This window comes from Hibiscus syriacus, unplaced genomic scaffold (genome assembly GCF_006381635.1).
Source record: "Hibiscus syriacus cultivar Baekdansim isolate YM2019G1 unplaced genomic scaffold, ASM638163v2 tig00110893_pilon, whole genome shotgun sequence".
Taxonomy (NCBI): Eukaryota; Viridiplantae; Streptophyta; class Magnoliopsida; order Malvales; family Malvaceae; genus Hibiscus; species Hibiscus syriacus.
In genome coordinates this window covers 9,487,596-9,549,831 of record NW_024062901.1, presented here as the reverse complement: position 1 = coordinate 9,549,831, position 62,236 = coordinate 9,487,596, and the positions used below count along the sequence as shown (strand labels likewise).

The following is a 62,236-nucleotide window of genomic DNA, read 5'->3' as shown; positions in this document are numbered from 1 at the left end:
CTCCAAAGGGGGCCTACATGCATATAATTGACCTGCTACTCTCGGGTCCAGAATTACAATATGACTCCGCCATTCACGCAAAATAACTGGCTGGTCCCTGCAAACGAAGCTGTAAAGTTATGTTACTTTGCCTCTTTATTTCTTGAGAAATATTTGTTGACACATTTGGTATGCATGTAAAGATTTTATATTACGGAATTTACGGTAAAAGAGAATGTTATTTTTTTTATAAAATTCAGATTTAAACAATTACGTCCGAAGAGTATGCGTTAGTTGTCGATAAATAACTTTCAATATTTATAATCACTTCACGTTATTAAAGGAAAAAATTATACTAGGTTGGTTACAACAACTAGAATAGATTATATTTAAGCGTTAGTCTAACTAATCTTCGACGTGATTGGCGCCGATGCGAGGCAAAAACAGGTAGAGCTGTGCTCGACTCTGCTGCAAATGTCAATGCATGCATGTTTCGATGTGGTTGCTTTGTTTATTTTTCCCTATAGAATGGAGGAAATACCTTGAAAGGTCAACAATGACAGGTTGTATGTATGAATTTGCATCTTGGTTCATCCAGGTTCGGGATTGAGCAACCCATTAAGTAAAACGGTGATAGTTATTTTTGCTTGTGCCATTGCTTTCTCTATTTGTACAAAAACATGATTAAATTATCCTCGTCAATGGCCCTGATGATCTCAATGCAATTCATGGAAGGACAATCCAAAGAAGAGAAAAAAGACAATAAACGATCGGATCAAGGTGGTAATAAGGAGGAGGATAAAAAAGTGACAGACAAGGAGGTGAAAAAAGATATTTCAGAGGGCTCCAAGACGCCGCCAACAAAGGCCTCGTGAAAGATACAAATGAAGTTGGAGGCATCATCTTCACCTCAGCAGGAGGAAGAATGGCAGCCGAGGAAGGATGGATCCTAAAGTTATGAAGGAGAAGCTTTTTCCGAGGGGAGGAGAAACAATTGATCCTAAGATTAAACCAGCAATCATTGAAGCTTTGAAAGATACATTGACCGAAGTAGAAAAAGTGGAAGATGGCACAACAAATTCCAAAAACATGCATTGAAATTGCTTTGTAAATGCAAATGCAATATCTATGCATGTATGCATGCAGGGCCGGTCCGTCCTCGTTATTTTTCGACTCAGGATGAAAATAAAAATGGACCTTTAATAGAAATAATTTAAAAATATGTAATAATTTTTTTAATTTGTTTAATAATAAATTCATTACAATATAAAAATGTCAAAAAATATATTTAAACATACAAATATTTATAAAAAAATATAGCCTTCGAGCATTTCTCGATGAATGATATTGTCAACATCAATGTTTTCCAACATATTTTTCTCAATACATAGCATAACATTTGAAAACAAAAATAACGATCTTATCTAGAATTTGAAAATATATAAACATCAAAAGAAAGAATTTGAAAACGTGATCTATCTAGAATTCTAAGAACAATCTTCAATATGGTTCAAGCACCACAATTGATGATAAACAATTATGACTTTGTGTGTGTGAGAAATATGATAAATTAAAAAATGAGAATAATAATTTCTAGATGAAGCATGAAACATAGAAGAGAAAATAAGCATACTAATTATACTTAATTTTTTTCCTCTTATTGAGTTTTGAAGAAAAAATTATTGTTAATAAAAATTTTCACTGATATGGAAAATCAAGAAAGTGATTTGGTGAATTGATGGTATGAATTTGGAAAGACCAAAATTAAAGAGATTCAATTGATTTTTTTAAATTTTAGGAAATAAATATTGAATTAGAATTTTATGGGAATAATAGTTTATTAACGTTAACATAAAATTCAATGATGACAAGTGACGCTTTAATAAATTTATGGACTCTATTATTTTAATAGGTAAATTACGCGTTTAGTATCTAAACTATCATTTTTGGTTTATTTTAATACTTAAACTTTCAATTTTTTCAAAACCATACCTAAAGTTTAGTTTTTGTTTTATTTTAATACACTCCGTTAAAAACTTTAGTTTTTTGTTTCGTTTTAGTACCCCATTCAAAATTTAACGTTAAGTTTTAATTTTTTTTGAAATTTTAGGTATTAAAACAAATCAAAACTGAGAGTTTAAGTACTAAACACATTAAGTTTTTAACGGCGGGTTACTAAAATGAAATGAAAACTAAACATTAAGTCTGATTTTGAAAAAAATGTTTAGATATTAAAACGAATCAAAACTAATAGTTTAAATACTAAATACGTAATTTACCTTATTTTATTTTATAATTTATTATCAAAAAGTTAATAAAAATATTATATTATTTTTTTAATTTATCAGCCCTAGGCGAGTGCCCCTCCTGCCCTGGCCCAATGCCGCCAGTATGCATGCATCGAAAGGTTATTGAATTTTCTCAAAAACAAAAATAAAATTATATATTGACCTACAAATTCAACCTTCTCTACATAACTCTTCCAATGTCATCTTATGATGATTTCTATAAACATATCTTTTAAGGAAGATAATAATAGTTAAAGAAATAAATTTAGCTATATATTACTTAATTCTCGAGTTCATTAAAGTTTCATAATAATATTACTTAATTCTCGAGTTCATTAAAGTTTCATAATTCTGTATTTTTTTTTATTTTATGGAATTATGGATGGAATCATAAGCATAGGCTGAGACATGACTATTTCCGACATGGTAAATTTTAGAAGATCCAATCAGTAACAACTTCTAAAAGGTTTAGTCAACATCGATTTAGAAGGAGGGCAATCGAAATTATTTAAGATTTGAAACAAATATTTAAGATTTATCTTTTTATTATTTATATTCTAAGATATTTCATTATTTTAAATATTTATTTTACCTTTAGGAAGTTTATCTCTTGTAAAATTCTCTAAGCTATAAATACCTAGGGTGATATTTGTGAATGTACTTATGGCCATAACCGCAGGATGGCTTGTCTAAAATGGAGAAAAACAAAAGATTAATTCATAAGTACAAAACGGACTCGACAGATAAAACTGAATGAATTTTTGTCCTTACCATCTCTACCATTCACAGATGAGACCCTGTCAGATCTTTCCTCTTGGCCAGACATGATATTACCAGAAGAATACCGGCGGCTAGGCTGAGGTTTAGGGTGATCATGTGTACCTTAGTATATTATCTCTGTAATCTGTCCATCATGAGATCGCTCGAATAGCTTTTTCACTTCGCAATTAGGATGTGTACATTTGTAATAACTGCGGGGAAATTCGCATCCTTTCACATGTTTCTGTCCATACTTTCTCCAGTTGTATCCATCATCAGATGACACGGGCCCAACTCCTCTATGATCAGACTGCCCCAACAGCATCCCACTATTCGGGTTACCTATCTGGTTTAGTTCATTTGCATCAACTTCGGCAGGAGTAGGTACCGAAAGGCTCAATTCATTCGAGGCTTCCAGCTCACTTTCGAATTATATTTAGAAACACTATGGCATTCAAGGACAGTATTTTTATATCATTTGACTTGATATATAATTTGTTAGTGATTTTTCTGTAGTTTTAATTTTATTTTGTTATTCGTTTATCGATACAATCACATATATCTGTATTTACATTTATTCAAACTTTTAATTAATTTTCTAATATTTTTTTATTGGATAATTGTTTAATTGCGAGTGGTTGATTTACAATGATTATAAACATCCATTGTAATTTTAAATATTTTTTCTTTTTATAAAATTAGCACCTACTATTAAAAAAAAGTAATCGTTTTTAGGTTCCAGGAAATAACCGTTTTTCTCTCTCGATAGTTGGCATATTGTGTTTGGGTTTTAGGGTTTCTTTCATGGTTTTTGCTGATTTGGCCTGTGCGTTTGGCTCGCGATGGATTCCAGGTGATTGTTTGGGCTATGGATTGGCGGAGGTTGTTCGCGGGTGTTGAGGAACAGTCGCTAGATTTCTTTCCCCGGGAGTGTCATAAGGGTTCCATGACGGTGGTTCCTCCAAATGTTGTATTTGAGGAAGGGATTTTGGAGTGGAAGTTCTCATTAGTGGGATAATTTATTGGATCGGCGCCCAATTTTGGTTCCCTGCAGAAGTTGGTGGAAATAGTGTGGGGGAAATCGGCAACTAAGGTGAGTCTTGCTGGTTCTAATCTTTACGTTTTCTCCTTTTCGAATGGTGCTAGTCGAGACTGGGTCATTGAGAATGGTCCCTGGCACTTCCAGCACAAGCCGTTAGTGCTGAGGAAGTGAGAACCTAACCTGAAGTGTCTCAATTTTAATATGGAAAGGATGCCTGTATGGATTCAGCTTTCCAATGCTCCATTAGAGCTGTTCTCCAGAAAAGGGATTAGCTATATTGCTAGTGCCCTTGGTGTTCCTTTGTACATGGACTCGGTTACAGCTTCTAAGGAACAGCTGTAATTTGCCAAGGTCTGTGTTGAAGTAGAGGTTGGTGCTCAGTTGCCTCGGTTGATTGAAGTTAGGCTGCAAGATGGAACAGTTTGCATTGTGAAGGTGGTCATTCCCTGGTTCCCTGCATGTTGTGCAAAATGTAGGATTTTCAGGCATTCGGATAAAACTTGCAATGCTGGTGGTGGTGAAGGAAAGAGGGAATTGAGAGTCAAAGATAAGGCATCTGGAACTAGTTTGGGCAGTTTGATTCGAGAGAAAGAGGGAATTGATATAGGATTGCCAGTGGTTGAGGCTGAGGGACAAGCTCTGAATGTTGGGCAAAGCTCTGCTGCTGTTGTGAATAATGTGGAGCTGAGAATTGTAGAGGATAAGGCTAATGGAACTGTGAATGCTAAGGCTAATGCTTATTTGCCTTCTAACCCTGCATCACATCGAAATGCTGATAAAATAGTGGATAATATGAGGGTTAGCGAGTTGTCCATTAAGGAACAGCCAGCTGTTGGGCTGAATTTAAGAATGAGTAGTACTGAGGATAAGGCTGGTAGTAGTATTGTCCCTAAGCTTGACATTTCATTGCCTCCTGATCGAAGAGGTAAGGAGAAAAAAGGTAAGAAAGTAAAGGGATCATCTGGTGTTGGTTCTGCCAATAAATTTGAGGTCTTGGGGTCTTTATTGGAAGAGGTTGAAGGAGTGGGGAGGAAGCCTAGGCTTGCTTCTCAGGGTGTAGCAAATATATTGCAAGAAATGAAAACCAAAAAGAAAGATTCATTGGATAAAATTAAGAGGACTGGTGAGCAAGTGGGAGGTGTAGTCACTCTTTCTGCCTCATGACTGTGATTTTCTGGAATGTAAGGGGATTTAACCATCCCAAAAAACAAAGAAATCTTATGGATCGTGTAGAGAAGTTACAAGTGGAAATTCTCTATTTGCTTGAAACCAGAGTAAGGGAGAATAAAGCTCAGGACATCATTGCACAGTTTACTCCTAATTGGAACTACTGTTGGAATTATAGCTGCCTGGAAAATGGCAGGATCTGGATTTTATGGAAGAAGAATCTGTAATTTTCTGTTTTGAAAGTGACTGATCAATCTATTACTATTCAAGGTATTTTGGGTGGCAGAAATGTCTATGTCTCTATTGTGTATGGCAGTAATAGTGGAGTTATAAGGAAAGAACTGTCGAAACAACTTTCTGAGGTAAATGATTTGGTAGATAGTAATATTTGGATTATTGGGGGAGATTTTAATGTTACTACTGAAGCTGTGGAAAGTTCTATCTTTGAGGAAACCTCTCCTCAAATATGGAGGACTTATAAAATTGTATGACTAATTTGGGGTTAGTAGACTACCCTTTTTTGGATTTGTCTTTACCTGGTTAAATAAGTATGAATTGGGGTTTCTGGCTAGGAAACTGGATAGAGTGTTGGGGAATGATCATTGGTGTGAGGGATTTTCTAACTCCCATGTGGAATTTCAAGCCCTTGGAGTTTTTGATCATATCATGGCTGTTACTTGGTACTCTCATGAGAGCCTTGCTTCAAGGCCTAAGCCTTTTAAATATTTAAACTTCTGGGCATTGCATCCTGACTTCAAGGAGGTTGTTGGGAAGTCTTGGGCTGAGGCTGTGCAGGGTGACCCTATGCAAGCTTTATTTTGCAAAATGAAGAGGTTGAAGTTTGAGTTGAGAGCTTTGAATAAAAGGTGTTATTCTAACATTTCTGGGAAAGTTGCTAAGAAGAGGGAACAGTTAGAGAGAAAACAAATTTTGACTTTAACTGGTGGAAACCCAGGTGATTTGGCAGAAGAGAGGAAAATTTACTTTGAGCTCATGGATTTAGAAAAGGCAGAAAGATTATTTTACCAGCAGAAAGCAAAAGTTGATTGATTGCTTGATGGTGACCAATGCACTAAATTTTTCCATTCCCAAGTTATTGTTAAAAGGAAAAGGAATACTATAAGAGTGTTGATTGATGAGAGGGGTAATAAGCTGGATACTTTTGATTCAATGGCTGATAAATTAGTGAATTACTTCACAAGGCATATTGGCACTATGGATGGTAATGTGCAAGGGTGCTCTGACATATTCCTGATAGACTTGTTGGGCTATGCCTTGCCAGCAGGTGCCAATGTTAATCTGGTTAAGGCTGTCACAAGTGATGAAGTCAGGGTGGCCATTTGGAGTCAAGGCAAAGATAAGGCCCCTGGCCCTAATGGATACACAGTTGGGTTCTTTCAATCTACCTGGGACATTGTGGGAGTAGATTTTGTGGCTGCTGTGAGGTATTTTTTTGAAACCTTTAGAATGTTACCTGCTTTTAATTCTACTGATGTTGCTTTAGTTCCTAAGCAGCCCAACTCTCTTAGAGCCATGGATTTTAGGCCTATATCTTGTTGCTCAGTGTTTTATAAAACAGTTACTAAGATCTTAGTGAGCAGACTGGTTAATTTTCCCCCAAGATGATAGCTCCTAACTAGTCAGCCTTTGTGAGGGGAAGGAAAATTGAAGGTAACACCCTCTTGGCTCAAGAGATTGTTAGAGGTTATGGTAGGGGTTCCATCTCACCTAGGTGTGCAATTAAAGCTGGCTTACAGAAAGCATTTGACTCCTTAAACTGGAAGTTCCTCCTTGCTGTTTTGAAAGGTTTAGGGCTACCTGAATAGTTTATGAAGTGGAAAGAAGCTTGTGTGATGAACTCTAGATTTTCTATTGTATTAAATGGTAGCCTAGTGGGATTTTTCAGAGGTAGAAGAGGTGTCATGCAGGGATATCCCCTATCCCCTTACTTGTTTGTAATGGCCATGAATGTGCTCTCCAAACTCTTGGATGTGGCTGCTTCTGAAAAAAATTCCCAGTTCCACCCTAAGTGCAAAAGAGTGAATTTAACACACTTATGCTTTGCAGATGATTTGCTCATATTTTGTAAAGGTAATGTAGACTCAATAGTTGGGGTGAACTGTGTTTTGGAAAGATTTTATGAGATGTCAGGGTTAAGACTTAATGCTTCAAAGACTGGAATATTTATTACGGGTGTAAATGATAATATGAGGACTCTGGTGCATGAGGTTACTGGATTTAAACTAGGCTGCCTACCTGTTAGGTACCTTGGGGTCCCTCTTGTACCTAGGAAGCTAACTGGGAAAGACTGCGTTAGTCTGGTGGAGAAAATCAAGGCAAAAATAGGACTTTGGTCCAACAGATGGTTGAGCTATACAGGTAGATTGCAGCTGGTGAAATCTGTTTTACTGGGCATTACCAATTTTTGGTGTAGGTAGCTTATTCTACCCAAAGCTGTGGTTAGAAAGGTGAATCAGCTCTGTGCAAGGTTTTTTGGAAGGGAGGTGACATTCCAGCTAAGGGAGCTCGAGTGAGTTGGGAGTAAATATGCTCACCTAAATCTGAGGGGGGCTTAGGACTAAAGCAATTAAATGCTGGAACAAGGCTTGCATGTTGCTACTGGTTAAAGAGCTTCTTATGGTAGAGGAGTCACTTTGGGTTGCTTGGGTGAGATCATACGTTTTTAAGGGGGTTGATCTCTGGTCTGTTGAAAGCAAATCATCTTTCAGTTGGAGTATACGGAAAATCTTGAAGGTAAGAGAGGAAGTGTGACCTCTATTCTCGGGGATTGCAGACTGGGAGAAGGTTAATGCACGTTGGATGTGGCATGAGATTAGGGGGAGGACAGTGAAGGTGGAATGACACAAGGTTGTTTGGTTCCCTATGCACATTCCCAAGAACTCTCTCATTGCTTGGATGGCTATTCTTAACAGATTACCAACGACTGATAGACTTGTCCGAATGGGGATTGGGGTGGATGATAAGTACAGGCTATGTGGTGTTGAGGCTGAGACCCGTAGCCATATCTTCTTCGAATGCTCATACTCGAAAGCTGTTTGGGGGATCATCACTCGACTGTGTAATGTTGACAGAACAATGAGAAGTTGGGATGAGGAATTAAGCTGGGCGGTCTTTAGATTCAAGGGCAAAACTTTTCTTGTTTTTATACTTAGAATAGCCTGGTGTGCATATGTATATTATATATGGGAAGAAAGGAATCATAGGTAGTTTAGGGGTAACAGCAGAGATGTTGATAACATAGTTAATTGTATTAAAGAGATTGTTAGGATGAAATCTGTTCGTATAGCCATAAAGAGTAGCGTAGTTAACAGGGACCTTTGTCTAGCTTGGGGAATTAGCTCCTCCAAGGAGGTGGGTGTTGTTTTTGGGCATTGTATTGGTGTAGCAGTGAGTTCTACTACTTCTTGGATAACAATATGAGGAATTTATCCAAAAAAAAGTTTGATTTTAAATCATATAAATAAAAGTAGTTATATATATACAAATAAAGGTAAAGGTAGGGCTCAGGTTGAACCCAATCTGCCACAAAAAGCTGAGCTAAGAACTACGACAATCAAACTAGCAGTAAACAATGTGTTGGACATAAATGGCAAAGGGAAACAGGGAAGGCACCGGTGTAGCTGGTGTTCTGTTCCCTATCATTGAATTGATTATGCAAAGCAAGCTTCATACATGAACAATCATGTAACTGTGTGTATCTGTAGAGAAGAAATAAATAAGTATACCAAAGGGAAGGGACATTAAATTTACAGTTTTAATAACCGAACCCTTATTGTTCATTCAGATTCCGGTTGGTATCGACATTAATCACTTTGAACTATATGGTCCCTACTAACTTCAACCCCTCAAGGCATCTCATTAAATACTAGATCTATTGATGTACAAAATATCAAGGTCCAACTTCATGGACGTCGTAACCTACCCTTCGGGAAAAAGTCGATTGGTTGTAATGATAGGGTTTTTCTTTTGAAATAATTTTTGATGAACTGTTGGGAGTCGCCACCAATTATTTTTAAGGTGCGATTGGAACGCCTAAAATCGGGTAATTTTAATAATACATTTTATTTTATCAAAAATATCAAATTTTGGTATGCGAAAACCAGAAAACAGGTTGTGACGGCGCCTAGAAATTAGTACCTAGTCGATTACCCTATATTTAAAAATTAAAAAATTTGAGTTCAAGGTTTTATTTAATTTAAAGATTATTATGGATGCCAAGTTTGAAAAATGATGTCGGTTTACTAAGACCAATAACGATCACCCTCGAGCATTTAATGTGAAAGCTTCATCATTGATCAAAGTAAACGAACATTGCCTTAAAGTTTGAGAAATGGGTTTTGAAAATGATGTTGATTTACTTTAAGAATTACCAGTTGTCACCCCCTGAGTATAACGCGGATGATACACTGTTAATTCCTTTATAAATAAGCACTACCTTATTATTTTAAAAAGCGAAATGCAATCAAATAACAATTTATGAACCTAATTATACTAGTGGGTTAATTAAGGCAAACCCTAACTTAAAGTGTCAATTATGTAATTTAAAGAACCTAGAGGATTAAACCTAAAATGGAGGCTATAATATTAATTCTAATTTATTTTAACCAATAATCAAATTGAATAATCGAAATGGACCACGAGCATTTTAATGCGATAGCCAAATTGAATTATTCCCTAAATTAAAGGACTAAAGTGAAATTAAACATAAACTGTCGACTCTAATTAATTATAACAAATGAATATCTAACTAAAAAGTTCAAGGACTAAATTGTGAAGAGTCTAAGGTTAAGGTTATAATTATTAACTCTATTTAATTTTTACCAATTATTGAATCGAATAATCGAAATGGACCCTCATATATTTTAATGCGAGGGCCAAATCGAATTATTTCCTAAATTAAAATGACCAAAATGTGAGAATCTAAATCTAAGGGCTAAATGTAAAGTCTAAATCTACTGCTTATGGACTAAATTAAAGAGAATTAAAACCTAAAGAATTTATCCTAAAAATTTACTAATTTAGAGAAAAGATTAAACGTAAAATAAAGTACAAAGTAAATTAAATTAAAATTAACATAAAAATATACCTTAATTATTTTTTTTAAAGATAACCTCGTTAAAAACCCTTCTAGAACCTACAAGAGAAAAAGAGTGTTAAAAAGATATATTATTTCAATTAGAACATACCAGAAAAGGGGGAAAGTAGAATATTAGAATGCTAGCTAAAACATCTTAATTAAAATATATAATTAAAAAAGAATAATTAAATTAGAGGAAAAAAACTAAAGAATGAAATAAATAAAAATTATGAAAGGTTAAATCAAATAAATACAAAGTTGAAAATCTTGATTTGAATAATCTGAAGAAAAAAATAATTGAGAAGTTAGATTTAAATAAAACAAAAATTAACTTTTTTAGTAAAATAAATTAAAATGAACACTAAATAAAAAAATGATAAAAATAAGATGAAATTAAAATTTAATAATCAATAATCAAGAAAATAAAATTGCAAAAAAAAGGACCAAAATAAAAATAATAAAAACCAGAAGTCTACAATCGAAAGAAATCAAGGAACGAAGCTAGTGACCAAACTGTAAAAACGAGGCAAAGTTTTGATGGCCTAAAAGAAAATAATCCAAAAGTTAATGCTAAAAAATAAAAATGGAAAATAGTAATATAAGGACATTTAGTTCGAAATAAAAATGAAAAGAACACATTATGGTGACCAAAATGGAAAATTATGAAACTTACAATAGCTTAGAAAGTAATTAGAGCCTTAAAGTCTAAATTGCATATGATGGGGTTAAAACGTCACCGTTTTGATTGTTCTATAAAACCCCTTCATCTTTTTTTTTCATATTTTTGTTATTTCTTATTTCTATCTATCTTCATAATTCTCTCAGCTCTCTATATATTTTTCCAGAAATCAGTGAAATCCTACCGTCGACCATTGTATTGTCACCGTCGATCACCGCACCGATTGCCGTCTCTGATGACCATTGAAACCCAAAATACACCAACGATGTCCTCTCACATTCCTGAGCATGGATCTGCCTTTGATTTCACCGAAAAATATCTCCAAATCCACGATCGCTACTCAAATGAATTTAACATTAATATACGAACATCTTTACATTAGTCTTCGATCATTTTCAACTTAATTCGAACAAAATTAAGGTACGATAATAAACAAAACGGAAAATAGAACAACACTTGTATTTGTTGCCTCATTTTAAGAATATAATGCTAATAGGTCAGAGAACCGCTATAGGTGAAGATAGAATGACCTTGTATATTGAAAATTAATGACATCCCATAAAGTATATTATTACATCAATCTTTGGGATTTAAATCAGGATGAAAGAAACCCAAATGTGCATTCTCCTTCAACTTTGACCGAGTCACCACCGAGTCAATACGGCTTGCTGACGAAACAGAACTATCGGTCTGCAGAACTGTGTTACCTAATTCGCTGCATATGATACGGATTACTTATTGGAATTGGCTGGACTCACATGGGGCCGGAACAACTTGGACATAAAATCACATGTGCCTTCATGTTGTCACAAGAAAATCCCAACCTCTAAAACTAGCTATCTAGGTATCCTACCTTGTTTCTTTTATATATTAACGTCATATATTATAATAATTTTTTAATTCATGAGAGTTTCAACCCGTACATTAACAATAATTAAAAAAATAAATAAATATTATCTTATCATATTTTAAATTATTTTTAAAAAAATAAAATTTTGAGGCTTTCCTCTCCCTACTACGCTTAATTGATCCAAACAAATAAAGCCGAATGTGTATTTCTCTCAATTAATTTGCTCAATTTTCTTTTCTTAAAATTAATGCGCCACCTACCTGTTTTTTTTCTTGGGTAGCAAGGTAGGCAACTTGACCAAATTAAGGAATATTTCTTGGGTAGCAAGGTAGGCAACTTGACCAAATATAATATATTCAATATCAATGTAATGACTAATGAGACTCATTAACCGGTGGAATAATTATAGATGTTTATGTTATCTCATCTTGTACGAGATCGTATCCCGATATTTATTTTGAAAATGTAATATATTTGCTTAATAAAGATCATTACAAAGAAAATTTAATTCTTATTTATTTGGGAAAACAATTGTCGTCTCTAATATTAATTGAAAAAGTTAATTGGTGGAATGACGTGATAAGCCGAGACCATACAATAATTTCTCGTGTCCAAGGCTCCGGTATTTATCTAAAACATTTGTAGAAGGTTTAAGGGTTGTTTTATAATTTTAATTCGGTTCTAAATTTAGAGAATAATTAATTAAATTTTATTTCACATTCTTCTAATATTAAAAGCTTAATTAACTATTTTATTTAATATTTTGTAGTATCTGTTTTAGAGATTCTCGATAAATATCACATTCGAACTTAAAATCTTTAAAGATAACAACCATCATTTTTAATCTTAAACCCATTGATATATTTAGACTAAATTAATTATTTTATTTTTTATATGTTTGTTTATGTTCGTTCGTTTATGTTATGTAGACCCGTTTGAAATATAAAGACTTAATAAATTTTAACCTTAAACCCATTAATATTTTTAGACTCAATTAATTTTAAACTCAAATAAAAATACTCAAATCGATTAAAGAAAATATAAATCCTAAAATTATTTGAAAAAGAAAAAAACTCTTCTAAAATATAAACCCAATTAATTTTATATTCATCGTTCATTTGTGTTCGTTTATCATTTAAACGAACGAACATGAACGAACATGAACAGGCTAAATTTCTTAATGAGGGTACATAAACAAGAAATTCCGTTCTTTTAGTTATTCGATTAAAATTAAATGAATTAACATGACCGTTCGTGTTTGTTCGGTTCATTTACAGACCTAATCCCTGACATTTTTAGTGCTTAAACTCGGAAACTTTAAGAAATAACAATAACTCCTTTTATCACCGAGTTGGTGCAAATTATAAGAATATATAAATTATATAAGTGTAAAAAATTAAAATATTATAAGCTTAATTCAATTGCACAAGAATGACATTGATCACATGACTCAGAATAGAAAAGTTGACCAGATGTGATTTTCCATTTTAAACCCTAAACCCAACATAAGAAAAATTCATAGTCAATGCACATCCAAAACCTCTATAGTTTTAATCTAGACCGTCCAAGTCATCAAGAAAGCCACGTGGGACGTTCACAATCCAAGATCAACAAAGTGTTTCAAAGTTGATTGCTCTTTAATATCCCAACACATTAGGAAACACGGCCTCAAAAAACGGCAATAATCCCCCGTAACGCGCTACAACCTGGTAAGATCCAAACAACAGCTAAAAAAATCCAGTTTTTTAATTAAAAAAATAATCATTAATCCCTATATTGATTAATATATTTTAATTTTTATATACTTTTAATATTAATAAAAATATAATGATAATAATATGACTAAATTATATAAGTTTAAACGGATCAAATTAGATTTCATAAATGAAATTTAAAATTAATATATAATATATAGATTAATAGCAGAGTTTAAACCAATAGATTCCGCAATGATTATTTGAGTCAAGATTGGAGTTTTAAATTTTACAGACAATAAAAAATTAAATTTATAATTTATACATGGTGCAGACTGATAAAAGAATTTTATCTAAATTAAACATAATTAACTAACGTAATTCTTTTAACCTAATAGGAATCATTCCTATAAGTACTGACCTTAAAAGCCGCCTTCGTACTGCTTCCTTCTCCGTTGTACGCTCTTGTTGCAGATTAAGTTTCTGTTTCTCATATATATTTTTTTATGGTGAGCTCTCCAAAAACCCTTCTTCTTCTTCTTCTTCTTCTTCTTTACTATTCTCTCTCTCTCTCTCTCTGTTTAAGAATTTAGCTTTCGATGATAAAACTTTCATAGGCTTGATGGGTTATCAGTTGTTTTTAAGATTTTTCTCTTTATATTGAGATCTTCTGCAAGTTTGTCATATTTTTATGGGGTTTTTACTCTAGATTTTTTATTTTTTATGTTCAAGTTTCCTCACTGTTTGTCATTGTTTTAGTTCTTGAACTTTGATCCCTCGCGAAACAAAAGTTTCTTTTAACCGGTTTTCTATAAGGTTCTTTGATCACTTATACGTTTATTGCGTGATTATTGTCCTGAGCAGATGCCTAGCGTCAATCCCGACCAATCCGACAAGGACTCCGAGCCCTTTGTGGAGGTCGATCCGACCGGTCGTTATGGTCGTTACACGGAGCTTCTAGGCTGCGGGGCAGTTAAAAAAGTTTACCGTGCATTTGATCAAGAAGAAGGCATTGAAGTTGCATGGAACCAAGTCAAGCTAAGAAATTTCTCCGACGATCCATCGATGATCGAAAGGCTTTATTCGGAGGTCCGGTTGTTAAGATCATTGACCAACAACAACATAATCTCATTGTACAACGTTTGGCGCGACGAGGAACGTAACACCCTCAATTTCATAACCGAAGTGTGTACGTCTGGGAATTTGAGGGAGTACAGGAAGAAACATAGGCAAGTTTCAATGAAGGCGTTGAAGAAGTGGTCAAAGCATATTTTGAAAGGCTTGAACTATTTGCATTCACATGAGCCTTGTATCATTCACAGAGATCTTAATTGCAGCAATGTTTTTGTTAATGGAAATACGGGCCAGGTATGCTTTGTTTCTTTCTTTTGCGTGTTTGATCACTAGGAAAAGTCTTGGAAAAGGAAAGAAAAAGTTAGAAACATAATTCCCCCTTGTCCCTTTGGATTTTGATGAATAACATTAGTTATTAAACCTTCATTAGGTTAAGATTGGTGATTTGGGGTTGGCTGCAATAGTGGGAAAGAATCATTCAGCGCATTCGATTCTCGGGACACCGGAATTCATGGCGCCGGAGTTATACGACGAACATTACACCGAACTCATCGATATATACTCATTCGGCATGTGTGTGCTTGAGATGGTGACCTTGGAAATCCCCTATAGTGAGTGTGACAATGTGGCCAAAATTTACAAGAAAGTATCCAATGGGGTGAGGCCTCAAGCCTTGAGCAAGGTTAAAGATGACGATGTGAAGGCATTCATTGAGAGATGCATTGCTCAGCCCGGTGCAAGACCGGCAGCGGCGGAGCTGCTCAAGGATCCGTTTTTCGACGAAGTTGTTGATGATGACGAAAATGATCAATAGTACTTAGGTATAGATTCTTGTTTTCGTATTAACCCAATGGTTGGTTTCCCTTAAAATAATTCTTTTTCCAGTAGGTTAATTGGATTAAAACTAGTTTAATTTGTACATATGCGTTCACAAACATACATTAAGTTTGAATGGGAGAAGATTGAGTGTGAACTTTGGGTTTCTTGTGAAAGAAATCTCAATATTTTATTTGTCAAACTTAGATAAAGATTAAATGGTGTTTAGGTTGTATTTGAAGCAAAGTCAAATCAAATATATATAACTAAAAGGAAAGATACATTCAAAGGATTGAATTAATGGGCATGTTCTTGAAGATTAGCCAACCTAAAGTGGCTCTTGGCAATGACATATTGAGCTGCCACAACATATTATATTGTATTAAGTTGGTTGATAAAGAGGCCTTTTTTTATGTAGTTGCTGTCACACTCAAATTTGTCGGGAAATTATTGATATAGCCTGGCACCGATCTGGCTGGCCCGCTCTGGTTTTCCATTTCAAAGATAAAGTTGCAGTTTTGATGATATGTCAAAGTTTGTGAGTGATTTTCTTTGATAATTTTATTATATATAAATATATATATATGTTGTTTGCTTGCTAGGAAAAAGAAAACAAATATTTATTCATCCTGTCGGTTACTGTTGTACTACCGACGAAAATTACTGTTCTACAAGTACCAGAGCAATGGAAGCCAGCTAAACTAGCTTGAACGTAAGATTTTCACAAGCATGAATGACAGAATGTGCATACACAGCACCTCAAACACAACAGCTTAGCGTTATTCCTTCGCAAAAAAACACGAGAAACCGGTTCTGTTTTTGTTTACCTGCAGGCTACATCGAGCGTCAAAACCAATTTCCACGGAGGCTTAACTAAATAAAATTATCTAAACTTTACATGTACTTGTCTGTCGTTTGCTTGTCTCTTTTTCTTTTCTGTCTGGAAGTTACCTGCTAACCCTTGGTGATTGAAATATATCTATATCATTAAGGGTAACGCTCTAATCCGTCCCAATCCGAAGATCGAATAGTTAAAACATTACATGAGTCTATCGAAGTGGCTAACCAAATTTTTTTATTTTAAAAACAATATTTAACAACGATCAAATTAGAAAATCAAAAATCAAATCATAAGTTTAACATTTAAGTATATTGTTTACAAAATAGGAGCTCTCATTGATGAAGTCAAAATGCATAAGTTTAATAAACATAGTTTACGGCTTAAATACGAATAAGGTCACTGAGAGTATATGCTCACTAAGTATGTATCCAAGACGTACTCTGATCAACTGATCAGAAATTGGAATCTTGATATGACAATAGTTCCTCGACCTGTTCTCCTAAGATCCTACTGATAGAAACACATTTCGAACGTTGAACTGACGAGTTCATTGCCACACAAACAACTTTAACATACTATATGCATTCATCACATAGGCATACAAACAAGTATAAGCATGAACATACAATCACATCAACACAAGATAAAAGGTAAGCATTATGGTGTAGTCTGAGGGTTACACAACATCTCAAGACTCAAATCCCTCTATCCTACCTAAGGTACCCTAGATAAGACCTGTGTCACACAACATCGAAATCTTCATCTAGAAGGGCCCTCATTGTCTAATACTTAGGACACCTTCAAGGTCACGTAGCATTGGAGTCTACGTCATTCTAGTCTCCTCTTAAGAGTACTTGGAAAACCTTTGGGGTCGTGTAGCATCAGAGCCTACTTTCAACTAGCGATTAAGTGCATAAGTACTTACTTGATATATCCGGATATCTCACCACACAAGACGATCGTCAAATATCTAAAGTAGTTCGTGTGTCCGGATCGTTTCTCCGATTGTCACACAAGGGCTAGTTTGATGTCATATTGGTTCATATTGTTCTAGTTATAGCCATATTTATTAATTATTTTCACTTGTAGTCTTATTAGAACTGTTATGGTGACCCTTAACCCCCTTCCCGATGCTTGAATCCAAAATGAGTTTCATACCCAATCCATGACGAGGGTATCGATACTGAACCCTTTAGTATTAGTACTATCTCGTGGTACTGATATTAAAAATGGTTACCGGAATTTGAGGAAACTAGGCAATATCAATACCTTTAGCCATAGTATCGATACTTTTGTCCAAGGGTATTGATATCATCCTATGTATCAATATCAAAATTTTGCTTTGATGTTTTAAAATCTAGTCCAGTATTGATACTCTTACCTAGGGTATCAATATTCCAAGCTTAGTATCAGTACTCCAATGAAATTAGTAAACCAAACAGGGTACCAATACTCCACTCGTGAGTATCGATACCCCAACAAATAGTATCAATACTTCTAGCCCAAAAACCTTTTTGTTTAAGGTTATTTCGAAGAGTAATATCGGTATTGTTCATTTAGTATTGATACTCGAACCCATAAATACTATGATTTATATGAAAATACAACCTCCAACCTAGCCATAAGTTCCTTTAAGGCTATTAAACGTTATGTAAAGCTTATGAGAGTTGTAGGGATCATAATATGTCATTTAACATGGCTTGTTCACCATAAAAACATCTAAATCATAATCAAGCGAATATACACATATATGTTCAATGCACCCAATACATGCAAAGAACATGTGTAAGGACCTACATATGGTATAAAGGAGTTATAAATGTGTTACCTTTCACCCAAGTTGCAAGAGAACTATCCAATATCACTCAATGACTAGCTTCTGCTTACCCTTGTCTTTGGATCTCTCTCCAACATCTTTCACTAATCACAAGCAAAAGAATGAGATACTAACTCACTTAGAGGCTTAAAAAGATTAGAAACATTATTTTTAATCCCTGAAAATGGATTAGAAGCACTAAGGGACCTAAAACCCAAACCCCATCTAAAATCCCCCATAAAGGTTTCCAAGGTCACAACGTGAAAGAATGAGCTTGAAAGGAAGCTAGAGAGGCGAGGGTTTCATTTCTTACCTTCAAAACTCGGAATAAGAGTGAAAAATGTTCAAGCATTCACCTTTGCTCAAATACAAGAAGAAGAAGGAAAAAAACTTTTGAAAGGGAAGAAGAAGAAGATAAGAGACAACTTCACCTTACATGACATAAGCCTTCAATAAATGAGAATAAACCTTTAGGTAACTTTAGGGGTAATTACTCTCCTACTCGTCCTTCTTCCATTCCTAAATCAAAAAACACCATTTTTAATTCTTAATGGGCTTTAGCCCAAACTAAAACAAGTCTAAGTGGTCTCTTGATTTATCAAAAACTCACCTAGGTTTACCCGAAACTATTAATCCTGGAATGGGGGCGTTACATTAACACACACATAAATCATTCCAAGATCATTCATTTTCTTCCTAATCCAAACAAAGAAAGTTTATGTATTAAAAAAAACTTCAAAAAAAAATGAATATACCCGTATACGTAGCCAAATACATGTTTACAAGTAGCTTTTTTCTTAGCAAAGATTTTTCCTATGTACAATTCTTTCAGGCTGAAAAATCTGTTTACAAGATTACACTTTCTAGTTCTTCCACTTGATATTTCTCTACTCCCACTTGATAAAACAACAAAGGTAGTTTCATTACTTATGGTCTTGAAATAAGCTCAAAATGACATATGAAACAAGGTGTGTGCGTGTGCGCGTGTGCGTGCGCGTGTGCGTGCGCGTGCGCGTGCGTGTGCGTGTGCGTGTGTGTGTTAGGTCAAAATTTCTATTAGTTCTACTATATGAAAGCTATGGATTTAATTCTTGCTTGTCAATTCCTTTTAAGTCAATGTAATTTAATAATATTATCCAATACAAAGAATAAATTAACCAAGTTTAAGTACATATCTAAATCTACAACTTATACACAGTACATGGATCAGTGATAGAATTTAACCTATATTTTAATTCTAATAGACCAATTTAAATATCCAATAAGATCCAATGGGATCTCGGACCATGCATAGTTTTCTTTCATTGCTTGTTCACTTATACATTGTTTAAAAGCTGCAGGCCAAACGCCAAATCATTAAATTATGTCCCAAAATATCTTAAATATAAACCAATGCCTCTTTTATCTTAAATTATACACTTTGGCCCTTGCTTTCTCCTTTACACCAATCTTAACTGCAAACCTACCAAAATGATATTAAATATCATATACATATATTTATATAAAAAAATAACTTAAATTAACTCAGGTTTCAATGATTAAAAGGAGTAGGAGTGTTGTTCTTTCTCAAAGTCATAAGTTCAAACAATTGTGTCTATAGGGTATGCGTGCATTGTCAATAACTAAGAAAAATCTTGAGTAGGTCCTGATTCGAGCAATTGCGTCTGTATGATGTATATACATTATCATTAAGTTAAGAAAATTTTGAATAATATTATCTCCTAATCCCTGTATTATTAAAAATAAAACAAACTTAATTATAAAATATATAAAATTTAAATGTCCTAAACAGACCAAAGCATGGTATTTATTGTAGTTTCTCAATCCTCAATGTTATTTGAAAATGTTTCAACTTTTGAAGATTTCAAACAATCAACTTAACAAGACATGATGATTGTCATGATGTTTTCTAATCCTTTTTCGTGTTCTTTTAGGAACAAAAAAGAGAGGATAAAATAATAATAATAGAAATTAAAATCCACTAGTTGTATGTGTGGTCTCAACTCAAGCCAACCAGACTCAATATAACCATAAGGTTCATTCTAGCATGATGAACTTTGGACAACAACAGCATGCCAAACTTTTGGTCAAACATGTCTGTAAATACATAAATTCTATAAAAAAAATATTTAAAGGATGCAAAGGTTGAAGCTTGATTTGGTTCTAGCATTACATCCAAGCAAAGAATAGTTATGTTAATATGGATATTGTTTAAGTTGTGATATTATATTTGAAATTCTATTACAAAAAGAAATAGTAATAATAAAACATCAACCTCCACTGTCATCTCTTTAAGCTACTCCAAATATTCTACATCAGAGGATTTGCTATCAATATCTCTCTATATATATATTCTCTCTTTCCCTCTACTTCTTCCCTCAAATTCATTTCTTTTGATTTAATCTATAGGAGTGTAATAACTAAGAAAGATATAGAAAAGAAACAGGGGAGTGAGGTAGAGAGGAGAAGAGAGGAGAAAAAAAAGCTTTTTTTTAAAATAAAAAAATGAACAGAAAAACCTACTCTTTTGTTTCTATTGCAATCATTTCTCATCTCAGATTTTAAATTTCTTCCCATTTTCTCATCTGGGTTGTTTCCAAGATGGTAGCTTTTCTCTTTTTTCTGTTCTTTGCTTCCTGGTCTTCATCTATACTTTTCTTTTGTCTTGATCCACATCTCTCAAATTCCAGCTCTTTTTAATGTCAGGATTCTTGGATTGTTATCTGATTGGTGCATGAAGTTTCCAGATGATCCTAGATTGGATTCCACAATTATCAACTCTGTTTTTTTACCAGATTCTGTCTGTAATTCAAAAAGGTATGTTTTTTCTTCCTTTTACTATCCCTGTTTGATTATTGTTATTGTTCACATTTTGATCTGTTATGCTTCACCTTTTCTGAAGGATGAATCCTTTTTAGCTGCTGAGTATAATTGGATGATTTGGTATTGGCTTTTTAACTTGTGGAAGAGAGTTTCATACATTGAATTGGTGTTAAATTTCTGATTGAATTTCAAATTTTGATCTCCGAATCCAATTGTGATACTTGGTTTTGAAAGAAAAAAAGTTCAGATTTTTCCTCATGGGATTGAAATTGGTGGCTGATGATGGTGATTGCAGATTAGATGGAATCAGATCTTGGTAAACTCTTCATTGGTGGGATATCTTGGGACACCGATGAGGAACGTCTCAAGGAGTATTTTGGGAAATATGGAGAAGTGGTGGAGGCTATTATCACGAGAGACCGATTTACCGGTCGTGCTCGTGGCTTCGGTTTCATTGTCTTTGCTGATCCTGCTGTTGCAGAGAAAGTAATTACCGATAAGCATATGATAGATGGTCGCATGGTAAGCGCCTTGTTGATTATGATTATCCTTTGACATTACAGATTCAATTGGGAATTCTCATGTTTTTGCCTCTTTGAATATACTACTAGAATATCTGTACCAAACATAATTTGTTCGATTGAATTTGTAACCAATGGTTAGACTAGGATAGAGAATGTGATGCAATTGTTTGATCAATTTTCAGGTTGAGGCAAAGAAGGCTGTTCCTAGGGATGATCAGAACATTTTAAACCGGAACATGAGTGGCATCAATGGCTCTCCTGTTCCTGGACGCACGAAGAAGATTTTTGTCGGAGGTTTAGCCTCATCGGTCACCGAGAGTGACTTTAAGAACTACTTTGATCAGTTCGGTACAATTACAGACGTCGTGGTGATGTATGATCATAATACGCAAAGGTCAAGAGGATTTGGTTTCATCACTTATGATTCAGAGGAAGCCGTGGATACAGTTCTGCATAAAACATTTCATGAACTTAAAGGGAAATTGGTGGAGGTCAAGAGGGCTGTTCCTAAAGAACTATCTCCTGGCCCCACCCGCAACCCCGTGATTGGATTTAATTATGGTTTGAGTAGGGCTGCCAACTTCCTCAATAGTTATGCTCAGGGATATAATCTTAGCCCACTTGCGGACTTTGGTATTAGGATAGATGGCAGATTTAATCCTCTTCCTACTGGTCGAAGCGGATTTCCTTCATTTAGTACCACTGGATACGGATTAGATATGGATATGGATCCAAGAATGAGCCCAGGCTATGGTGGGAATTCCAACTTTGGCAACAGTCTAGGATATGGGCGGATAATTAGCCCCTATTATGGTGGGATTTCGAACAGGTATAACATTCCTATTGGATATGGTGTTGGAAATGGAAGAAACGATTCTAATTCGAGCTCCACTACTCGGGATATCTGGGGGAGTGGAGGCCTTAGCAATGCCACAAATGCTTCCGACACTGGTGGCTTCTTGGGGACTGGAAGGGAGAGTTTTGGTCCTTTAGGGAGTAGTGGGGGTAATTGGAGTGCTGCTTCTTCTGTGCAAAGTGGAGGCAATGCTTCTGGCTATACAGGTGGGACTGCCGGTTATGGTAGTACTGATGACAATTATGGTATAGGAGGGGGAAGATGCGGAAGAAACAGTGGCATTGTTGCAGCTCCGACATCATCTCTTGCTGAACCAATGGATAATTTTAAGGGATCCTATGGGGATCTTTACCATAGCGGTTCAGTTTATGGTGATTCAACTTGGCAGTCCACTGCTCCGGACTTGGATGGTCCTAGCTCATTCAGTTACGGGATTGGCAACACATCTTCCAATGTTACCGCAAGATCCTCTGAGGATTATGTTGGAAGTTACAGTGTTGCAAGTAGAGGTAATATTCTCTTTAAACAGTCCTGAAATTCAATTATCTGAATATGATGTTAACGTCATAATACCGATCATTTTATTTATGTCGAGGCTCAAGAGGTGAATTTGTCTCTTTGTTTCTTCTCCAGTAATTGCTGCCTAGATAATCTGTTTTTCGGGTATAAGAAGTTATGATGAAGGGTGAATAAATTTGCTAAAAACAGGCTAAGGATTTGTGAATTCGATACAACTGCCATTTTAAAATGTCAGCAGCTTGCAAGGAAATTGATCTCATGACAGTAATGAGGGTTATTGATTTGAAATATAAACATTCAGAGTGAGCAGTTTACAAAGGATTTTCCTTAAGGTTAGAGATTTGATTCGTTTTTATTCTCTTCTATTGTAATAGTGAAAATTTAGGCTCGTTTTCTTGGCATTCAAGTGAGATGTACAATCAGATTGCGGGAGATCGAGTTCCAACTAATGTACCGGTCATCTTCAGTGGTACATCAAACCATAGGGTATTAATTTTTTCCATTTTCTTGTTAAATTTGTAATGCCCTGGAAGAGTTGCTGGTTCTTTGTCATATTATCTGGGATTGTTTTTCTCTCAGATTGTAAGGAGTTTTTGTTCAGTTTACTAGTGTGAAACATTATGTTTCAATACATGAACACAGCTTTACTCACAGAATAGTTACATAACACGTTGGTTTTGCTGCTATTCTCCCCGTCGGTCGTGTTCGACATTCATCGTTTCCTCCTCGATCTTCAGCATGCAAGCTTGATTACAATGACTGTAAATGTACCTATATTTTCGAGTTTTGGACTGCTTACAATGCCTGATAATGCTGATATTGTGGTCCTCTCAGGGCTTGTTGTTAAGCTTTTTTTATGTGTATTTTAGGAGGCTGCCACTACCTAAATCATTGTCTGTGGGTTCCAATTTTCCACTTAAAGTTTACCAGAAAAAGATAATATCAGCTTTGCAAAATCGTCTGTGGAATAAAGCCCAAAGTGATACTTGACAGAGAAAAGAACTGTTTTGATGATGAAAAGGAGCAAATTATTTTCCAAATATGAAAATGACATCTTCCGGGGTCCAAATGTAGCAGAAAATTCCAACGGCCCTGATTGCACCGAAAAATTCACGTGTTCATGTTGGCCAATTTGCACATCTCTCGAGGTATTTACCTATGTACTTTTCAAGATAAGAATTTTAAACCCAGGAATAAGGACCATGATGCACAGGACAAACTGGGGTATGATTGGAGGATGGATAAAACTATACTTAATCTCAACAGTTTTAGACTCATCATTTAAAAATCTCTAGAGAATGTCCAGACATGTCTCTTTCTGAAAAAGAAAACAGACATCAAACATTAAATAAGGTTGTCTTTTGTCCTCCCTGTTGGGATAATTACTTTCCTTAAAAAGAGGTTCATTTGTCAACTGGACTGTTCTTTTCTTCATTGCTTTATAGGATTCTTCATCCTCTTCAATGGGAAAACAAGAGAGAATAATAAAGCTAAAAGAAAGCTCATTTTTTATAAAACAAAAGTCAAAAAGGTGTAGGCCTCCATTTACACCTGTAAGAAGCACTACCTTTTAGTCTTCTTTAACCAAAGCAAATTACTTGATAAACGAACCAGAATGAAGTGGAGAGACGGATTAGAATTTTTAGAAAAAAGGTGCGAAGATACTTTCTTTTATTAATCTCATTATCTTTACCTTGAAACTGCATTGCTGTAAGGAATAACTTTGGTATGAAGGAGAGAATATGGCAAAATAATTGCATCAAATTCAAAATGTACTGTAACATATTACCATATCAAACCAGCTTCAATATTAATGCAAGTTTTCTTTTTCCTGCAGATAAACAAGTTCTGCTATCTTTGTTGTTGGTGAAAGTTCTACATTGGCAATGGCATCAAAATAGAAGTTCAGATATCTTCAATGGGTTCTTCGATCATTCGAAACCGAAAGCCTTAACCTTCTACCTTTATCAACCCGTTTCGGGTTGTTATCAAGAAACCGAAAACTCCATGAACATAAACATTTCTGGAGATTGCCTTGAATACTTCTCCCTCATTCTTATAATGCTAGGACCAGCCAAAAGCACCTTGTCTTCCCTCGGGAACTTGGTGTTTCACTATGTCGAATGGGAATTGCAACAAGTGCAAAACCTTGGGGAGTTGTTGGATAGTAACTTGAACATCAAGCAACTCGTGTTCTGGAGGAACAGATTCGATGAAGATTGTTTATCGGAGTTTTCCGATGTTTTGAAGAGAAATGCAGCTATCAAAGAGGTTATGTTTTCTGAATCACATATTGGGACTGTTGGTGCTACATTACTTGCTTTTGCTCTTAAGGTGAATGATAGCTTGGAAGAGTTACAGATATGGGAAGACTCGATTGGATCAAAAGGTGCTGAGGAGCTTTCGAAGATGATTGAAGCGAACTCGATGCTGAAGCTTTTGACTATTTTAGACTCGAGTTAGATCACAGCAACATCCCTTATGTCCGCTGTTTTAGCAAGGAATAGAGCCATGGAAGTCCATGTATGGACTGGAGAAAGTGGAGACAAAAGTTCCAAGGTGGTTGAGTTTGTACCTCAAAACAGCACTTTTAGGATTTACAAGATCGTTGTTTCGGGTGCCTGCAGGGTTGCTTTGCTCTCGGTATGAATTCAACGGTTACATCGCTTGACATGACTGGAGTGCGCTTAAAATCGCGGTGGGCGAAGGAATTTCGATGGGTTTTGGAGCAGAACCAAACCCTGAAAGAGGTAACCTTGTCGAAAACTGGCCTTAAAGACAAGGGAATTGTGTGTGTAGCAGCTGGGCTTCAAGAACAGGCATTTGGAACGCTTGCATCTCGATGGAAACCAGTTCAGTGGTATAGGTGTCGACTGTCGAACATCTATTGTTCCCGCTGAGTAGGTTCTCTGCTTTGCAATGCCAAGCCAACATTACACTAAGGTCGGTGACATTTGGAGGCAGTAGAACAAAGATAGGAAGATCTGGTTTTGCAGCCATTCTGCCGATGTTAACCGCCAACAAACTTTGACTCGGCTAGCGATCATCGACGATCAAAGCACGATACCTGATGATTTTTTCCGAATCTTCAAGAGCTTAGAGAAGAATGCCAGTTTGAGGTGCTCGTCTTTGCGAGGCTGCAAAGGTGTTAGAGGGGACAGGGTGTTGCACTTGCAGGCAATAATGGAGACTCTACAAATAAATCCTTGGATCGAAGATATCGATTTCGCTAGAACGTCTCTGCATGATACAGGGAAAGCAGATGCAATTTATCAAAGATTGGGGCAGAATGGGAAGACTGAACCCGAACCCGAAAATGATCTGCTCAAGGATATGCCACTTACCGAGCCCAAGAGCTGCAGATTATTCTTTTGTGGCCAAGAGTATGCTGGTAAGTTTTAACATTACTCAACATTTCTTCTTTAAGAACTTATTAATCCCAAGATCGAAGACTATCATTTCCTTTAATTGTTCTTTGCAGGTAAGGCCACACTTTGCAATTCGAAATCGCAGAATTTCTCTTCTTCCAAGCTTCCCTACATTGAGCAAGTGAAAACCTTGGTAAATCCAGTTGAACAAGCTGTTAGAACAGTTGGTATGAAGATAAAGACTTTCAAAGATGAGGACACAAAGATATCGATATGGAATCTTGCTGGTCAGCATGAGTTTCATGTTTCGTGGGCATGGGAGTGCGTCGTTTTTCCTCATCATATCCAGTTTATTCAGGAAACCAAGCAACCGAGAACCGAAGACTCCGATGGAAATTGAAGAGGACCTTCAATATTGGCTCAGGTTCATCGTTTCCAATTCGAAAAGGGCAGTCCAGCAGTGCATGCTACCGAATGTTGCAGTAGTCCTCGCTCACTATGACAGGGTCAATCAAACATCTCAGAACTTGCAGGACACAGTGACTTTGATACAAAAATTGAGAGACAAGTTCAATGGCTATGTCGATTTCTATCCAACAGTTTTTACTGACGATGCAAGATCATCAGCATCGGTCAGTAAACTCACTCATCACATTCGAAAAACAAGCAAAACTGTTCTCCAGAGAGTTCCTCGAGTTTACCAGCTTTGCAATGATCTTATACAAATTTTATCAGACTGGAGATCAGAGAACTGTAACAAGCCAGCTATGAAGTGGAAAGAGTTTTCTGAGCTATGCCAAGTTAAAGTTCCACCACTGAGGATTCAATCTCGACATGATAATAAGGAGAAAATTGAAATGCGAAGGAGGGTTGTTGCTACTGGCCTCCATCATATGGGCGAGGTGATATATTTTCATGAATTAGGCTTCCTAATATTGGATTGTGAATGGTTTTGTGGTGAAGTGCTGAGTCAACTGATAAAATTAGAGGTTAGAAGACAAAGCTCGGCCGAGAACGGATTCATCAGCCGGAAAGAATTGGAGAAGATTCTTAAGAGGAAGTTTGCATAGTCAGATTCCTGGAATGGGTTCAAAGGTGTTTGAGAACTTAAGGCCAATGACCTTATCAAAATGATGATGAAGCTTGAACTATGCTTTGAACAAGACCCCTCTGATTCTGATTCTCTGCTATTGATTCCGTCGATTCTCGAAAAAGGCAGAGGTAAACCGCAGAAGTGGCAATTAGGTGGTGCTGATTGCTTTTATGCAGGGAGACATCTTCAGTGTGATGATTCAAGCCATATGTTCCTTACGCCGGGCTTCTTTCCCCGCTTACAGGCAAGAGTTTTTCTTACCTTTCTCAAATTAGTTCACCATGAGGAACATTTTGTTATATGTGTAACACATTTTAGCAAGGGAAGTTTTTTGAATGATCATGCCTATTCTTAATTTCTCCCTCGGTTCGGTATATGCGAATACAGGTGCACCTTCATAATCGAATCATGGCATTGAAGAACCAGCATGGAGCTACTTATAGCCTTGAGAAATACCCCATTGCTATAAAAATCAACGGCATCCATATCCAAGTAGAGCTCGGAGGACAGTTGGGTTACTACATTGACATCCTGGCCTGCTCCACCAAGAGCCTCACCGAAACACTCAGACTTATCAACCAGCTCATAGTTCCTACAATTCAAAGCCTCTGCCATGGTGTAACTTTGACCAAAAACATTTTGAGGCCGGAATGTGTGCAAAACATGGTTCCTCCTAGGTACAGGAAATCCCAATTTGTACCTCTTCAACAACTTAAACAAGCACTACTCTGTCCCAGCTGAAAGCATGTATGACTATAAGCACACTTGGGATTCAGTGTCTGATTCGGGCAAAGTAGTTCTTAGAGATGGGTTTGATTTAGCTAGAGACCTCTTATCGGACGATGATTTCCGGGAAGTATTGCACCGAAGATATCATGACCCGTACAACCTTGCCGTGGAACTGCAAGTTCCACCAGAAAACAATCCAGATGAAGAAGAGAACCCTTTATCCAATGTGTTGAGAGTGACAAAGTTGATCCTTCTTTTGGTGGAATAGCCAAGGGAATGGAAATGGTATTGCAGAGACTAAAGATCATTGAACAAGAAATAAGAGATTTGAAACAGGAGATTCAGGGAATGAGATATTAGGAGCACAGACTCCTAATCGTGCTGCATCGCAAAGTAAATTACCTTCTGAACTTCAATGTTCAAGTCGAAGGGCGGAAAGTACCCAACATGCTCTATTTCGTGCAAACTGAAAACTACTCGAGGAGATTGGTAACCACTGTTATCTCCGGAATGACTGCTCTTCGGCTGCACATGTTATGTGAGTACAGGAGAGAAATGCATGTTGTTGAAGATCAGGTTGGTTGCGAAGTAATGCACGTCGATAACACTGCAGTAAAATGCTTAGCTCCATAAATGACCAAGTTAATGAAACTGGTTACATTTGCTCTCAAAATCGGAGCGCATTTAGCAGTCGGTATGGGAAACCTTATACTGGATTTGAGCAGGGAACTCGCCCATCTTGCCGACTCTTCAATCATGTACGAAGCAGCAGGAGCAGGCGCTGCAGGAGTCGCAGCAATGGGACGATAAAACGGAATCCAAAACCGAAACAAGACTCGAGATATTCAGCAATACCTAAGATCAGCCCAACAATGGGTGATGGACTTTTTGAGGGACAGGAGGTGCTCAACCGGAAAGGATATTGCAGATAAATTTGGGTTATGGAGAGTGAGATACAGGGACGACGGACATATTGCATGGATCTGCAGAAGGCACATGACCATCAGAGCAAATGAAATCATTGAAGTGCCTATTTAGATTCTGTTAATGAACATGCAATAAAATGATCTAGTAATTGAAAAACTTGTTAGCTGCCTTGAATGTCAAATATATTATCCCATTGCCCTTTTATGATGGAAATGCAAAGTAAACATGAACATTAAGTCCAATGATATCTTATTATTTCAATTCACCATGTGAAAGTGGGACCAATTATCACAGAGTATGATTACAGGCAGAAATTACACTGTGGTTAACATGGAATGTGATTTTCTGCAATTATTTTCAGATTTGAAAATCAGCAGAAGGAAGACAGTATTATAAAAGAAAAGGATATATATATATATATATATAAATTAGCAGAAGTTGAAATGGAACAAAGCTAAATAAACAGTACAAAATCAAGATTACCACATTACATGATACATTATTACATTTCACCATTAGTAGTACTAGTCTCCAGTCTCCACCCTAAAACTCTAAAGTCACCTGTGTGCCTTCCCTTGAACAGAGGATAAGGAAGCTTAGAAAAAAGCCCTACTTCCGTAGAACACCCGAGACCCGGTGTTTTTCGATGCCTGAATTTTCTGATCGGTGGTACTTGAAGTCTCGGACGGTTCGCTATCGATGTCCAGAGGGAGTTTCATCTTAGCCAATGACTCGGAGAATTGCTGCATGCTCTTCACGTACATGTCGACTATGTCTTGCTGCACCAACTTCTGCTCGGCCTCGATGTTAATGGAAACAACCGGTTTCACAGTGCAATTGCTTTGTGCCGAGGAGGAATGACTGTCAGCATCTCCGACATCCACAGTTTTCTCTTTCGGAGCTGACATTTGTTCCTGAGTGGAAGTTTTCAAAGCAGCTGGACCATCTGCGGTCTCAGAGCTGGCAGCGCCTGATGGAGACGAAACCCCGTTAGTGGACACGCTGCTTGGAGGAGAATCAAGCTTGGGAACTTGGATGGAATCCACGGTAGCATTTGAGAAGCTCTCCACTACATGAACACCAATGTCTGAACAAATCTGATTCTCAGCATCAGCAGTGATGAAACTTTCCGAACTTTCAGAATCCAAATTAGAACATTGGATACCAAAATACTCGGAAACCATCATCTGGTTCTCGTTCACGATTTTCGGATCCGGAAACTCAATCTTTTCCAACTCGCACTCACTCGTTTCCGAATCCTTCACAGTTTCATCAGCAACCACATCTCTAGGCATTGCAGGGATAGCCATTACATCTGGAGATAAACCAGCATATGCAAGAGACAATTGGACGAAACCGGCAGGGGAATGGAACAGATCGGTTGAAGAAAGCGAGAATTCTTTCGCCAACTTCCCATTCTTGAGTACTACTTCGGAAAGTGGCACCAATGCAAAACCCAGCAACTGATCTTCAAGATAATTCCTCACTCTACTCATCATGAATATCTCGATTTTGAGAGACGAATCAACTGTTCGAACATTCAGGCGTAGATTGTCATTGAACACGGGATTCCTCCCACCTCCATTGATGATCTTGGTGGAAACCGTGCTTTGGGGATCAGAGGTGAGACAAAGCTTTGCATACACATCCTGCTTGTGGTAAATGCAGATGTTATGGATGTCTCTTGCCTGATGAACATAAACATCAAGAGCACCGATGGTATTCTCTTCCTTTCGGTTAACCTTGGAACCATTCGACGATAAATCGCCAGTGTTGGTACCGAAAATTTCGGGTTTCTGATTCTCAGGCTCAGCTACAACAGAGTTCTTGAATGGTGAGACAACTGACCGTGGGGAATCCATGATAGCACCAAGAAACTGAACCTGGCAAAGCAAAAGAAAGCAACTTTTAGCATATCAAGTCATCCAAAAAAATAATAAGCACAAATCAGAACAATTCCATGAACATAAAGCTTGACCTCCAAATTAGAACCTAAAATCCCCAAGTTTTCAAGCTTTAGTACATGAGAATTTGAAGTTAAAAGGCAAGTAATGAACCCCAAGCAGAAGCCTAAATCTTTAAACTAAGCTGAAACATGTATGATTTTGCAAAACTTACTAAAAAGAAATGAACTTTCACACAGGCTGCTGAAGCTAAAAACCTAACACAGCCTACAATTAAGAAACCAAAACTTGCCAAAATCCAGTAGCCAAAGACAAAAATGTAATTTTTTTATAAAGCTAGCAACTTAAAACCACCCACAACATGAAAAAAAAACTTAAATAAAGCAGATAGATAAACCCTCTTTAGACCTTACTTTGAACACAAAAAACTTCAATATAAACCAAGAAACCAACAAGGCCTTAACCCTAAAAGCTGAGGTCTTCAGCTGAATTTAGCTTCCAAAACCAGAGAATTCCCTTAATAACCCAGAAACAAAGAATCCCCTGAAAAGTTGAGAATCGTAAATGAGCTTGTTTCAATTTCAAAACATCTGAGACTTCACACTTAATATTAGTAGTTTAAGCCCAGATTCCAATAAAGCAACCGACTTCTTTTCTTCAGAACCCAAGGAAAAAAAACAAAATATTAAAAAATTAAAAGAAAATCCCAATGAAAATTTGCTCTTTATGGATGAACTTAAACAATTCAAAGCAAATAAAAACAAGAAATTATAAATTATATTCACCTTCGGCTCTGGCTTTATGACTCCAAAGTCAAGAAAAAAAGAAAGAAAAACTGATAATTTTCCTAGGAATGTTTGGCTCTAACACAACATCTGGACACAACCCAGTTCCAAGATAAACTCTTTTTTTGGCTAACAACTAGTTTTCTTGTCCAACAACAAATGAACTGGTTGTAATAAAAAAACAGAAGTAAATAGAAAAAAAAAACACGGAGGGCGTCAAACTTGTCGGAAAAGGGAGTTGAATGTGTTCGTTTTTTTATTCATAAATTATTGATATGAAATTCCTTACACCTATGGTCAATAATAGCAAAACCAATGCAAAACTTATTGCTACAATACTTCAACTGTGAATTGTCAGAAAAGTCACTTTGAATATTTCTGGGTTTTTTTTTCATATTTTGATTATGCAATAATTACGATATCAAATTTCTTCTTTTTAAAAGTTCTCCTTTGATTAAGCCATATTATCATTACTGTTATTACTTTTATTATTATAAATAAGAATTGATTACATGATTGCTTGATTAAAAATGAATAATTGTATTGGTCTGTAGGTTAAAAATAAAATATTATGAGAAATTAGTTAATGTTTGAAGTATTTATATGTATGTAAGGATGGACTTAAAATTAAACATTGAAATGAGTTTATTTGTTTAATTTTAAAATAACAGCTATTCGATAGGGATTTAAACCCTAATTTAAAGGAAAATAAAGTTTAATTCGATCGATATTAAAAGTAATAAGGACTTAAAGTGTCATTTCATAAAAAAATTAGAGGACAAGAATTCCTCCCCAACATTACATGGTTATGTCATTCTATGTATGTTATTTTTTTATAAGAAAAGAAAATATTCATGTCACTGTATATGTTGATATATAAAGGAGTTATTAAATAAATCTTAAATATACGATAAAGTTCGATAATGGTTAACACAATCGGATAATTATTGAGGGGTGTGTAATAAAAATATCATTTTTAAGTCATTTTTTAAATATTTTTTCATAGAATAATCTTTCATCTTTCATTATTGAGTCGTATTATTAAAGTTAAGAAATGATTGTTCTTCTATTTATATATTTTAAATGTATCTATTCTCATTAAAAAAAACTAATGATTGATTAAATTAGACGTTGATTTGTTAATTGGGATATTATAAAATTATATTTTAATGATATCTACTAATATCAATGTTATTTTCAAACATTAGCTCGACGTCATAATATTTCAGGCATTAGATCGACAACATAATATAAACGGGGAGAGTCAATTCATAAAATAAAGCTCAATCAATTTTGGGATTAGATTTTATAGTATCTTGGCCAACTGATTAACATTCAACTCACATGACTGTTAATTTTTTTAACAAAAAATTGAGCTTGAAATATATGAATAATTAAATAATCATTTCATTTTTTTTTTGATAAATAAGTTTTTTATTATCCAAATGAAAGTTCATACAAGATCTTAAAGGGGATCAAAGATAATTGTACAACAAAATAATACTATACAACAAAATCAGCCTATGTTCCAATTGTTACAAAGAAGCCTATTAATATTGTCAAGCCTATTAAAGTCTCTTAATCTATGTTGAGTACCAACAGTTTCTTTAATAGAATCAAGCAAGTCTTCAGCAATTCTTGATTTCCCTTTAAACATGCTTCTATTCCTCTCCTCCCAAATTTTGTAAATAAAAGCATTCCATGCAATCTTCATAATGGAGGTTAAGAGAGATTTACCTTTTCAAGTTGAATAAGCCCAAGTAAACTTATTTTCCCAAGACATTTGAGGCGAAGACAATAAAGAAAGATGCAAAATACCATTCCAAAGAGAAGTTGCCATAATGCAGTTAGCAAATAAGTGGTTCCTCATTTCAAAAGCATCATTGCATAGAATACATTGACCATTGATATTGAATCCCATACGTAAGAGTCTCTTCCTAGTTGGGAGTCGATCAAGGATATCTAACCAAGCAATCACACTGAATTTAGGGATGTGAATAAGGAAGCAAATTAGCTTTTACAATGTGACCTTATCATGCTTGATTCGAACTTCTTCCCAAATCCCTTTTGCATTCATAATACCGGCGTCAAGAATGGGGATGGCCTCAGTTTTCAATTTCAAGAGTTTTTTAAAGATAAGCTAGAGGTTGCACTAGAGGTCATTTGACGAAAATCATTGGATTTAATAACATAAGAATGAGTCCATGCAATCCATAAAGAACTGTGACCATCAAGGAGGTTTCGAATAAGCATTATCATGCAAACCTTATTCCAGGATTTTAAGACTTTTAAACCTAGCCCTCCTTCAGATTTAGGTTTACATAAATTTCCCCAACTTACCCTTGCTCCATAGGCAGAAGTATCTGAGCCTCTCCATAGTATATTTAGCAAAGTTGATTGATTCTATTGATAACAGAATGAGGGAGCATAAATTGACGGCACCAGAAATTTACAATGTTTTGTAAAACAGTTTTTATGAGTTTTAACCTACCAACATAGATTATGTAACATCCTCCATGCCGGGTTAGTGATTAATTTGCAAAGTTTCAACATTTGGTGATTTAAGTAAAATGATGGAAGAGTTCAATGACCTATTTGAGTTATTTGGTGTAGGATTGAATTATAAAGAATGAAAATTAAGAGGGCAAAAGAGTAATTTAGTAAGTGAAATAATTAAATATTCCTTAAGGTGATTTTATAAATCACGTGGGAAGCATTTGAGATAAACAAGGTTCCAGACATTTCTCTTCTTCTTCTCCAACCGTGAAGCTTGCAAGCAAAGGTGAGTTGTCTTCTTTTGGATTAATTCTTATGAGTTAAGCATGGGTTTGGTTAATGAAGATTTAGGAAATATGATGGAGAGAAACAAGGATCCTAGAACTCAAAGAATTGTAAGTTAAGGGAGATTAAAGGTTGGGAGCCATTGAATGAAATCTTAGATTAAAGGTCATAATAAGAATTAGAAGTTGGATTTGACTTGTCATCAAGCTAATTAAGAAGTATGAGGTGATAGAATTAAAATTAGAACAAGTTGGAATTTGAGTAAGATTCTTAAATTCTATATGGATGATTAGTTTTTTTAGTTTTAGAGGTATTGAATGGATAATAATTAGTTTAAGTAAGTGTATGAAAGTTAAGAGTATTAAAGGGAGTGAAATATGAATGTTTGAGCTGAAATGAGATGATTTTCGAGCTCAAAATAGGATTTCTGGGCTAGGGGAATCGGTACCCATTCAAGGGGAATCGATACCCCCTCAACGAATATGAATTTCCAGAATACTAGAGGGGAATCGATACCCCCAGGGGGGAACTGATTCCCCCATATAAAAAGAAAGAAAGACTAAACTATTAATTCCTTAAATTGGTAGGCTATTAAAGATTAATTTCAAGACATAGACATCTGATAATCATCTTGAAAATTATGTTTATGTAGATACTGAGCCTAAACGAGTTCTGGAACAATCTACAAGTAGGATCGATCGAGGAAAAGGCAAAGAAATATAGGTGAGTGCATATGCATAGCATAATTATAGAAATATACTCAATTCTAGACTTGTGATAAGTCTAGATTTTATATCTTGGTACATGAGCATATTCTGTATTATGAGACATGACATGAATTCATATAAAATGCATTATATGACATGAATATGCAGGAAAAGTTATGAGCTATGTGAAAAGGTAAGAATTTACATGTCTACGCGATATAGACTACGTGAAATGTAAAAGCCCATGTTATGTAGATGAGAACTATAGGTATAGTTGGCATGCCAAGGGTAGAGGGTCTACGCGGTCCTTCGGGACAAAATTCTACGCGGTCCTTCGGGATATATATATTCTTTGGAACATGTGTGAAGTCTGGTGAGACACATACTTGATCCCTAGCATATGTATATGATTCTTAAGGAATTCTATGTGGTCCTTATGGACATTATTATATGGAACTATAGTGCAATTCTACGCGGCACTTCGGTGCATTTATACGAGCTGTGGTGACAGCATAGTGCACAACCTCACAATACTCAGATACCTTAGGTTCTCAATATGATATCATGGGCCAATAAACTCATTAATACAAATTCATGAATGTTAAAGTAATATGCTTACAGGTAAGGATAATGGTGATGTAAACTACCTTGATTAAGTATAAGCTTTCATCTCATTTCATATCATTATGACATTTTCATTACATTGCCTTGTTATTATTATTACATTGCCTCACTAAGTCGATGACTTAGCGTGTGAGTGTTTCACACGTAGGATCCGAGAAAGTAGACGAGACAGGTTAAGCAGCTTGACAGCATTACTCCTGCAACCATCATATCAGAAGCAACTTAATCAGTAGGTCATTTTGTTAAGAAAATGGATGTTGGCATGTAATTAAAAAGTTAAGTTGTGTATGCTCTGAATATTTTAGTAAACTTATAGTACTATATGTATATTATTGTATTTTCGTAATATAAGTTCAAGTATTTTACTATTATTTGTAATGTGTGGTGTTTTAAAAGTCAATGTAATATCTCTGACTCGTATCCGGGTTGGTATACGGGTTGGGGGTGTTACATATTAGGTGTCTCCTAGACCATTGGTGGATTCTGGATCTGATCTTATCAATGAGAGGAGAGCAATCCTTAACTGAGAGTTTCCTAAAAACAAGTAGAACCCCCAGACATCTCACTGGCAGAAGACCAATCTTAAACCCAGTAGATATCGTGATGATTTCAACGTTCCTTTGAGAAATTCCTACTGCAAAAATTTCTGATGTAGTCGCATTTAGCTGAAGCCCAGATATTTCATAGAATTTATGAAGAAAAGAAATAACTCCAGCAATAGACTCCATATTTCCTTTGCAAAAAAATAGAAGGTCATCAGCAAAAATAAGATGCGTGAGCCCAATTTTTTTTCATTTTGGATGATAACCAAATAAACCTCTGGCAGCATCAAGGTTAAGGAGCTTAGAAAGAATGTTCATAGCTAGAACGAAGAGAATGGGTTATAAAGGATCACCCTATCTAAGACCTCTTTCACATTTGAAATAACCAACCAAAGAACCATTGAAAGAGATTGAATATCTTGATCCAGAGTAACAAGCTTCAATCCAAGTAATGAATTGAGGGGGAAGATCAATTACTTTGAGAATGGAATAGATGAAACCCCAGTCTAGAGAATCAAAAGCCTTTTGGAGATCAATCTTGATAGCACACCTTGGAGAAATGGATTTTCTACCATAGCCTTTTACAAGATCCTGTGCTAGGAGAGTATTATCAATAATATTTCTCCCCTTGACAAAGGCTATTTTATTAAGAGTAATTAAGTCAGGAAGAATGTTCTTCAGCCTATGGACAAGAATCTTAGTTATTGTCTTATAGACCACAGAGCAACAAGAGATAGGTCTGTAGTCTTTGATCTTACTAGGATTAGTGATCTTAGGAACCAAAGCAATAATAATGTAATTAAAAGCTGGTAATATGGAAGAGGTCTGAAAGAAATATTTAATAGCTTTAATCACATCTTCCCCAACCACAAACCAAGTAGTTTTAAAGAAGAAATGAGTGTAACCATCCGGGCCAGGTGCCTTATCATTACTTTGGCTGAAAAAATCATCCTTAATCTTCTCTTCAGTGATGTTTTTTTTTTCAAAACTGCTAGAGCCTCAGGATACAGATTGAGATGGATCAGTTTTTTCAGGACATTATGTCACTGCTTTTAACATTCGAATCAGCTTTCCCCAATTGATTTTTAAAAAATTGGATAACTTCAGAAGCCATATCGTCGAAGTCCTCTAGTCTACTGCCCTGATCATTTAGAAGGACTCTAATTGTTTCTCTCTTATTCTTGGAAGCAATTAGAGAGTAAAAATACTTAGAACATTTGTCACCCTCCTTGAGCCATTGGATTTTAGCCTTCTGTTTTAAAAACAGATTTTCAGCATGCTCAAGAGAATATAGTTCACTCTGAATAATAAGCTCAGATTCAATAGAAGATGTGTTGTTAAGTGTAGAGAGCTGAATTTGTTCAAGTTTTGTTTTCTTTTGCTTGACCCTATCAGAGATGTTGCTATAGCAATCATTGTTTAAGTTCCTCAAGCAAGTCTTAAGACTCTTAAGTTTAAGAAAGAGAGACATCATTGGATTTCCTTTCATTGGTTGCTGCCAATAATTTTGAACTTCAGTAAGGAAGTTAGGGCTCTTGGTCCAGAAGTTAAAAAATTTGAAAGGTTTGGGCCTATCAGCATGAGAGTCTTTGTTGAGCCAACCAATAGCCATACAGTGGTCTGAGGGCCCTGGAGAAAGAAATTCCACAAAGGAATTTTGAAAGGAGATGACCCAATGAGAATTAACAAGAACTCTATCTAGTTTCCTAACAAGATATGAATCTTTTTGTTTATTACTCCAAGTGAAAGTTGGACCAAAGAAAGGGTGATCCTGAAGGAGAAGGTCATGTATAGTGTCTTGGAAATCCTTCATTTCATTGGAAGTATAGGAACCCAAGATGCCATGATCAGAGCTTTCAAATGAGTGGAGAAAAATATTAAAGTCACCCTCTAAGATCTAAGGGGAATAGCCAAGACTAGAGTCAAGGTCTTTTAAGTGATTCCAAAGATGCTTCCTTTGAGTACCATCATTGCTGCCATAGATTGCAGAGATAAAAAAAGGGATTTCATTTCTAAAAACTTTAGCAGTGATAGTCTGAGAAGTAGTTTGATAGAGGGTAAGGTCCAAGCCCTTTTTCCAGAGGAACCAAATCCTACCATTATAAATATAGTCATAGTTTGTGAAGCAGTTCCAAGAGTTGAATTTAGAGTTAAAATTATCTTCAAATTTTTCATATTTAACTCTGGTCTCTAATAGACAAAGAACATCAACATTATAAAGAGTGGCTCTTTGAAGAAACTTATTCTGTTTTTGAGGATTATTCAACCCTCTGACATTCCAGAAGCAAAAAATCATTGAGAATAAGAGGTTAATTCACTCCCCAAATACTTTATCAGTAACATATTTAGACTTGTCAAGATGTTCTTTTCTTTTGGATTTGAGGTCTTTAATTAGCAGTGTCACTCCCAAAGCAGCAGATATGGGCTTTTTAGTGATATTCTCTAATGAAGGAGATGATTCACCTACAGAATTCAGGGCCTTAAATCTGTTAAAGGATCCTTTTAAAGTGGTCTTGTTTTTAGATTTCATAGGTCGACCCCTTCCTTTTTTAGGAATAATTGAAATTTTGGAACTATTGCCACTAGGGGAGACAGTCTGTTCTTCAGTAAAATTAATGAGTGGAATAGAAGATTTTGAGGTATTTCCGTCCTCATTAGAAACATAAAGGAGATTGGAGTTATTTGAGGTAGTAGGGTCAAGGACAGTAGTGACATTTTGAGGCACAAAAAGTATAGGAGAAATGCAAACTTCACATGAAACTGGAGGAGAACAAACTATGGCAAATTTGGCAGTAGAATCAGATGGAGTCATTGATGAAGATTTAGTGATCTCATTAGAGTTAGGAACAGATTCAGTCTGATCAACATTGACAGCATTATCAGAATTGGCCATTGAAGTGCTTGTTGCTTCTTTAATTGGTTATTTATCTTTAGGAGGAATCACATTTGTTTCGAAGGAACCAGTAGAATGAGGAACTTGGGAACTAGATAAACTTGAGGGATTGTTTTGCACAGCAGTAGTTTCCTTTTTCCTCCATAATTGTAAATTAGCAGGAGTTGGGTCTTTTGAAGTTAAACAAGCTTTATCAAAATGACCAAACTTGTTACATTTAAGACAGCTATGAGGAAGCCAATGAACTTCAACAAAGACTGTAGTAGACTGCCCATTAGCAAGAATTACTTCTATAGTTTTAGGGATTACATCCTTTACTCCATTCTCAACACACATTTTGGTAAATTCTAACCTAGATTTTGAGATAGTAACCGAGTCCATAGTTAATGGGTTCCCTATGGCACTTGCTATGTAGCTTAGGCCCTCTCTCAAAAATAATTCGAGAGGAACATTGAATAGATGAACCCACAGAGGGAATTTAGAAAGATCAAATTGAAGTCGTTTGGAGTTAGACTCCCATTTCCTTAAGATTAGAGGTTTATTCAATATATGCCAAGGATCATTATGCAACACTCAATCTCTCGCAGAATCATTATTGAATGAAAAAATGTAAAGATTGCTGTCTGCGAAACTTACTGGACACGAACGCCTTGTGACTGGTTATTCCACAAGCTTTCCACCATTCTTTGCATAGTCGAAAAATTGGGAGCAGCCCCCAGAAATTGGCCCACCAAGGATGAACTCCATTGAGCAATTCCAACATCGAAAATAGCTTGTGGAGGATGAACAATAGGATTCTAGTCACGGGATTTGGGGGGAAAGTATTGCAGCTCTTGTCCAGGTTGAGAGCCAAATAGCTTCCTCCAATCCATAAGAGTGGAGAATGTCACCACAAAGACGAGGAGGAAACAGAAATATCCAAGAAAAATCATCGGAGACACCTCAGTGCTCAAATCCGTTAGTCCCGCTAACGTGCGCCATAGAACCGGAGACACCACATTCATAATAAAGAGTTACTAAAATAATATTTCATAATTTTTAATAATAAAAAATTTAATAAAATAATATCATATAATTCGATGACTATTTGTATTCTTCATCCTAAATCTTTATAACGAGATAATTCAGTGAGCATAGTATGGTTTAACCTTCTTATTATATTACGAACAGAATAAAAAGGAAAAGTAGTACTGATTTTTGTCAGAGATGTGGGAAGCCACCGGCCCATGAGAATGGCATGGAGAAGCCATTGAGGGAAGAGATATGTGCGGTCTCATCACTCACATGTTATTATTTTATTTTTATTTTTTATTTTTACAATTCATATATTTAATCACTTAATCAATTAAATTAATTTAAAAAATTAGAAAAGTTCATCCTAAGACAATTTTATAATTAAAGATTAATTAGAGTTCATTAAACCATTTTAGTGATAAAAAGTTGTATTTTTTAAAATTTTCGTATTTCAATAGTTACGTTTATAAAGCATTCACATTCATTAAATTAATTAAAAGTATTTTTAATAAATATTATCTTATAATTACTTTAAATTGATTTAAAAAATATTTTGGTTATAACTTTTGAATTTGAACTTAAAATCTAGAATAAATTACGTGTTTAATATCTAAACTATTAGTTTTGGTTCGTTTTAGTAATTAAACTTTTAATTTTTTTTAAAATCATATCTGAAATTTAGTTTGTTTTATTTTAGTACCGACGTTCAAAATCTAATATTAAATTTTGAAAAAAATGATAGTTTAAATATTAAACGTGTTAAATTTTTAACGGTGATATACTAAAATAAAATAAAATATTAAATATCAAATATAATTTTAAAAAATTAAAAATTTAAATACTAAAATAAATTAAAAACTGATCATTTCCATGGACGTAGTTTGTCATAAAATTATTTTATGGCCTAGAGATCAATTATTTTCTGGTTATTTATTTATTTATTTATTTATTTATTTATTGTTTACACAGTGTTTCAAGTTTAAACTGTGTTTCTTGTCATGTTCTGTCTCTCTGCATCTTACTCTATGGTCTGTTTTTGTTCTTTTCTATTTTGTCCTTTTGCTTAAAGCTTCAAACTTTGTAACTTCACCTTTCGGTTTCAAAATTTGCATTTCAATTTCCTTACTCAGCATTTTAAACTTTTATTTATCTTAAACTTTTATTTATTTTTAATTTTTTTAAGAAAAACGGGTCTGAATAAAAATTCCTTCTATGTCTATAAGGGAAAAAAGTGTGCCCTAACAACCAGTATTATCATAAACATAATTGTTGGATAATCAAACGATATAAGTTCAGGATAAACTTAGTTAAAATATAAAGCATTACTCGACCTAAGAGCCCACGTAACTAGAGTTTGAGCTACAGAATTATAAGATCTAGGAGCATAGCAAACCTTGAAATGGATCCTAGCCTCTAGTGTCGTACGAGCTTCCAAAAGGTGATAACCCAACATGAATATATCTTCCTCTTATCGAGATAACTTGTTAACAAGCATCGAGTCCGATTCGAATATGACATGGGTCCAACTATACTCGCTAACCAACAAAAGAGCATCATTGAAAGCGTGAATCTCCAATAGGCCGACTTTAACACAACCTAACAATGCCACAACCATTCCTCCAAGTACCTGGCCGAGAGAGTCATGAGCAATAATTTTAGACATTATGAAATAATTTTCATATTATAAAAATATAAATATTTATATATAAATATAGTTTTTTATAGAAATTTTAAGGAACTCATAAATTTTTTCGAAAGTTTTAAGATACCAAATTAAAACTTTTCAATATTTGAAGGGCTTTATGGCATTTTCCCAAGAGTTTTTTCTTTTGGGAGGGATCCTCGGGACAATACAAGTTTTTTAATCAAAGTATTATAGTTATTTCCTTGATTCGTAATAATTCACACACTTTCCCCGAAAAATATTATAATAATTGGTATTTGGATTTGAGCAAATACAGCCGTAGGACCATTCATCATGGCAAAAAGATTTTAAACGCTTTACCTTTTTGGTAAGGGAGTAGGGTTACTGGGATAAAATTTCAACTTAAATTTTTTTTATATATATTTATATTTATAAAATTTTAGTAGGTAAAAATAATTTTTTAATAAAAATATGTAAATAAATTTAAAATATAAGATAATTTTAAATTTTAAGAAACGATTGTCACCACTTATCTCTCGGTTCATCCCTGTAATTATATGACTCGAAATACCCCTTAGGTGCAATAATTGAAAGACATTGAAATTTATTTTTCTTGGTTCATTATTGAAGTTCTACTTTTCTTTATTTTCTTTCATTATTTTCTTTTCACAATGCTAAATGTGATCTAATCAATGCTTTGCTAAACTTCCACTTGGCCGAAGGTTTTTGTCAAACTCAATTCTAATAGTGAGAATTGAATCTTGATATTCATATCTTCATATTATATTCTTTGATTATCTGAAAACTAGGAGTGACAATCGGTCATTCCCTTAACAGTTATTACATATTCAACTCAAAACGTGCAAATTAATTTGAAGATTGTTTTGCTTGAAGTTTGGAAGCTAGATCGGTTAGTCGTAATTCGACTTCATGTGAACAAACTTAGTGACGATCTGTTAAGAGGAATCAAGATTAAATTTGATTCTCGGTGAGACGCTATAACTCGAGTTGGACTTTTCCATAACTTGAAGTTATTTTAGATTTAACGGCAATAGACGTGGCTAGACCAACAAAGATTTAATCATAGTGATAGACTTGGAAATTTTGATTAACCAATGATAAGAGTTAGCTTTAGGGGTTGGACCTATTAACTGTATACTTGTGTCTATCTCAAATGGATGTCTTCAATGCATTTTTACAAGAAGACTTGCATGAATAAGTGTACATTGAGTTGCCTTAAGGGTTTTGCAGCCAGGGGGAACGTATGGTGTGTAGGCTGTAAAAGTCATTATATGGTTTAAAGGAGGCTTCGAGACAATGGAATGCCAAGCTAACAGAGGCTTTGAGACAATGGAATGCCAAGCTAACAGAGGCTTTGTTAAAAATTTGTTATACTCATATTAGATATGATTATGCTATGTTTTTAAAACAACATGAAGACCGTATAGTGGTGATGCTAATTTACGTTGATGGTTTGTTGATAACGAGAAATAGCATGGAATTGATAGAGGAACTCAAAGGGATATTGAATAAGAACTTCAAAATGAAGGACTTAGGAGAGCTGAAATATTTTCTTAGAATTGAAGTGATGCGATCTAAAGAAGGGATCTTGCTAAATCAGAGGAAATTTGGAGCTTATTAGAGACACTGGACTAGAAGAAGCAAGAATAACCTCAACACCCTTTAGAGTAGAATTTAAAGTTAACCTCAAGTGAATATGATGAAAACGAGTCACAAGATGAGATTTTGTTGGAGGATAAATGTGTTTTTCAGAGGTTGATTGGTAGGTTGATCTATTGAACCCATACTAGGCCTGATATTACCATTTGTCATGCAACATCTTAGCCAGTTCATGCAAGAACCAAAGAAGGTTCACGTGGAGGTAGTTTTACGTGTTGTAAGGTACACTAAACGAAATCCAGGGCAAGGGTTGTTGTTTAAAGCTTTGAGTGAAGAAAAATTAGTGGCTTATTCTGAATCGGATTGGGCATCAAAATCTGTTATCGGTTTCTGTATTAAGCTTGGGGATTCTTTAATATCTTAGAAATCTAAGAAGCAGAATATTATAGAAAGGTGATCTTTGGCAGAAGTAGAATATAGGGGAATGGCGGTTACTACTGTAGAGTTAGTTTGGCTTAAAAGAATGTTGGGAGAGATAAGGGTTAACAATTTGAAGCCTATAAACTTGTATTTTGATAGTAAGGCAACACTCCATATTGCTACTAATATGATTTTTCATGAGCGTACTAAACATATCGAAATCGACTGTCATTTCATTCGTGGGAAGATTCATGAAGGTTTGATATAAATGAAGCACATATCAACAACATAACAAATAACAGATCTAATGACCAAAGCTCTATGGTCACAACAACAAAATTATATGTGTTCCAAGTTGGGGATAAAGAACGTCTTTCACCCGTCAACTTGAGGGGGAGTGTTTAGATAAATAGTTAAGTTGTTAAATTAGTTGAGTTACACTAGTTATCTTTGTATATAAACAACAATTTGTTTACTTTACATATATATAAAATTAGAGTTTTTTTTTTTACTTTCGGTTCAAGATTTATTCTGTTTAACATTTTTTTAATTTTGTTAAAATTTAATATTATTTAATGGTTTTATCATATGAAATATATTGATTCATTTAATAAAAATATAATTTAAATAAATTTGTATGATAAAGAGATTGGTTTAAATCAATATAACTTTAATTTTGAAGTGTAGAAAAATAAAAATACATATCGATTTAAATGTGTATATAGGAGTCAATTATTAGCTGAATTTTAGAGTTTTCAAGCTTTTTTCTTAAAAATTGAATCCCACCCAAGTATCGAAAGAATCGAAGGTTATTTTTTTAATAATACCACCTTAATTTCATTAATAAAAATTATATTTTCCATTGAGAATGACAACCAACATCAAAAGAATATAGTAACCTTCATAAAAATTTATTGTCTCGGTCGAATGAGACGCTTTACAGAGTGGTAAATGAGTGGTGAGTGAACCAAACAATCTGATAGTTTGTTTTGCTACACAATTTTGATTATATCGGTAAACAACATTTTACCAAATATAAGATCTAACTATACGTGACCATCGAAAAATTAATCAGAAAATAAATATAATAATTATTTTCATGCGAGCACTAAAACAACTGTAAAGGTAGGTAAAAAAACGTACCAAAAATTATTGATGGAGCTAGTATATATTGAGGGGGTGTCAAACAATTGACACCCCAAACGTTTCTAAACTTATTTTTTTGCCAATATTTATATATAATAAAAATGACACCCTTTTAGAAAAGTTTTGACACCCTTGAAAAAAGAAATTGACACCATATTTTAAAAATATTAAAAATTAAAAAAATTAATTTAAATACAAAGCATATATGTAATTAGTGGTCCTACGTGTGATAAATACATAAATACAAAGCATATATGTAATTTCAACTCACCAAACATAAACTCTTTATAATTTTTTTTTTCATGATTTTATTATGATCCCAAAATTTTCAAAACACATTATAAGTTCAAATGGGGCCCATTAACATGCTCTTCCCAAAGTATTGTGCTCCATTATTCAAACTAAAATCCATATTGTAAACCCTAAATGGTAGAAAATCATAGGCAAATTTAATATGGTGGGGTCATTGCTTTTTTCCAAATATTTGTATATTGTATTTTAAGTTTTTTTATTAAATTAAATTTAAAATATTAATATTACTATATATAAAATTTAATACAATTTAGATCGTTATAAATTAAAAATAAATCGAATTAAATATGTTCAGGTCTGAAAGAAATTGAAACCAATCAAATAAACTTTAAACTGTTTACATATATATATATATATATATATATATATATATATATATATATATATATATATATATATATATATATATATATATATATTCGACTCTCAAGATTATGGGAGAGTCTAAAATATATTAATAAATGTAACATAAAAATATATTGCAATAGGTCGTAATTAAAAAAATTTCTTAACTGCGTAAGTCTATAGAGTAAGCTCGATATTTTTCTAAGTTAAAATAAAAATGTTATGTTCTCCATAATAAATCATATAAATTATATAATTATTTTCATTTCAATATAAATTTTATTGATAAATTCAAGTAACTTTATCAAGTGTAATTGAAATTATTATTAATTGTAAAATATTTTAGCGTTTCACATCAAGGGTGAGCCTTGGACATTAAAAAAAAACTTGGGTTTAATCAAAAGTTGGTTTAAGTGATAAACAGTTTGTTATCACTTAAGTAAGGTCTCGGGTTCGAGTTATTGTGTATACAAAAAATCTCAAATGGGAGATACCCACCAAAATTAAATGTGTGGCACAAATCAATCCAAATTAATCAAGGTAAAATCATGAAAGCATGGGGACAATTAAAAAAAAAAACTTATTTTGGCCTCTTTCGATTGACGAGTCTTCAAGGTCATGTCTTCGACTTTTCATAACCCTTGACCGGAAGAAGTTGCTGCTGCATTGATTCTATTAAAGTCACCAAGGGTTCCCCCACGGCTCCTCAATTGTTTTAAAACGGGAGTTAATAGACTTTTGAAAGTGTTATCATATAATTTATATATTTTATTAATAATATAATTTTCAACCTTTTAAATTTATAATATAAATTCCTAAATGTGCATCTCTTAGTGTAAAATATTTCCGTGTGTAATTGTGGCTAATATTTGATGATGCCTACTTTTAACTGTTTGGATTGGAATCCTATACATGTGTTTCCAAATGGGCCGATTGACGATCACTACTTGGAGTGATGTAGCTTTTGAAATGGGCTAATTTGTGATTGTGACAACAGGAATCTTGAGAAGATACAATGACAATGTGTCGTTTGGATCATGTAAAACAAAGGCAGTGGTTAAATTGGTGGCTGGTAACTTTGGTGAAATTAACGGGTTGGGGATTGCTGATGGAGAGGGGTTGGGACAGAACCACCTTACCAGACTCGTCCGAGGGGTGGAGCAGCTGACCTGAGAGGGGGACAAATTACTTTAAAAGCTAGCAATAAGAGGATGAAATGGGCATGTTACAGTCCCAAAACAGTTGAACAAGTATCCGAAGATAAGAGTGCCACCGCAATATGGTGTAGATTACCTTGCAGGGAGAGATATGCTTCTATCCTACCACACTTGGTGGTGGGAGGGAATGTGGAAGGGCTCCCCAGTAGGATTGAGTGCCTTGCGATACCCGATGATGCCGAAGTTGTGTATGTAGTGGGGCTAGGCGAGGCCAAACTCACTGATGTACATGTGGATAGTGAGGAGATCCGGTCAAGCAACCTAAAATATCAACGGTGAAATGGGAGTAGGAAAATCAATACCTTGACCATATATGTATATGTAAAGTTTCAATTAAATGTATGCTATCAAAGCCAGATTCTGGTGAAATATATTATATATATATATATATATATATATATAGAAAAATCCCAGAAACCATGCTGTAAAACCTTCCAAAAATCTCTTATGGGAAGATTTGGACATTCATTATACTTTTTGAAATCTTTCTTTGCTAAGTTTTCTATCCATTAATCTTTTTATTAAAGCAAATAGAAGGTAGAAGGCTCTAGTTTTAGTCTTCCATCAATGGCTGAACAACCATAAGGCAAGGTAATCATCGTTTTCTTCATTTACACACACACACACACACACACACACACACACACACACACACACACACTAACAGGAACTCTCAATTTTCTTGTAGACTTTAGTTCTGCAATTGGATACTGATCTTCCAGGATGGCAAGCAACAATGATAAAACTTTTCAAGTCTATTCAAGGTTTTGTCTCTTTTGTATATATTATTTTTATTTATTTAAATAAGATTTTATTATATTTTGTTGGGTTTTATCAGATGTATCATACTCCATTGATGCACAAACAAGGTTTGCACATGTTTCTGGCACAATTAACAAAGAGCTTCTGCTAAAGTCGCTAGCGAAATCCAACACACATGCTTTTACTCATCACATAAACTATGGAATCAATCTTCCAAAACACTCGTCAGAACCTCTAATGGTGAACCGAACTTGAAAATTTCTTTACAATCCCCATTTTTATTCATTGAAAATAGTTAAAAGAAGTGCAAAATTTTGCCTGCAGAAATGTGTTTTGCAAGTGGATACTGATATTCCTGATTGGCACAAAGGAATGTGTCTTTTATTCGAGTCTATGGAAGGTGTGACATTTAGCATAAATGCATTTACAAGACAAGCTTATATTTCTGGGAAAATAGACCCTCTGCTGCAGATGAAGTTGCTAGCGAAAGCTGAGGCAACCGGAGCTCGACTTTGCTGGTTATATTATGGATGCGAAGTTGATCTCTATGGGAGACTAGTTCACAATGAGCCTGAGCCTGAGCCTGAGCCTAAGGATGAGGCCATGAACAGTTCAGCTCCCACCTCCAAACCCAAAAATTCCTTTTGCTGTTTGATGTAAAGTTTGTTGGGGTTTTAATTTTGTTGTTTGAGTAGCTGGTGTTAAAGGTTTCATGTGTTTTATGATTGTAAGCAGCCAACAGAATTATCAAGTACAAGATGTTTAAGATACATTGATGGTGAAGTTTTTGGATGAATTTAATTTCTTAATCCTATGAATAAATCCTTGAGAAAACTAGCTTTTATTCCCGTTTTTGAATTTGTCTAACGGTTTGTATAAATTTTAATTTTATCTCACTAATTCAAACTCATCAAGTGATCTTAATGATTAAAGTGAGTATTCTTCTTCCTAAAGACCCCAGATTCAAGCAACAATATATGCAGACCACAGGGTGTGCACAAGTTCATTGTGACATTGTCAATTGATTGAGATCGACTAAATTCTATCTTATAGTCACATTCCAAATGAATAAAAAAATAATCTCACCTATTCAATCGATTGATTGTGAAAAAAATATCTTATCATAATCTAAAAAAAAAGCACCAAATATGCTAGATTCTAAGTAGCTAATCAATTTTGAAATGGCAACATATCCAAATAATAATTGCAATAATTCTGAGATATACAGGGTAAGATTTCATGGGATTTAGTAAAATATATATTTTTATTTCCAAAATATTGATGAAATTCTTAGTCACTGAATAATGGAGGAAATTTCTCCAAAATCCCATCTTAATTTCTTGATCTCCTTTGATATACTTAATTACGCTAATTAACTTCCTTAACATGATTTTTCTTATATATATATATATATATCACCTAATATTTTTGTTTTCCATTACCTACAAGGAACTTTCTCTTCAGCTTCAAGGCAAAGAAAGAACAATCTCAGTTATGGATCATCCAACTGACTACATGGTTTCACCCAAACTGTTATAATTATTTCTCAGTAGATTCAGCATTTCCTTTTAGAAATACTAATTAGTATCAGTCTGATGTTTTTTTCTGGGCTCTGTTGTCTGATCAGAACTGTATTCTAAGGGTCGATACTAGGTTTGTCGGATGGTGAGTGATGCTCGCCAGGGTCTTGGACAGCATTGATGGTTGTTCTCTACTTGTTAATTTCTTAAGGAACAAGTCACTTAATGGTATTTAATTCTGTTTTGGTTTGTGTTTGTATTAGTTTAATTTGCATTGGTTGGTTTCCTTTAGGAGTCACTTATAACATTGATGGAGAGAAGGGACATGTCCAAATAACAGGAAGGATAAACCCCAGACAACTTATGAAGACCCTCGCAGAAGTAGGGTTACATGCGGATCTTTCTCGGGTGAGTTCCGGATATGGAGAGATGAGCGTCCCTTCGAGACACAGCTATGATTACCCGTACCATGGCCACTACGGATATAATCCTTATGGACAACCACAGAATTATCATGGCTATCCTCCTCAACAAAGAAATTGGCACCCCATATATGAAAACTACCCACATTACCTGCATTATAATCAGAATTGTCCTTCCTACGAGCCACAGGCCGAATACTTTCCCCAGCAGCTGCCGCAACCGGAAGGCTTTCGTAATGGTGACCCTGAGTGGTGCACCATAATGTGGAAGACATTACCTATTTGGCCTATGGTTCTTCTGCAGGAAACCTTTATAGTTGTTAAATACCCATGCTTTTAGAAACAGGTATCTTAGCAAACAATCGCTTGTTATAGTGAATGTACGCATAGAATCAACCAAGTACAAGCTTTAATATCTTTTTTTTCCAGAAATAGAGTGATCTATTCTCACATTTCATAGTAGAATTCTGATAAAATGACAGACGGATTCACAAATCAATGTATTATTAGTTCATGTATCTCTGAGAAATTTGTCTCACATACCCGTGAAGCTTGGCGGAGTTACCGTTCGCTTCTCATTTCTGTTTCATGCTTTCCTTTATCGGGATAAGGCAGATCATAAAACTCTGCCAAATATGCCAAAGCATCAGAATTATTGTTACAGATCTTCCACAATGACGAAACCTCTCCCTTAGAAACGGTACCCCAGTGCTCACAATCATCGAGAAAGTCCAACAGTTTTGCATAAAACGAGTGGTAGTTCATTACAATGAAGGGAACTGGAAGCTCTGATCCAATCCTTTCAAGCTGAATCAATGCCAAAATCTCAATCATCTCATCAAGTGTACCAACCCCTCCGGGGAGAGCAACCACAGTTGTCTTATCAGAGTTTGAACTCCGAACTGCAGCATCAACCAACCCATGCTTTCTAGCAGAGAAAAACCTGCATTTTTATTTCAGGATCATTCAAAAGCATAGAACTAGAACACTGTTGTTAAACTGTTAGAAACAGAAACATTCACCTGCATGTAAGATAAGTCACCGAGGGCAGGTACGGATGAAAATTTGAGGACGTCCATTCTCCAGCTTCCTTACCTATCTTAAACCCACCGACCGCCTTTCCTACTTCCTGAGCACCCTTAATAGCAGCATCCATGAGGCCAGGACCAGCCCCAGTCCACGTTGTACAGTCCAAAAGGTTAGCTATCTGTTAAGCAGGAAAACAAAACATATAAAAAGGATGGAGCAAGAAAAAAAAAAGAACCACTAGGGAAAATTATTCCAAAGTATACGACTTTCTCTAAAAACCTTTACCGGGATACACAAAAGCTCTATAAATTAACTTGCCTCTCTAGAAAGCTCCTGCGTTTGTGAGTAATGTGGATGGCCAGGTCCCATCCTCGACGAACCCAAGTACACAACTCCCCTCCCAAGTCTGTGTATGAGTTCATAGCATTGGTCTATCTCTTTCCTGACCTTTCAATTTAAGTAGCAAATAAGCTTCTCATTCCACAGCAGTCACACCAACAATATATCCCAGCATAGTACATATATAACCAGAAGAAGGTGCCATCCATTATGCTAAGTTGAAATGAAAAAAATGGGAGCAATTCAACTTTTATATCTCCAAGAAAACACTTAAGCTAAGCATGCTAAAAAATCCTAACCATCACAAACAAAACAAAAGCCAAAAAAATATAACCAACATGTATATTTGCACAGAGATTTTGCTGGAATAATATGAAATCAAGTCTAATTCTCTAAAGAAGCTATTAAAATCCAAATCTATGGCTATCCACAATCAGCATTCTCCAGGCTATCCAAAAGATTACCTCATTTGGGCTTGTTCTTTCTTCAAAGCCAACAAACTCACTCTTGCAAAGGGGAATAAGCCCTGAAATTCTTAGTCAGGTTGAAGCCAAGAAGAAACCTCTCTTTCAAAGTGAAAGACTGAAACTTGGGATTCCAGTCATGGGAACCTCTCACGGAAACATAAGAACCAGAGGTACCTAACAGTGCAAACCCCATCTAAATACCCTCTAAATGTATCCAATGCTAGATTTTGCATACCCTGATGGATTCAAGGAAGTGGGTTATGTGTTGTAACAACAAAAGGAAAGGGGGAATCAAATTGGTATCCTATAATTTGCAAGCTGTAAGGGGGTTTTGGAGAGAGAAAGGAATAAATTTATCCCAATTTGCTTTCCTTGTTGCCATTGTTGAGCAAAGGTGGGAGCTTTTAGTTGTTCCCAATCTGATAAAGACAAAAATGTTTCTGAAATCTCAAATATACAACATCCAGTAATAATAATTGTTCTAAAAGCTGTGAACTTGTTCACCCACTGCTTAGTTTACACTAACATAAACCCAACCAAACAGGATATAGAAGTCATTTCGCAAAAGCTAGGGTTTTCGTGCACACTCAAAGCTCAAACTTTTTTACCCACTGCTTTATTACATAGATTTGCTTCAACACTCAAAACCCCCTGGAAAAGGCTTGAGCTTTCTCTCAGTCAAAATGGATATATCTCAAATTTCTCTAATATTTTTTTCATCAATATTCTAAATTATGTTTTTCTCCTGAATTTTCTTGCTTAATGAGTTTAATTCCATTTTTCTGGTAGGTATATCTCATGATTCTGTGCACAAGAGGCGTGCCACTGGTGGAAAAAAGAAGCTTGGAGGAAGAAGAGAGTAATTCTCAAAACTCTTCCTTATTTGTTGTCCTTTGATTGCTTTCTTATCATTTTTATCTGGTTGGTTGCTTGGAAAATTGATTTAGAATCAATTAAAAAATGGGGTTCTGTTCTTGTACTTTACCTAAACAAATGTTGAGCTTTATTGTTTTGGTACTTAAGTTGCTTGTGATTTCATTACCATAAAGTATGCTCTTTATTATGACATGACTTTAAAAGTTGATATTTTCTTGTTTGATTGGATGCCAGAGACCTTATACGGTTTATTTGTTACCTATTGGTTTGTATCACTTGATTTTTCAATCTTAATTTATCCCAACTTTTGATGGCTTATTTGAAAAGGTATGAGCTCGGAAGGCAACCGGCGAACACTAAAATGTGTTTCTAAAATGTGTCGATGACAGTGTTTCTAAAATGTGTTTCTCAAAGGTATGAGCCAGTGGTGGTTGTGGTGGCTGGAGGCGAAGTAAAAGTAAAGAGAGATGGAGTTTTAAGTCGTGAATCATGACTTTTGCGTTTCTAAAATGTGTCGATCTCTTCTTGAGTATTCATCACGAAAGATCCGAATTGCACCAAAAGTTCACACAATGGTTCACCCCCTACTAAAATAAGCCTCAGCAACTTAGATGATTTGTTCCACGCCTCCAAGCCATCCCCAGGTCCTAGGAGCAAGAGGTGCTGTGCATTCACCGATGATGATTTCGACCGACCGAAGATACCCTCTCCTTCCAGCACATAAACAAAGGCATTCCACGATCCTGGAATCGGCTGTCGAAGGTGAGCTCCCGGTTCTAGAGTGAAATCCAAGTGCATTGTTGGGGTTAGGGTATAAATTGCAGACTTGGTCCCCAATGCCTCACCGACTATAACTCGAACTTTGATCCCGTCTTTCGTAGCTTCCGTGATGTCCTTACTCGGTACTTCTTGATACATCAGCTCGATCCTACAAAATGGAACATAGAGATTAAAATGCAGCTCGAATTCGAAATCAGTTCGATAAAACATCCTCATTGAAACTTACATTTTGTATTTGGAGGAGAGATTGATCCATAACTGGAGACCTTTCTGGGTTCCTTGAGCTGCTGGCATCTCCGAGTGAACAATGCAGTCATCCATTGCAGATCACCGGGGCCATTATGCCCTTCAAAATCTTCATGTTTAACTGCTCCCTGATAGTTCAACCAATTGTATGCCTCTGAAGGAAATTTTTTTTTCATACAATTTACATAAAAATGTTGCTTGAGTGATCAACGTCAGTACCTGTAACATGTAGGTTACAGTCTCAAATCCTGTTAACACAAAACAGAGGATATATATACATAAGAATCAACATATTTTCCCAGAAACAGAGTCCACTTTCTCGAGAAAATAAAATCAAACCTGTGTGGATGATCTGGAAATCCAGCTGGTGCTGTCAATGCAAAATTCAAAACCAAAAACTTAACATCAAATATATATATATACAGACCATGAAAAAACAAAGCAAAAACAGAGGAAACTAGCCTGAAAATTCATCCAAAACGAGGAAAGGATCAAAGTATCTCAACTCAAACCTGCAAAAAAACAAAAGATACCCTTTATTCCAAACACCTCAAATTCATCAAATTTCCAGTCTTTTTAGTATCTTACCGGCCGATGCTTCTTCTGAAAACTGCTCCAACTCCTTCGGGTTGTGGCCTAGCCAGAAACTTCCTCACCGGCACTAGCCTTGGTTCATTCAAACCAGCACATGAACCCTCTTTCTTAAGCATCTTCCCTCTTCTTGTTGTCCGTTTATTTTCAGCAACAAAAAACGATTGTACGAGTTTGTGAAGAATTCAAATGAATATATATATATATAAGGAGAAAGCAAGAAAAAAAAGGGGGGGAACAGTGTTGATTGTAAAATATTTTTGGAAGGCCAAAGAAGGCTGACATGGGACATGGAAGTTTCCTTGAGCTTAATCGTGGACGTCAGCATGGCGTTGCCATGAAGTGGGGGTGATGCATATTTTGATCACGTCCATTGAATGATCGACACGTGTATAATCAGGGTCCATTTGGTTGTCCTAAGTGGACTCTCCAGGGGTCCTAGCCATGAATGAATTTGGTGGGGGAATAGAAAGATTTTAAAGGCATGAATATGGTTATCGGTCCACAAAAGCATATTCTTATTGCGTATTTATTCTTTTTTCCAAAGTTTTTTAGGGCCGTGGCTGTTTTGTTCTTTCCCTTATTCCCCTGCAAAAAGGGGAATAAGTTGGCCCCAATTCATCTGTCCTTGCTAACCTTTGAAGATGTATATTCCAATTATATTTTGAGTTCTAATCTTATAGATTTAATATTAAAAAATGTCTCTAAATGTTTCATCATACAGTGATTTTAGTCCATAACGTCTCATTTTTGATCAAAAAACTTCTAACGTCTGACTAAATAGCTATTTTAGTTTTTATTCTTATTTTAGATTACTTTGGACCCTAACATTTTATTTAGGGTAAAAATGCTTTTATTTTAGAACGTTCACAGTTTGTTGACAAATGATTTTCATCCACGGTGAAGTCTTTTTACCCCAAAGTGAAATATTAGTGACCAAAATGCTAAAATACAAAGACTAAAATAATTCTTTAATCAATTATTAGGATTAATTTTTCTTATTCTAATATTTGAATCATTGACTCTCTAACGACTCCATGTTAAAAGTATTGTTGAAAACATTTTGATATTTCGATGAAACAAATTAAGTTAAATGAATTTTAAGATTTTACAAATGATTTTCTAAGGTATATTCGAATTAATTAATCGGATATCAAATTATTACTCCAAGTCTTTCAAGATCAATTTTAATCCTTACTAAATGTGTAAAATTGTGATTTGTACTTAAACTATTTTTGAAACAATTTTTACAAAGTATTTTGAACCAAAATCAAGCCTTAAATCAATTTTTCAAATGCATGCACCGATGCACCAATCCATGCATCGATGCATCAATTACTTTCTTGTACATCGAATGCATTTTATGCATCGATGCACATACCATGCATCGATGCACTCGGTGCATTTGATGCATCGATGCACAAGACCATGCATAGATGCACTCAGGTTTTTTCAAAACATCGAATGCATTTTATGCATCGATGCACTCTTAGTGCACTGATGCACTGAGAGTCCAACGGTCAAAATATTTGAATTTTATACTGATGCACCGATGCACCTAGGGTATGCATCGATGCATGAGACGCTCCCAACCACTAATATTAATTGTTTTCACATTTAAACGGCTCTATTGACTTCACTAATCATCCCCAACGTTCAGAATCAATTGAAGGTGTATTTAAACAAGCTTAGAAGCCATTGATCAACAACAAGAAACAACAAGCAACTAGAATCAAGAGAGAATCAAAGAGAAAGCATCAAACCTCAAGTTTGTGCATTTCAATCCTATTTTTCATTCAATATTCATTTTGCTTTCAAGAACACTTCTTGTACTCAATTGTATTCATTTTTGAGTGTTCTTTTCTTTGTTCTAGAATTGTGCAAACAATCTACCTTGTGAGGATTTCCTTGTAAGTTTGCAAATTTATATTATTCTCTTTGGGAGAGAGTGTTCTCAAGAATTTTGAGTATAATTCTTGAGGGTTTGTAAGGTTACTCTATGTCCTCAAAAGAAAGACAAATTAGTTAATTTATGAAAAATCCTTAGTGTGGATAGCTAAGGTAGTGGACGTAGACTTTGGTTTGAGAAAGTCGAACCACTCTAAATCGCTGTGCAATTACTTTTAATTTTCTGCAAAAGCTTCCACCAAATTTTTAATTTCCAATTCACCCCCTCTTGACCGATTCCGTTAATCGATTAACTCAACAATTGGTATCAGAGCCTCACTCATTTGAAGGTTTAATCGCCTCTTGAGTCGATTCGGGAAGAGTTACATCGATTATCAAGTCATCAATGGCCTCTGCTTCAAATTACGACTCCGGTCTTGATTCGATGCCCGTCAACAAGCCTCCTTTCTTCAATTGAGCTAACTATGCCTATTGGAAAAATAGGATGATGTACTTCATTCAAGCAAGTGACATGGGAGCATGGAATGCCGTAGAAGAAGGATACATCAAGCCTCTCACTCATCCAAGGTTGTAGAGTGAAGGAGAGACAAGAATGTTCCAGCTCAACTCCAAAGCCATCCATATCATATTTTGTGCTCTTGGACCAGATGAATACGGAAGAGTTTCATCTTGTACAACTGCCAAAGAAATATGGGACAAACTTCAAGTCACTCATGAAGGTACCAATGAGGTAAAGAAATCTAAAATTAGTATTCTAACGCATAGCTATGAAAATTTCAGGATGAAACCAAATGAAGATATCAAAGCTATGACGGATAGATTTTCAACGATTGTCAATGGTCTCAAATCATATGGAGAGATCATTTCAAATGAAAAGCTTGTGAGGAAGTTAGTCTACTCCCTTCTAAAATCGTGGCAATCTATAACACCCGTAACCCGTATATTTATACCTATACAGATTACGGATGTCACCCGTATTTTCTAAAACTATTTCAAAATTCAAAAGCGATTTAAAATTTATTTTCTTAAAATAGTAAATGATATTATAATATTATCATATCATAAAAAATTACGTTTCGTTGTAACCAATTTAATTCAAAATATTTTTATTTATGAATAGTGAATAGTACCCGAACAGTGAACAGTGAACAGTGGACAGTGGGGGAATCGATTCCCTGTAGCAGGGGAATCGATTCCCTGTAGCAGGGGAATCGATACTCCTTTTACAATTTGGAAAATTTGGTTTAAAACGGGGTTACTGTTCATGCTACAGTAACTTTCGAAAATTTACATATAAAACTCATAAAAATTAACCTTTCATCACTATAAAAATTCCCAAAAATTTACTCAATAATTAAATTAAACATTTCTAAATTACATGTCACTATCTAAAATCAAATTTCACAATAGGATGTCTTACTGATATTGAAATATACCTCTCGATGCTTGATGTCGTTCTGAACTCTTTATTCTTATTCTTTGCTTTTTACCTACGCGTGAAAATCATCACACGCTAAGTATAAACTTAGTGAGGCAATTAAAACAATATAGTGCAATACATTCATGCATGAATTTAGATTTCAAATCCAATGCCATAAAACCATGCTAATAGCATCTTCAATATTTTGCCATGATCAATATAATATCAATTTCTTACCTTTTATCCCATAAGCTCATAAGCTTATTTTTACCAAAATACTTACCATTTAAAATTCCATAAGCTCGTAAGCTTTTTTTTTTCAATATACTTGCCATTATTCCGTAAGCTCATAAGCTTATTTGCATGGTTACCATTATTAACCAATAAAACATAATCCATAGTCAATAAACCGTAGACAATAGCCCAATATACACCCTGAGGACCCTGGGTATTCGAGTAAAATACCTGCACCGTAGTGCTAAACCTGCACTAAGCTTACGCCATAGTGCTAATCGGACAATACACATAAGGTCGTGCCCACCACCTACACTAAGCTTACGCTATAGTGCTAATCCGGATATAAACCTGCACTTAGTGTCCTTACACACTATAGTGCTAATATAAACCTGCAGCTGCTATACTCTATGGCATGCCAACTATACCCTATCCCTCAATGACTTACTTGGGCATATAGTCTATTTTATTCAATTCATCCATGGCAAAGTATATTATCAATATTTAACATTGGGCAGTTCATACCCGAAAACATTCATGGTAAAATATCACATTTTTCATAATCAATGCATTTTGATTTCATACTCTGACATATCAATGTCAATTTATAAAAATGATATAAAATCATGCCGATATAAACAAGGTCGACTTATCGCAAGTCTTCCTTATGATGTATAAAACATCCATGTATAATTTCATGCATGTATTGCACTCACCTTGACACTTTATATCTTTCAAAATATATAAGCCTCACTATTGTCCACCATAAGCCCTTTTATATTTGATTTGCTTCGATTACAAATCAATCACAATCTGTATAAATCATCAATTCATAATAATCCATATGTTAGTATTTTACTAACATAAATACATTCCATCATATATCCATACTATATTTGAAATTCATCATCTAACAAAATATTCAACTCTTAAAAATTTCTTATAACATTGGAACCAACTTTTCCAATTTACTCAAAATGGTCTTCACCATTTTACCACTTAAATTCTTAATATCAATAATTCCAACATTGAAATTATTTCCATTCAAATGCTTTTACAAAAGCATAAATACATTTAAGTACCCCAACTATGCAATTGTTGTACTTAAATCACCAATCATTTCAATCTTCCCAAAATAATCAATTTCACATCTAACACTCATTTCAATTCTCAAACAACAATTTTCAGCATAGTACATTAATTATACAACTCTTACACAACAACCCATTAATTTTCCAGAATTCGGACAACTCGCACTACCCTTAAAGAATCATTATTATGTATTGATATAAACACTGGAATTCAATTCCGTTTCTTCAGTTAAAAACTAGACTCGAATACGAATCTATCCATATAAATAACTCATTCTAATTCATTCTGTACAATTTATGGTGAATTTTCAAAGTTCACCAACAGAATCTGTTTTGTACAGAATTCTGCTGTCCGACTTTTGTGACCTTTCCTCAGTTAAAAATTCATATATATTTGTATACAACTTGAAATTGATCCCCGTTTTTTTTTTAACAAAACTAGATCCATATATGAACACAATATATAAAAATAACCTCTAAATTATTTTTATATATTTTCTGATGAATTTTCGAACCTACTGTAATTCTCAAAATCTAAACTGTTTTTCTTTAACCTCATCCTTATGTTCTTCATCAATTCATACAACCTCACAATCATCAATAATCATCATCAATTTCAACAACCATAGTATAAACCCAAATTTCCTGATTTGGGGATTTTGAAATCAAGCAAGATAATCATGCAATATTGGTACCAAATGATAACGTTTTTCGCAAATAACCATTTTCTATTTTCATCATACTCATAATCCTAAAGAAATGGCTTGAAAATAGAATTGAAGCTTTGTTCTTACCTTAGGAGAAGACCACGTTGGCTGGAGAAGAAGATAGCAAATTTGAGTGAAATGTTGGATGCATTTCATCTTATTTTACTCTATATTCCACTTAAATGAATATAATATTCATTTAATTGTGATAAGACCAAATCACCCTTAATGAATTTCCATAATCACCATAAAACCAAGAAATCTGATTATTATCATATTACAAAGTCAAACATAAATTATTTTGACTTTTAATTCCGAATTTCACCTTGAATTTTTAAATCTTGCGTTTTAGTCACTAAATTCCACTATTTCGGTTAAATCTGAAAAATTGCACATTTCCAAACCAACTTTCTCTGATCTAAAATATTACAATAATATTTCCAACCATTTTATAACATCCTTCATATTTTTGTAAAATTCCAATTCGATCGGAATTTACCGATTCCTTATCGGCTTTAACCATTTCTAATTTTTCTTTACTAAAATTCCAAATCCATAAATGTGATTTCTATAAAACCCCACTCTCAAGATTAAACCATCGTTTATGGAATAAAAATCTTTTTAGGAAATTTATCACTTAATTCCCTAAACTTTTCCCAAGTTTTATACTTTGACCATCAAACTTTCAAAATTTTCATTTTGGTCATTGTCTAAATTTTTGGGGTATTACACAATCAAATAAGACGACAATCATCGAGTCTAAGGACCTAACGTCCTTAACTATTGAAGAACTAATCAGTTCCCTCCTCACTCATAAAATGATGCTTGAAGATGAGGTAGACCTCGATAAGATTGACTAGACACCAAAGGAGAAGAAGAAAAACATTGGAGTTGCTCTCAAATCCACACAAAAGATGAGAGTGATTCGAATGAAGATGATGATGAAAAGGAAATAGAATTATTTGCCAAACGGTTCATAAAAATGATGAGACCTTACCGAGGAAGAAAATTCAAACGAAATGAAGGCCTAAAAAATGAACCAAAAGAGAAGGACTCGATCATTTGCTATGAATGCAAAAAGTCGGGGCATGTCAAATATGATTGCCCACAATTGAAGAGAAAGGGTCAATCAAAGAATAAGCACAAGGCTCATGTGGCTATATGGAGCGATGAAGAAGGTTCCGATGAAGAGGAACAAGAAGTATCAAACTTGTGTTTGATGGCATTCGGGGAAGATTCTAAGGTAACCTCTAACTCATCTGATTTTGATGATTTACCATATGATGAGCTATTAGAGGAATATAATGGGTTGGCTTCGGATTATGAGAAATTGTTTTTAAAATATAAAAATGATGTTTCAAAATTGAAAAATGAAAATAAACTCATATCCAAAACCAACAACGATCTTGAAAGTAAAATCAAAGATTTGCAAATCAAACTAGAAGAGTTTGAAAAGAAAATTTTGGATTTGCAAAATTTACTTTCAAAGGTCAATGATGATCATCAAAAGAAAATTGATGATCTTAAAACTTCTTTTGATAAAGTTGGAACAAAACGTTTTGAAAAATGGGAAAATTCAAAATCCAACTTTGTTAGAAAAGGTTTTAAAAACTACAATCATAGAGGTCCCCAAAGAACCTCTAATGGAAAAATCGTTAGAAGTATGTGGGTTCCTAAAGAACTCATTACTACTAAAGATAAAGATATCCTACACAAATGGATACCTAAAGGGACTAGGATTTTGGAAACTAATGAATATGGACCCAAAAGAAATTTGGGTACCAAAAATCAAAAATTAATCTATGTTTGTAGGGAAAGAAGCATTGCTACAAGGCACGGGAAACAAATTCAAATTCATGGCACCTTGATAGTGGATGCTCGAGACACATGACCGGGGACAAAAACCGGTTCATAGAGCTTAACGCCAAAAATGGAGGAGAAATGACTTTTAGTGATAATTCAAAAGGTCACATTGAAGGTATAGGAACAATAGGTAATACCTCTTCCATACAAATTTAAAATGTTTTATATGTGAATGGATTAAAGCATAATCTTTTGAGTATTAGTCAATTTTGTGATAAAGGATTCAATGTCATGTTTGAAACTAATGGTTGTAAAGTTATTGACATTCCATCTAATCAGATTATGCTTGTTGGTCGTAGAATAGGAAACTTATACATGGTGCATTTAGATTCTATTGATATAACTAATTTGTGCCTAGTTGCTAAGGATGAACATGATAGTTGGTTATGGCATAGGAGACTAGGACATGCCAGTATGAGTGTTTTGCAACGGCTAATTCAAGGAGACTTAGTAAGAGGGTTGCCTAATTTAAATTTGATAATGATAAAATATGTGATGCTTGTGCTAAAGGAAACCAAAAGCGAATTTCTTTTAAATCCATTAATGACGTATCAACTAGTAGAGTATTACAATTGATTCATATAGATCTTTTTGGTCCAACTAGGACTACTAGCTTGGGTGGAAAACAATATGCATTTGTCTTGGTAGATGACTATTCTAGATATACTTGGGTTCTATTCTTAAGTACTAAAGATGAAGCATTAGAAAATTTCATCACATTTTCAAAAGTAATCCAAAATGAAAAAGGTTACTCTATCACTAATGTTAGAAGTGATCATGGCACTGAATTTGAAAATCTTGAATTTAATGAGTTTTGTAATTCTAATGGTATTAACCATAATTTTTCAGCACCTAGAACCCCTCAAAAAAATAGAGTTGTTGAGAGGAAAAATTGAACTTTAGAAAAAATGGCTAGAACCATGCTTTGTGAAAATAATTTGCCAAATTTTTTTTGGGCGGAAGCCACAAATACCGCTTGTTATGTTGTAAATCGAGTAATGATTAGGCCAATTTTAAAGAAAACTCCATATGAAATTTTCAAAAATAAAAGCCTAACATTAGCTATTTTCATCCTTTTGGATGT

At 34.7% G+C, this 62,236-nt stretch overlaps 5 protein-coding genes and 2 pseudogenes across 7 annotated transcripts; 4 read left to right on the top strand and 3 right to left on the bottom strand.

The window, feature by feature from the left end:
- Nucleotides 1–14,002: 14,002 nt before the first annotated feature.
- Nucleotides 14,003–15,612, top strand: LOC120145111 (probable serine/threonine-protein kinase WNK11). 2 transcript variants are annotated; one of them, XM_039159008.1, is made up of 3 exons: nucleotides 14,003–14,030; nucleotides 14,421–14,924; nucleotides 15,061–15,612. In XM_039159008.1, exons 2-3 carry the CDS (start codon nucleotides 14,421–14,423, stop codon nucleotides 15,442–15,444), a joined length of 888 nt encoding a protein of 295 aa, XP_039014939.1. In that variant the 5' UTR covers nucleotides 14,003–14,030; the 3' UTR covers nucleotides 15,445–15,612. The 2 variants fall into 2 exon arrangements, with proteins under 2 accessions (XP_039014939.1, XP_039014938.1); XM_039159007.1 differs by having other exon boundaries at nucleotides 14,005–14,065.
- Nucleotides 15,613–20,420: 4,808 nt separating this feature from the next.
- LOC120145265 (heterogeneous nuclear ribonucleoprotein 1-like) lies at nucleotides 20,421–23,427 on the top strand. Of its 2 annotated transcripts, XM_039159149.1 has the most exons (5): nucleotides 20,421–20,707; nucleotides 20,810–20,920; nucleotides 21,222–21,448; nucleotides 21,633–22,815; nucleotides 22,940–23,427. In XM_039159149.1, the coding sequence occupies exons 3-5, from the start codon at nucleotides 21,227–21,229 to the stop codon at nucleotides 22,951–22,953; spliced, it is 1,419 nt and encodes a 472-aa protein (XP_039015080.1). In that variant the 5' UTR covers nucleotides 20,421–20,707; nucleotides 20,810–20,920; nucleotides 21,222–21,226; the 3' UTR covers nucleotides 22,954–23,427. The 2 variants fall into 2 exon arrangements, with proteins under 2 accessions (XP_039015080.1, XP_039015079.1); XM_039159148.1 differs by lacking the exons at nucleotides 20,421–20,707; nucleotides 20,810–20,920 and having other exon boundaries at nucleotides 21,206–21,448; nucleotides 23,200–23,427.
- Nucleotides 23,428–24,399: 972 nt separating this feature from the next.
- On the top strand, nucleotides 24,400–29,127 carry LOC120145245 (annotated as a pseudogene).
- A 270-nt stretch (nucleotides 29,128–29,397) lies between these two features.
- Nucleotides 29,398–31,783, bottom strand: LOC120144961. Its single transcript, XM_039158888.1, has 2 exons — nucleotides 31,632–31,783; nucleotides 29,398–30,825 (listed from the first exon to the last, which is right to left on the bottom strand). Exon 2 carries the CDS (start codon nucleotides 30,802–30,804, stop codon nucleotides 29,539–29,541), a length of 1,266 nt encoding a protein of 421 aa, XP_039014819.1. The 5' UTR covers nucleotides 30,805–30,825; nucleotides 31,632–31,783; the 3' UTR covers nucleotides 29,398–29,538.
- Nucleotides 31,784–43,668: 11,885 nt separating this feature from the next.
- On the top strand, nucleotides 43,669–46,853 carry LOC120145685 (secreted RxLR effector protein 161-like). Its single transcript, XM_039159455.1, has 2 exons — nucleotides 43,669–43,843; nucleotides 46,678–46,853. Exons 1-2 carry the CDS (start codon nucleotides 43,669–43,671, stop codon nucleotides 46,851–46,853), a joined length of 351 nt encoding a protein of 116 aa, XP_039015386.1.
- A 3,235-nt stretch (nucleotides 46,854–50,088) lies between these two features.
- LOC120144979 lies at nucleotides 50,089–51,854 on the bottom strand (annotated as a pseudogene).
- A 765-nt stretch (nucleotides 51,855–52,619) lies between these two features.
- Nucleotides 52,620–53,274, bottom strand: LOC120145132 (pirin-like protein). Its single transcript, XM_039159023.1, has one exon. It carries the CDS (start codon nucleotides 53,228–53,230, stop codon nucleotides 52,817–52,819), a length of 414 nt encoding a protein of 137 aa, XP_039014954.1. The 5' UTR covers nucleotides 53,231–53,274; the 3' UTR covers nucleotides 52,620–52,816.
- Nucleotides 53,275–62,236: the final 8,962 nt, after the last annotated feature.

What these genes read in the sequence shown, in the direction of transcription:
- LOC120145111 (XM_039159007.1), top strand. An exon ending in TTAATGGAAATACGGGCCAG is followed by an intron (nt 14,925 to 15,060) that starts GTATGCTTTGTT and finishes AACCTTCATTAG; the next exon opens with GTTAAGATTGGTGATTTGGG.
- LOC120145265 (XM_039159149.1), top strand. Translation starts at nt 21,227, where the DNA reads ATGGAATCAGATCTTGGTAAACTCTTCATTGGTGGGATATCTTGGGAC. An exon ending in ATATGATAGATGGTCGCATG is followed by an intron (nt 21,449 to 21,632) that starts GTAAGCGCCTTG and finishes ATCAATTTTCAG; the next exon opens with GTTGAGGCAAAGAAGGCTGT.
- LOC120144961 (XM_039158888.1), bottom strand. Translation starts at nt 30,804, where the DNA reads ATGGATTCCCCACGGTCAGTTGTCTCACCATTCAAGAACTCTGTTGTA.
- LOC120145685 (XM_039159455.1), top strand. Translation starts at nt 43,669, where the DNA reads ATGCAACATCTTAGCCAGTTCATGCAAGAACCAAAGAAGGTTCACGTG. An exon ending in GGCATCAAAATCTGTTATCG is followed by an intron (nt 43,844 to 46,677) that starts GTTTCTGTATTA and finishes TTGTGACAACAG; the next exon opens with GAATCTTGAGAAGATACAAT.
- LOC120145132 (XM_039159023.1), bottom strand. Translation starts at nt 53,230, where the DNA reads ATGTATCAAGAAGTACCGAGTAAGGACATCACGGAAGCTACGAAAGAC.